Here is a 72,089-nt window from a genome sequence, read left to right on the forward strand (position 1 = left end):
CTTTGTAGCCTTCAGTGGAGGCCAGGGCAGGCCAGGAACTTGGCTTCCTCCAGTGCCGGGGAAACCCAAGCCTCCTGCTCACTCCATGGTCACAGCCATTTTTGTTGGGATTTATTTATCTTCTATAATTGAAACTTTGTAGCCTTGAGCGGAAGACTGGGCCGGCCAGGGTGTGCAGGAAGCTTGGCTTCCTCCATTGCCAGGGAAATCCAAGCCTCCTGCTTGCTCCGTGGCCGCAGCCATCTTGGTTGGGTTAATTTGCATACTCACTCCTGATTGGATGGTGGGTGTGGCCTGTGGGTGTGGCAGAGGTATGGTCAATTTGCATATTACTCTTTTATTAGATAGGATATATACTAGTAGCCCTGCACACAAATTCATGCACCAGTAGCTCTCTGCGGGGCATGAGGCCCATCCGCCATCCACGGCCAGGCGCAGAACACTTGCCTTGGCCTGGCCAGAGGCCCATTCACAACCGAGGACGGAACACTTGCCTTGTTGCCACAGCGACAAAGCAAGCATTCTGCCAGGCTGCTCATGATGCCCGCTCTCAGCGGCTGCCCCCTCCCCTGGACTGGGGGACTCCAGCGGGGCTGAGAGGACTGGGTGCCGCCATCTTGTGGCTATGGGCGTCGCCATCTTTGTGACAGAGTGATGGTTAATTTGCATATTACCCAGTTATTAGATATGATATTCTATCTAATAAATGGGTAATATGCAAATTAACCATCACTCCATGACAAAGATGGCCACACCCATAGCCACAAAGATGGTAGCATAGGCCAGAGCCACAGAGCTGGCAGAGCGGGCAGGAGGCTTGGCTTCCTTTGTCGCTGCACACCCAGGCCCACCGCTGAGGGAGACATGCAGGGAGTGCAGTGGAGACATGCGGGGAGTGAGCGAGGTTCCCTGTCTGGGGGTTCCAAATCCGCCATTGGTTCCTTTCACTGCTGATTCCCCTCCTCACAGGTATCCTCCACGCAAAAGCCGTTCCATGCAAATATGTCATGTCCTAATGGGTTAATCCTAAATCGAATGAGTGTCACATCTGGGCAACCTAACTCCCATTAGGAAAAGGACCTGAGAGGAGGGATTTAGGAATCATGAAGCCATCATGACCTGCTCAGTCTCCAGAACTGCTGTCAAACACAGGCAGTCTGAGACCCTCCCAAACACCACCTGAGCTAAACCTGAGAACCAAGATATTTTCAAGGCCCAAAGTTGATGGGGGTACAGGGGCAGGGGAGCAAAGCAAGCAGAACAGCCAACTCAACCAAAGACGCAGGAGCCTAAGATAACACAGAGAAATGTCCTGGCCACCGATGCTCTCCCACAGACGTGGTGCCCACACCCAGCTGGGTGGAGGGGGTGTGTACTGCAGAATTTAAGGCCACCAGCAGGAGGGAAACTCGAAGCATGCCTAAAGATTTTTTTGTACATGTCCCACAGTCGAGAAGCAGAGTCAGAATCAAGAAGCAAAGTCTTACCTCCGCACTGGGGTGTTTAAAAGTATCTAAAAATAGCAGTTCCATCCCCAAGTCCACTGCCATGTTTGCCACAGACGGGAGGTGCGCAGAGGACTTTCAGGGCAGCCCTATAACCTCAGGGGCGACAGCAGCTCTTGAGAGGGAGAGACTGAAGCACTTACGGTGTTCAAAGAGGCCTATCCAGAAGCTCGGTGCTGCTGGAAGTTGCTGGCTCTGCCTTCTCCAGCATGGAGAGGAAAGGTGGATACGGTGGCTCTAGTAGTCCAAATCCTGTCGTTGTCTCTGTTACCTAGCCTCTGCGCCCTTCAGGACAGCCTCAGTATCAGTGCAGAGGAAGGAGGCTTTGGTGAGGGTAGTGGTGAGGAGAATGCTTCTGACTCTAGATACCAGTGAAACCGCTGTCAAGAGCCTTTCTAGGGCTGGCAGGAAAATGCAGCAATGAAGGAAGAATAATGTCTCAAAACAAAGAGGTTGGTTTTGTTTTCTCATCAGCAAAATGTGAATATTACCTAAACCACAGACTTTGTGAGAATTAATTGAAATAAAATTCCAAAAATTGTATAACAGCCAGGCTGAAGTGGGTAGGTTGGTTGAGCATGAACATGGTCCTGTGCACCAAAAGGTTGCAGGTTCAATTCCAGGTCAGGGAACATACCTGGGTTTCAAGTTGGATCCCTGGTCAGGGCTCCTAAGGAAGGCAATTGAAGGGATGTTTCTTACATTGATGTTTCTCTCTCTATCCCTCTCCCTTCTACTCTCTCTAAAAATCAATGGAAAATGAATTAATGCCATATCTACAAATGTGGATAATCTAAAAAGAAAAAAAAAAAAAGTAGGGGAGGAGGGCTAACCAGTTTGGCTCAGTGAATAGAGCATCAGCCTGTGGACTGAAGGGTCCCAGGTTTGATTCCAGTCAAGGGCATGTACCTTGGTTGCAGGCACATCCCCAGTTGGGGGTGTGCAGGAGGCAGCTGATTGATGTTGCTCTCTCATCGATGTTTCTAATTCTCTATTCCTCTCCCTTCCTCTCCGTGAAAAAAATCAATAAGATATTTAGAAAAAGAAAAAGAAAAAAAACAGGGTAAAAGAGGTTGAATGTACTATATAATTTAAAGCGTGTAAAATAATATAACTTTTTTGGGGCATATATGTTATCTCCTATACTAATAAAAGGGTAATATGCTAATTAGACCAGACATCTTTCAGACATCCATCCGGACATCCTTCTGGACAAAGCCATGGTGGTGGGGGTCAAGGCAGAGGCCTTTAGGGGCAATCAGGCTGGCAGGGGAGGGCATTTAGGGGTGACTAGGTCAGCAGAGGAGCAGTTAGGTGTCAATCAGGCTGGCAGGGGAGTGGTTAGGGGTGATCAGGTTGGCAGGCAGGCAAGCGGTTGGGAGCCAACAGTCCCGGATTGTGAAAGGGATGTCTGACTGCCAGTTTAGGCCTGATCCCATAGGGGTCCCAGATTGGAGAGGGTTCAGATTGGGCTGAGGGACAACACCGCCCCCCCCCCCACCCCGTGCACGAATTTCGTGCACCGGGCCTCTAGTATATATATACAAAAAATCATATGTAGTGGATGTGGGGGTGACTAAGAAAATATGGGAAAATGTTAATCATTTGTGAATCTAGGTGGAGAGTACATGGGAGTTTATCATACAAATGTGCAATTTTTCTGTATAAATTTTTTAAAAATTTTAAAGAAAATATATCCCTTTACTTCAGTGATTCTCTGACCTAGTAGCACATTAGAATCACATGAGAGCTTTTAGAAACTACAAATCTTCTGCTGGAGATTTTGCTTTAATTGGTCTTGGATGAGGTCCAAGCATCTGAATTTCTTTAAAATATTTCTGGAGAAATCTTGTTTCTTTTTGTGCTTCTTTTGCTTCCTTCAAAACATCTTGCAAGGTTCCAGGCATAAAACAAGCCCTGCCCTGGCCATTTAGCTCGGTTGGTTGACTGCTGTCCCATGCATTGAGAGGTTGCTGGTTCAATTCCCAGTCAGGGCACATGCCCGGATCATGGACAAAGTGAATTCATTTTAAAAAAGTAATTTCTTAAATGTAATCATAATCATTTCATGGCTGTTTACCCAAATTAGCAACTATAAATTATGTGCCAACAATACATGACTATTACCTGTAATATGTGTGTATCTTTTCCCATTATGACAGATAGGAGGCTTTCATCCTGCCCAAGAACTGTGCTAATTGTAATTTTAGATGACCAGTGCTGCAGGTTTTAAATACCCATTCCCCTCCCCTAAAACAACCCTGTCAGATGTAGAGAATGGCCCTGGCTAGTTTAGCTCAGTGGATAGAGCGTCAGCCTGTGAACTGAAGGGTCCTGGGTTTGATTCCAGTCAAGGGCATATGCAACGGTTGCAGGCTCAATCCCCAGTGGGGGGCATGCAGGAGGCAGCTGATCAATGATTCTTTCTCATCATTGATGTTTCTATCTCTCTCTCCCTCTCCCTTCCTCTCTGAAATTAATTAAAATATATATTTTTTTAAAAAGATGTTGAGAATGAAGCCCAGTTATATGCAACTTCCAAGGAAAGGCAATAGAGATGGTTCATCAAAAATACAGCTGAGCTCAATGCTACTAAGCACTTTAGTTTTAAAAAAAGGAACAAGCTGAAGGATGAGTATATTAGAGAGGACAAAATGAAAAACACTGATATTTAAATTATAGATAAGAATGATGAAAAGGACATAGCAGATCGAAATGCTTAAATGTATTTGAATACAAAAAAACAAGTGCCTCATCTATATATATAAAAGCCTAAGCAACTGTCCGACTGTTCGACTAGTAGCTATGATGCGCACTGACCACCAGGGGGCAGACACTCAATGCACAGGCATAGAAACGTGGAACAGACTGATGAATCTCAGAGGGAAGGGGGGAAGGGCTAGAGATTAACCAAAGATCTTATATGCATACTAGAGGCCCAGTGGACGGGTTCATGCACTGGTGGGGTCCCTTGGTCTGGCCTGCGGGGATCGGGCCAAAACCGACAGTCCAACATCCCCCAAGGGGGCATTACAAGAGGGCACAGGCCAGGACGAGGGACCCCACCAGTGCACGAATCCATGCACCGGGCCTCTAGTAGATAGATAAAGCAAGAAAAGGGCCTGAAAAAGAGTCAGAGATTCATTGAACTAAAAAGTATCTTGAGATAATTCAAGACGAGATTATAAACTGGTCCAGACTTTTTCTTTTTTTTTTTTTTCTTTAAATCTCTGGAGCAGTTTTAAAAAATTACAGTAACAAGTTCTAGAAAAGGAATGTGTTGCTAAAGTTATATTAAAAGAAAATTAAGCCCTGGATGATATGGCTCAGTTGGTTATAGCATCCCGTGCATTGAAGTGTCGCAGGTTTGATTCCTGATCAGGCACATACCCAGGTTGTGGATTCAACCCCTGGTTGGGGCATGTATGTGAGGCAATCAATCGATGTTTCTCACATCGACGCTTTCTCTCTCTCTTTCCGCCTCTCCTTTCTTCTCTCTCTAGAACCAATGAAAAACATATCCTCAACCCTAACTGGTTTGGCTCAGTGGATAGAGCGCCAGCCTGCGGACGGAAGGGTCCCTTATTCGATTCTGGTCAAGGGCACATGCCTGGGTTGCGGGCTCCACCCCCAGTAGGGGGAATGCAGGAGACAGCCAATCAATGATTCTCTCTCATCATTGATGTTTCTATCTCTCTCTCCCTCTCCTCTCCTCTCTGAAATCAATAAATATATATATATTTTTAAAAATATCCTCAGATGAGGATATTTTTAAAGAAAATATAATAGGAAGAAGAGTATACATCTGAAAATTCATCTAATACAGAGTCATTATGCTAGACTAATGACAGCATAAGAGAATTTCTGGGCACATTTGAAAAGGGTTCCCAAGCATCACAAACTCAGGTTGCAGTTTGCTTCGGTAACAATAGCATCATCATCACTCTCATGAGAGAGGCTCCTGTGTCATAGAAGACCCTAGTGAATTAGAATATCTCGAAAGACTCTGGTGAAATCCATTAGGACACTGAGAACGGAATTTAATTTGCGACTCCTTTTTTCAGTATTCATTATTAAATTGAGAAGAGAAACCAGTGCGACTGGTAATCTATTTCAATACTTTTTAATAATGCTCTGAATTTATACAATAGTATGACTAATTACTGTGGCTGCACGATATGCAGTGGTTCTTTATTCTCCCCACCATCATTAAGGCAAGGGCAGAAGTAGGAATAAAGTTTCTCCATGAAAGTACTACTGAAGGTGTAAATGTGGGTCATGGTTTTAGCATTATAGAAGGACACCTGCCCTCCTTCATAATCTAAGTATATGCCCACCTTGTCAAGGTTGTTAGTCAGCTTCACACTGCAAGAAGGCAAATCCAGAGCCTTTAGATCATTTTGGTTCCTTAGTCTTAAAAGCCAGAATCCTTGCTCAGGAGTTAGAGGACAGCTGCCTTTCCGAATGATGGATTCTCTGACAACGCCAACTGTCCACTTTGTCTTCTTTGCTACTTCTACTTCCCAGTACCATTTTCCAGATGTGAAGCCTTTTGAGCCCAGCACAGCTACACTTGAGTCAAACCTCTCTGGATCATCGGGCATTACCTGCTTAATGTCACCATGCCACACACTGGTTCGGTTTTTGGACAGCACCAAATTTGGGTGCGCTGTTTTAGGGTCCAGAGTTAATGGAAATAAGCCTAGGAAGAAAATAAGAGAAAGCAGGGCATGGGAGAAAAGGGGTGAATGCATATTCCCATAGCAGAAGTCAGTATTTACATAAACACCAATAACTTATCTCCCCATGCACATATATTCTTAGGCAGGTAATTACTTATATATACTCGTTACTGTTTTGGTGTCTATGTGGCTATATTCTAGACATTTTTATATTTGTGATAAAAATTAGACTGTACTCTGAAGCAATTCATTCTCTAATAAAGAAAACAATACAAATAATATAAATCTGTACGAGTGTCAGAAAATACAAATGCTGAAGAGGTAACACTTAGGTAAATTTGTCCTAGGAAAGCTTTCTTAGGACAATAAATATTTCCATTGTGACATAACATCTATGAAATGTATTCAGGATGCTTTGGGTAAACAGAGGCAAAAAACAATGGGTTAAAAACAATAGCTTATGTGGGAGATAACATAAGGGCTTGCCTGTTATAGTCAGTCAAGACCGAGCTAACTGATAGAGACTTTAGAGGACAATGATGAAAAGTTTATATTTGGTTTCTTAGGTAAAGAGACTTTTGAAATCTAGAATGCTTTAGGCCACTGCTAATCAGAATGAGGTCCATAATCTATGTGGTTACCAGTTTTGGAGAAGATAGTACAGAAATCAGGAGTGAGCTCTTAGAAATGTTCATAGCAATCAGACAATAATTTTATGTCAGTTGAAGCTAATAATAAAAAAACTGGGCTTAACTTAATTCCACTTAAAACTGTTACTTAATTCGACTTTTTCAAGTAATTAATTTATATTGTGTCTACAAACATATCAGTCCATAACAGGTTGAGATTTTAAAAACTGGTGTTTCATTCCACCAGTTTTATTTATAATAACAAATAATGTTGTGTAAGTTTATCACAGGGAATTTAACAAGCATTGGTTTAGACAAATCGGTGGGCAGCAGGATAAAAAAGAATTTCTAAATAAAGAGAGGTTGGAAATATACCAGCAAAAAGATGGCACAAATTCTAGGTAAGAGATAACTGAACATTGGCACAAATTTTCACAAAGAAAACAAAAATGATGTATGTTCACACCATGGACACAGATGCATATATAGATTTGTTGTTAATGGGTTTATTTATCCTCAGAAGCAAGATCAATCCAGTCCAACTTTCTCTTCTCAGAAAGGCCTGAGTCTTTTCCGTTATCCCAGGGATTCTTTTTCTAACATGAGACTGAAGAATTCTGAATTTTTCAATACAGTTTGAATCCTCTTCTTCACATATCCCTATCCACCTTGGGTTGTTACTCTTCCCACTGTGAAGACTAGGATTTTTCTGAAGGTATAAAGATTTCTTTCCAACCTATTTAGAGCCCCAGTCTGCTCTTGTCACCAAGCTTCTGACACCACCAGCTAGCTCAGTCTGCAAGGCTCTGACGATTTCCTAGGAGTCAGTGTTGTGTCCTCTCTTTTCTTCTCATGCCATATTCAGTCCCACAGTAAGTTTTGTCAGCTCCACCTTTAAAATATATTCTGAGCCTACTCAGAATATATAAACAAATAACTTCCATAAATACCACTGCCCTGGCACGACTGCAATAACTTTTTAACTGTTCTCTTTCCACTCTTGCCCATCTGCAACCTATTCTGCCACAACTTGAATGAGCTTATCCATTTCTCCTACTCAAGACACTCTTATGCTACAGAGCACACAAGAACTACATGACCACCTCTCTGACCTCATCTGACACCACATTGCCCTTATTTACTTTGGTCCAATCACCTTTGCCTTTTGGCTGGTCCTTGAACATACCAATCTCATTCATACTTCAGGGCTTTTTCTTGTTCCCAAACACTTTTCCCCCATATGGTTCACTCCTTTTACATTATTTAGGCCTTTGTTCATGCACGTTCAGTAAAATGTTAATGATAGAATCTAGGTCGGTATAGGAGTATTCATCGTAAAATTCTTTAAACTTTTCTGTATGTTTAGAAATTTCCACAATAAAATGTAAGGATGGGGGAGTTACCTTCTCAGAGAGGTTTTCTCTGGCCATTCTATATAAAATAGCATGTTCAGCCCTGGCTGGTTTGGCTCAGTGGAGAGAGTGTCGGCCTGCAGACTGAAGGGTCCCAGGTTCAATTCCAGTTAAGGGCACATGCCCAGGTTGCGGGCTCAATCCCCAGTGAGGGGTGTGCAGGAGGCAGCCAATCAATGATTCTCTCATCGTTGATGTTTCTATCTCTCTCTCTCCCTCTCCTTTCCTCTCTGAAATCAATAAAAATATATTTTAAAAAATAGCATGTTCATCCATCCATCACTTTTGGACTATTATTCTACTTTATATTTTTTTAATGAATATTTACTGAGTGTACCTTGCTTTATTTTCTTCACAATGGTTATCACTATGTGAAATCATTTATTTGTTTATTGTCCATCTCCTCCACTAGAATGTAATCTCTGGTAGGGCAGGGACATCATCTGTTTTGTTTCCTCATATATCTTCAAAATTTGGAACTGTTCTTAGGTGTTCAAGTAACTGTTTGTTAAAAAAATAAGTGAACTTCAAGGTTCTAATTGAAACCTTGGCACCAACTAAATCCACCATGCCTCATATTCCTGTTATCCAGAATATAGACCCCTCCAATGACTTATCCTCTAACATGCTCTTGTCCCCATTATTGTGTTCTTTACTTCCTCTGCTTTCACCCATCTTCCCACTCCTCCCATCAAACCTTTCCACTCTGCCCTTTGGAACTAACTCCCTTGCTAATTAACTCTCCTGCATCCTCAGTTCACAGAATTCTCTCATCACCTCCTTACTCTAACAGAAACCTGGCTGGTTCTTCCTCCAGAAATACAGATTCCAAAAGTTCAAAAGATTATTTATTTTCTAAATTCAGATGCCAGTGATCCAATAGCCACCACTGCCACTTCCAGCTCCGTACTCTGCTCCTCATCCTTATGTAAAAAAAAAAAAATAATAATCACTTTCCACTTGAGGCTTTTGCCATTCAATTTCATATTACCCTCAATCTCTGAGGCTATCATGTACAAACTTCCTATTATACTCGCAGCACTTTGGATTAACTTTACTTAAGCCAAATCCAGCCCATCATCCCAAGTGATTTTACTGCCTATGGATCCAGCCCATCATCCCAAGTGATTTTACTGCTTATGGATCTACATGGAATAGAGTGGCAGCTATCAGAGGGGAGGGTAGTTGGGGGAACAGTCCCAGTTAGTGACTTTTGACTGCATTTCAGCTGTCCATGTCAATGACCATATTCTGGACGTTATAGTCATCAGGAACTGTTCATTCTCTAAAATCTTAAGCTCAGATATTCCCTTGTCTTATTTTTTGAGCTTTCTCAATCTCATTTTCCCCTACAACCATTGCCTCACTTCATTAATCTAGTCCCTGATTTCTCCTTATTAGCCCAAGCTATGTACTTCCTGGCTTTACATCCTTTCCTAAACTGTTTAGCAATGGCAGCTTTGTTACCAATAACTTCAACACTTTCATTTTATTTTCTGCAGCACCTGCTAAGCAACTCTCCAACTCTGGGTCTATCCAGCTATTCAAATTCACATCCTAATTCCTGACCACTGAAGGAAAAAAAAATCACAAAATTATACATATAGATACCACAACAGATTCATTATTTCTACTTTATGCTTGACTATCAGCACTGCCCAGAATTCCTGTATTTCACAAATCAGATCATCTCCAGTTCCTCACAACAGCCTTCAACTCCCTCTTCAAACTTCTATTCCACCAGTCCCCCTCGTTCTTTTTATTTTTTTATTTTTAGAATCCTGCTGTCTTTTATTAAGTCACACAATAAAGAGATTGGCAAAATTATAAAACAATGTCACTCACTAATATTTTAGGTTTTGAAATGTATAGGCCTTTTTTCATAGTAATACATTGTTTATGTTCACATATAATAAGTTCATTGTTATTTTTAAATGGGTATTTTAAAGTTTTCCTAATTTTAATTTCTAATACATAAATATTGACAGCTATAAATCACAGAATCAAAAGTCCTTTGGGGTCCTCAGTAAGTTTTAGAGTGTTACAGGGTCCTGAGGCCAACATTTAAGAAGTATTATTCTAGACTGTACACTCTGTGAGGCACAGGTTACATCTGTCTTGATCACTACTTTATCCTACATGGTAGGTATTTGAAAAGTGGCTGGCAATACTTATTGGAAAGTGATTGACTGAATGACTGTATGACTGAATGAATGAGACTCAAATTAGACCTTGTTGTGCATTCCAGAGAGAGGCAACAATCTGATAAAAAGGTCCAAAATCAAGAAAGTAGGGATTTTAGAAAAAGAGTACTCACTCTCTCTTTAGATCTCACTCACTCTCCCCTATTTCCACCAATCATCCCCTTTCTGATAGCGTTGATTTCTGCCTTTCTGCAGGCTGCTTCCCTCGGTATGCTTTTTTTAAACTTTATTTTTATTGTTGAAACTATTACAGCTGTCTTCATTTCCCCCCTCTTTTCCCACTTCCACCCAGGCCCCACGCCCTCTTGCATCTGGCCATCACCACACTGCTGTCTGTGTCTATGGATTATGCATATATGTTCTTTGGCAAATCCCATCACCTTCTTTCATCCTGTTCCCCCAACTACCCTCCCCTCTGATAACTGTCACTCTATTCCATGTATCCATGCTGCTGTTTCTATTTTGTTTGTCAGTTTATTTTGTCCATTAGATTCCACATGTAAGTGAGAACGTATGGTATTTGTCTTTCTCTGCCTGATTTATTTCACTTAACATAATAATCTCCAGGTCTACCCATGCTGTCAAAAAAGGTAGGAGTTCCTTCTTTTTATAGTCACATAGTATTCCCTTGTGTAAATATAACACAGCTTTTCTTTTTTTTATCCAGTCATCTACTAATGGGCACTTGGGCTGTTTCCAGATCTTGGCTATTGTAAATAATACTGCTATGAACATAGGGGTGCATATATTCCTTCTGATTGGTGTTTCAGGGTTCCTAGGATATATTCCCAGAAGTAGGATTGCTGAGTCAAAACTTCATACTATTTTCCACAGTGGCTGCACCAGTCTGCATTCCCACCACCAGTGCATTAGGGTTCCCTATTCTCCTCATCCTCACCAGCACTTGTTGTTTGTTGATTTATTGGTGGTAGCCATTCTGGCATGTGTGAGGTGGTATCTTGTGCTTTAATTTGCATCTCTCTGATGATTAATAATGTTGAACATTTTTCATATGTCTATTGGCCATCTGTGTGCCAATTTCTATTCAGATTCTTTGCCCATTTTTAAATTGGATTGTTTGTCTTTCTGGTGTTGAGTTTTACAAGTTCTTTATATATTTTGGAAATTAACCCCTTATCAGATGTATCATTGGCAAATATGTTCTCCCATATAGTGGGTTCCAGTTTGATTTTGTTGATGGTTTCTTTTGCTGTATAGAAGCTTTTCAGTTTAGTAATTCAGTTTGTTTATTGTTTTTTCCCTTGCTCTAGGAGATATATTAGCAAAAAATGTTGCTATGAGCACTGGCCAGTTTTTCTCAGTGGTAGAGTTCGGCCTATGGACCAGAGGGTCTCAGGTTCAATTCCCAGTCAAGGGGGTGCAGGAGGCAATCAATTGATGTGTCTCTCATGTCAATGTTTCTGTCTCCCCCTCCTCCCTCCCTCCCACTGTCTCTAAGAAAAAAACCAATACAAAAAATATCCTCAAGGTGAGGAATATATATATATATGGCCTGGTGCATGAAATTCATGCACGGGGGGTCCCCTCAGCCCAGCCTGCACCCTCTCCAATCCAGGACATCCCTCTCACAATTCAGGACTGCTGGCTCCTAACTGCTCACCTGCCTGCCTGCCTGAATGCCCCTAACTGCCCCCCCTGCCAGACTGGTTGCCCCCAACTGCCCCCCCCCACTGGCCTGGTCACCCCTTACTGCCCCCCCTGCTGGCCTGGTCACCCCTTACTGCCCCCCCTGCTGGCCTGGTCGCCCCCAACTGCCCCCCCCCTACCCCGCTGGCCTGGTTGCCCCATGCAGCCTGCTGTTCAGTCATTTGGTCATCCCTCACTAACCCCCCTGCTGGCTGGCCTGGTCGCCCCATGCAGCCTGCTGTTCGGTCGTTCGTCTGGTTGTTTCGGTCATGATGGCCCCTGGCTTTTATATTATATATATTGCTATGAGAAACATCTGGGATTTTACTGCCTCTGTTTTCTTCCAGGATTTTTATGGTTTTATTACTTACATTTAAGTATTTTATCCATTTTGAGTTTATTCTTGTGTATGGTGTAAGTTGGTGGTCTAGTTTCTTTTTTTTAAGATTTTTTTTTGTAGATTTTTAAGGAGACAGGAAGGGAGAGGAAGAGAGAGAAATGTCGATGTGAGAGGAAAACATCATTTAGCTACCTCCCTCACACCCTTGATCAGTGATCAAGCCTGCAACCTGGATATGTGCCCTGACTGGAAATCAACTGGCAACCTTTTGGTGCACAGACGATGCCCAACCAACTGAGCCACAACAGCCAGGGCAGTCTAGTTTCATTTTTTTTGCATGTACCTGTCCATTTTCCCCCAGCACCATTTATTGAAGAGACTTTCTTTACTTTATTGTATTTTCTTGCCTCTTTTGTAAAATATTAATTGGCGTTAAAGGTGTGGGTTGACTTCTGGGCTCCCTGTTCTGTTCCATTGATCTATATGCCTGTTCTTATGCTAGTACCAGGCTGTTTTGATTACAGTGGTCTTATAGTATAGTTTGATATCAGATATTGTGATACCTCCAACTTTGTTCTTTTTTCTTAAGATTGCTGAGGCTATTCAGCTTTCCTTTTTGGTTCCATATAAATTTTTGAAATATTTTTTCTAGATCTGTGAAATATGCCATTGGTATTTTAATAGGAATCATGTTGAATCTATAGATTACTTTGGGTAATATGGACATTTTAATGATATTAATTCATCCAATCCATGAACATGGAATAGTCCTCTTTTTAATCTGTTTCCCACACTCACATCTTCCCTACTTAGTGAAACTTCTCAAATGAGTGATCTATTCACTTCACTACTACCTCATCCAAATCACTATTCACTTCACTACTACCTCATCCAAATCACTCCTGGAATTCTTCTCTGGAATCATTCTTTTTTTTTTTTTTAATATGTTTTATTAATATTTTACAGAGAGGAAGGGAGAGGGATAGAGAGCTAGAAACATCGATGAGAGAGAGACATCGATCAGCTGCCTCCTGCACACCTCCCACTGGGGATGTGCCCGCAACCAAGGTACATGCCCTTGACCGGAATCGAACCCAGGACCCTTCAGTCCGCAGGCCGACGCTCTATCCACTGAGCCAAACCGGTTTCGGCTGGAATCATTCTTTATTTTCTAGTCTCTCGCATGCCTTTGGCTTAGATATTAATAATTTTTCACCTAGATGGCTACTGCAAACTCTAAATTTGTATTCCAGTCTCTTGGGAGCAGAAACTATGTCTTTTATTTTTATGTGCTTGTGATGTGTTCAAATAAAACTTTGCTTATAAAACAGGCAGCTGTATTTGCCCCAAAGAAATTAAAACACAAAGATTTGTAAAAAAAAAAAAATGTTTACGTAAATTTATTGATAAAAGCCATAAATTAGAAACTACACAAATGTCCATCAATTGGTGAATGAATATGCAAATTGCAATGTATTCATAAAACATGATTACTGATACATGCAACAACATAGGTGAATCTCAGAAAGCATTATTCTAAGTGAAAAAAGCCAGACACAAAAGACTACAGAATATATAATTCCACTTATATGAGATTTTAGAAAAGACACAAGTGGGAAAAAGCAGATTTAGTGACTCTCAGGGGTTAGGGGTACAAGAAGGGATTGACTGCAAAGTGATACACAGGAACTTTTTAGGATGATAGAAATTTTTTATATCTTGATTTTACAGATGTTTACATAAGCATATATATTTGTCAAAGCTCATCAAATTGTACACTTTAAAGTGATGAGTTTATATCTATGAGGGTTTGGGGTTTTTTTGCTTAATACCTTCACCTTTTTCACTCAGTCCCCCAGCACCCTCCCCTCTGACAGCTGTCAGTCTGTTCTCTATATCTATGAATCTATTTCTATTTTGTTTGTTTATTTTGTTCATTAGATTCCACATATAAGTGAAATCATATGGTATTTGTGTTTCTTTGACTGGCTTATTTTACTTAGCATAATACTGTTAAGGTCCTTCCACGCTGTTGCAAAAGGTAAGGTTTCCTTTTTTTTTTTTTTTTTTTTTTTTTTTACAACTGAGTAGTATTCCATTGTGTAAATGTAACACATCTTTCTTATCCACTCATCTACTGATGGGCACAGACAACAGTATGGTGATCACCAGAGGGAAATGGGGGTTGAGGGAAGTAGAAGAGAATAAAGGGGGAATAAATGGTGACGGAAGGAGACTTGACTAGTGTGGTGAATACAGTAAAATGTATTATAGAATTGTACACTTGAAACCTAAATAATTTTATTAACCAATGTCACACCAATAAAATTTTAAATGATGATTTTATTCTATGTTAATTATGTCTTAGTAAAGCTGATTTATTTGTTGTCAATGATCTGGAAAAATTGTTAACAGGGATAGATTTGTGATTTTCATTAAGTCAGTAACTACTAATAATAATGAACCTATGTAAATTCTATAAAAATCTTGTAGAACTTTGTATTCATATAAAGATTTTTATTTAGAATTTTATGTTCTTGAAATACCATTTGTGTTCTTTTGTCCTGCTCAATTCTTTGGTATCTGCAGGATGATAAAAACTTAGAGTTCATATTAGGCACACCTATTAAAATTATTGGGGTTTTGGTATGTGTTTTTTTGTTTTTTGTTTGTTTGTTTGTTTGTTTTAAGCACTGAAGATCTCTAAACAATCTCCTAAGATATTATACTCCATTTTATGAACATCAAACAAAAAGGACCTATAAAGACCCTATTACATTCAAAGAGTATATACAATAAACTCCTTCAGGGCAGAAAAGTTCCAGGGATTTATATAACTGATTTAGCAAAACAGTATAAAATATTAGTTGTCATATTTGACAGAAAAATTAAAATCATAGGCTGAGAGGTAATTCTGACATTAGACTTTATTTACCAGTAAAAAGCCATAAATTCTTAATTCATGGTACCAGAGGAAATTTAGTCATACCAATTAGCTTTCTTTTGCTAAACTCTACTCTTCCCCCTGCCCCAGACTCTAAAGTATTAATTAGGGCCACAGAAGAGGTCCCACAGATGAAACATACATTAGCAGCCCCAGGAACCAATAGCTGCTACCCACTGATACCTGGAGAGATAATGGACTGCATTTCCCTCCACATCATGTACTGGATGGGACCTTTGTACAGACCCAAGTTCAGCTTTCTGGAGATAAGCTCTCTGGGTGTCAGCACTTTTATTCCTTTCTCCAAGCTGCAAGGGACATAAATAATTTATTTTAGATATCCTCTGGGGACTGAAGATAGGGTAATAATACCATATGGAAATACCACTTACCTATCTAAGAAAGGTGTGATGTCCTAGAATAGGAAAAGAGAAATAGAGAAGTTAGATGCCTATTCATCAACTGCAGAAATTTCTTTGGTGATACTGGCCATCACTGTGATTTGATTGTCAATACTGGGACCCTGTGCAGATGGTCCCCATTCCATCGCCACCTCTCATACTCCATATGTCTTTTCTGATCTGCATCCTTCATCTAACCCAAGATAAACTGGTCTTATCTTGCTCTTATTTTCTAGCTCCCTTTTACATAGAATAAGAGAGAAGTTAAGGTTAGGCTACATTTCCCTATACTGCCATAGTCTCAGGCGAATACAGGAGGTCAAGCATGTCAAACTCTCAGACTGCAGGCCACATGCAGCCCACAATGAATATTTTTGCGGCCCAGCCAATATAACGGTATGTAAGAAACATTTTAATAAAAATTTTGTAACTTAATTTTTACAATATCCTGTTATGCATAACCTATACTAATAAAAGGGTAATATGCTAATTAGACTGGATAGACTGGACGTCCTTCTGGACAAAGCTGCTGCAGCTGCGAGGGCGGAGGAGGGCCAGCAGCTGGCAGTGGCGGCAGCAGCGGTGTGATGGGGGCAGTGCCTTGCCCTGATCGGCCCAGTTGCCTCCTGGGGAGTAGGCCTAAGCCATCAATAAGTCATCCCCTGAGGGCTCCTGGACTGTGAGAGGGGACAGGCTGGGCTGAGGGACCCCCCCACAGCGCACAAATTCTCGTGCACTGGGCCTCTAATTATTAATAATGAACTACAACGCTAGCTAATGACTGATTACTATAATCGTGTTGCATTCATTTCCCTTACGCACTTTATGTGCAGGCGCATCATTTCTCTCCACTAATAGTAGCAGCGAATATTTTAGCAGCCAATTGCCACGTCATTAGTATTGTACTGACTTGTTTGGTGTGCACAACAGGAAATACTTCACTTTCGGAGAACAAGAAAAATAGGTTTATTTGCTTTACGCTTGTTAATTTGTGCAGTTATTCTGGTAAGTTAATGTTCAAGAAAAAATATTAATTTTTATTAAAATGTTCTATTATTTTATGTTAACAATTACTCATTTATTTTAGCACTTTGCATTCAGCATGTCTCTATCAAAATAAACCTACGTTTCTATGAAAATTGAAGCTTTTGTTTTTTGCGGCCCACATAAACTTAAACCTTGTTTATTTGGCCCGTGTTAGCCTTTGAGTTGACATGCTTGCAGTAGGTATTCCCACCCCAAGGCCACTTTTCCTTACTCTGGCTAGTTAAACTGCTGAATGCCGAAGTGGTAACCAATGCCACATTAGAACTGAACCTTCAATGACCAAAGATTGGCTAATAGCTTTTCAAACAGATCAATGTATGATTGCTGAGAGCCAAAAATACAGCTCGGGTTGCAACATTTTTATTTTTAAGAAATAAAGCTTCAAAGTTCTTTCTGAAGAAATATTAAAACATACTGTTATTATTGGAATTTTATTGTCTTCTTTTCTAGGAGGGTGAAAGGAAAGCTTTCTATTGAGTGTATGGCAAAAGTAGCTTCCTGCTTTTCTCCCAGACAATTTTTTAAATTTATTTTTTTTTTATTGTTGACATTATTGCAGATGTCCAGCATTTCCCCCTTTGCCTCCCTCCATCCAGCCCCTGGCAGGTTTTTCCCCCTCTCATTGTGGGAAATCCTTTCTGACCCTTTTCCCCCTAGTAGCGTACCCATAGTCATGCTGATATGGAGTCTTACTTTGAGAAAGTTGAAGGAGTTCTGCTCTTCCATCCGTGCCTGGATGCTGACCAACATATCCTTGACTAGGAGATACTGTTCCTGAAGCTGGTTCAGATTCAGCTCCATTTCCTCATTCAAGACTTTCCCCTCTTCCCGGAGCTCATTTAAAATGTCCTTTTCTTTGCCATGCAGAAATTGATGCAGCTTTAGAAACTCCACGGAGATGTGTTGCTGCAGATGTAGCTTGTTTTCCTGGAAACCTCCATGATCATCACCAAGGTAATTCCTGAGACTAGCTCTTGGGGATGGGGACCCACACCACCAATACTCACACAACTTGGGAAATACCATAATAGGAGAATGCATTAAAATGCAATATCAACATTGAACCATACTAAAAGGAGCCCTTTTTGTGGCAGATGGGGAGACTTACTCCATCTTTCTCAGCTAGTTTAACAGTTCAGGATGAAATAGTCAAAAGTGACTGGCAGGTTCCTATTGCAGTACTGAGGTGGTAACCATTGCCATATGAAATAAGACTCTGGGGTTAATCAAACATTCTAGAATGAATGATAATACTCTCCTACCCAGAAGTATAAGCCAATATCTACCAAGGGATACTGTTAGACTGGGGTCATAAGGAGATGGAAAGAAATATCCTTCTTGAGAAATCAGAACATCAGAACAGGGGGAGAGGGCATTCCTGCTGCCAGGACAATATATAAGAAGAGATGGGAGCCCTGGCCAGAGTGGCTCAGTTGGTTGGGCATTGTCCCATGCACTGAAAGGTTGTTGATTCTCTTTCAGGGTACATGCCCAGGTTGCAGGCATGCAGGAGGCAGCCGATTGAAGTTCCACTCTCACATTGATGTTTCTCTCTCTCCCTCTCCCTTCCTCTCTCTAAAAAAATCAACAACATTTTTTTTTTAAAAAAAAAGAAGAGTTGGGAAATGTTTGAAGCACTAAAATTGATAACTGATATACTTGCAGCTCTTTTCTTAGAAGATCACAACATCCTCATAGGTGAGCCATCTGAATATCTTGGCTTCTTGGTTCCTTATTCTCATTTCTCATGATTTCTACCTTTATCTACTAATTCTTAGTTACACTGAGGATTTTATCATCCCCAGCAATTTTACCATTTCTAAAATGAGCTTTTTACTCAGGTATCCTTATTGCAATTTTAGGTCTATTGAAACCTGTGTACTGAACCCTTCATTTCTATTTCTTCGACTTCTTCTGTCTTTATGTCCCCTCTTATCTAGCTTGGATTCTATGGCCCATGATTGTTATCGTACTCTTAAAATAGTCTTAACTCTCTCCTTCCTCTAGCTCATACTTTTCTAGTTTTCCTTTCACTACTATTTCTCAGTCTTACTTGTTAGTTCTACAGTTACTTGATTTTCTGTCATGGGCTCTTTTTCCTTCTCATTCTATATCCAACTGTCTGTTTAACATCCACACTCACACCTAACATCTAATGAATCACTCTATCCAGATTATTATTTTTTTTAACCTCCAAAGCATATGCTGAGGCTGTTTAGTTCTTTCCATCTCCATTGCTTCTCTAGACCAAGCTACCATCATCATTCTATGGGGTCATGTGGTAGCCTTCTAACCATTATTCTTGTCACTATCTCTCTTAATTCATTCTCCATACAGCCACCAGACTGAAATTTTCAAAATGAAAAGTATTTCTTTGGACATAGCTATCTTTAGTGGATTTGCCATAGATAAATTTCTTATTTTGCTATAAATAAGAGAAAAGACCAGAGAAACCACAACCCCACAAAAATCACCCAGCAACTGAACCATCAAAAGGAAGAGCATATTCAGGGAAAGGCCAGTGTACTCTCTCTGTTTATCAACTATAGGGAACTTACTCCACTGCTATGTTCCTTTCCACCCTACTGTGTCCATTCTTTAATTTAATAACTCAAGTTTCATTTAGTGTATTGACACTATATGTATAGTTACCTTCCCACCCAAATAGCTAAAGTTATAAGGAGGGTATATTCTAGTTCTATCTCATAACCTCCTACCCTGCTCCTCACCTTGTAAGCAGCAATAGCGTCTTTCTGCGTGTTCCTCAGGGACTGAAGTTCCTTCAGGGTTGCCTCCAGTTGACCCTTAATGATGTTAAACTCCTCCTGGGAATAACACATAAATTCAACCCACACTGACTTGGGAGAGGAAGGGCCATAAAGGACATCTCCCCCAAAGCTCTAGTAAGTCAGGAAAAAAAGCCAGCTCTTTTCCTTTCCCCTATGTCATAGTTCCTGTCTCTTCCAAGAATAGTGAAGGAAATTATAAGGGGTTTGAGGAAGGTAACAGGACTCTATACATTTTCTACCCTGGTTACACTGTTCTACCTATACCTTTACTCACATTGTTCTCACTTAGAATAGTTATTTCTTCCTTTTGCCCATCCAAATCCAAATGATTTTTACGTTCAAACTTTCTTTCACCATACGTCCCCTGAATGTTTCAGTTTTTTCTAATCTTTTCTGAAATTCTAAACATTTATGAATTACTAGTTTGACAAAATTTAGGTCTCAATAGTAAACTCTAAAATTACTTCTGTTGTTTTTTTTTTCATTTTGACTAAATTTCAAGAGTTTTATAACAAGAGCAGTATTGTATGCATTCACATTCTGCATGGTGTCTAGTAGAGCACTATCATGGCAGGGTTTAGGTAAATATTTGCTTAATTGAATAGTAGGCTACATCTTTTCCACTACTCCTTTCCTATATTAGCACCTCTAGAGAAAGAACATTGTAAGATATATGGTATTTTCTGAGCATTCTGATCTTTCTAATAATCATCTGAGTAAAGGGGTGAAATTGGAAGAGAGAAGAAGTCCTACAGAAAATATTTTCCCCAGCTCTCCTAACAGATTGTTCAAGGCTCACCCACCATGAAGAAATGGACAGCGTCAGAGATCTGAAGGAACTCTTTAGACTGCCCTATAGACAACCGAGCATCTTTGCATTGAAAACAGATCAGCTTCCCTTCTGGCTTACTGAACAGTTTCAGGTTCTCTCCATGTTCTGGGCACTGTGGATGGCCCTTGAGTAAGGGTAGCTCCTTAATCTTCTCTACCAGCTTCTCCAGTACAAGGTTGAATGCACAATTGGCATATTGACACATCATCTTACATTTAGGGCAGAATGTTTCCTTTGCTTGCTGCTTCCAAAAGTTTTGAATACAGGCCTGGCAGAAGTTGTGGCCACAGGTTAGCATAAGTGGATCCCGGAACCAGTCATTACACAGTAGACAGTGTAGCTCCTTAGTAATATCTTGTATCTGCCCTTTAGAGGGTATCTGAGTGATCAAACCATTCACTTCAATGTAGTTGCCTTGGTCAGAGCTGGAGGAGGTTTTGGGAGATACCTTTGGAAAAGAACAGTTAAAATGAGTTCTCTATCTAGCTATCCACTCCAGGATAGTGGACTCCACTCCTAAAGAATTGAGAATTGGTGCAGCCAAAGTAAAAGCACCATAATCTCTTCTTTGAAAATGATCCAATAAATTTTGTAACATCATCATTTATTACTACTTTCAACACAATTTAAACTTTAGTAGAGAACCAAGACAGAAGACAGAATACTCAACCAAAGAAATACGTTTTGTTGTACATCCCCCCTCCACTCACTTTTTTTTTATGTATCAGTTGAAAGTTTTACTTTCAACTTCTGTTCTCCTAGTTATTACCTTTTTTTGTTTTGTGTTCTAGAAGTCAAGTACAAAGAATTAGAAGATCAATCAGATTTCTCAGTCAATGGCATAATATCATCCAGGCCTTCCACTCTCTTTTTTATTTTTATTTTTGTTAATCCTCACCCAAGGATATTTTTCCCCATTAATTTTTAGAGAGAGTGGAAGAGAGTGAGGGAGAAAGAGAAAAGAGAAACATCAATGTGAGAGAAACACATCAGTTCGTTGCCTCTCGCACGTGTCCCAACCAGGACCAGGAAAAGAACCTGCAACCCAGGTACATGCCCTTGACCAAGAATAGAACCCATGACCCTTTGGTCCGCAGGCCTACATTCTACCACTGAGCCACACCAACCAGGACCTGCCTTCCTTTAAGAAAAATTACATGAATAACATATATATAGAAAAATGCAGAATCTTACTTGTACAGTTAAATGACTTCCAACACTAAACATTAGTTTTGCCTATTTTTGAATTTTATATAAATTTTGTGACATGTACTCTTGTTGCTGGCTTCTTTTGTCAAACTTATATTTGTGAGATTTATCCATATTGTTCTATATATACACACTTCTCTTGGCTATACACCTGGAAGTGGATCATAGGATTGGCATATAGTATATAATGCCAAACTTTTTCTAAGTGATTGTATCAATTTACAAAGCCCCTAGGTTTGTCCCATATCTTTATCAACAGTATAGATATACAGGGTATCCCCAAAAAATGTATACACACAATACCTGTAGATTCTATTACATTTTGAAAATGAAATGTATTTTAATAAACACTGCCTTTATAATTATTTTTAAGAAATAAAGTTTGTATACATTTTTGGGGGGACACCCTATATTTATTTTAGCCATTCTGGTGGGTATGCAGTAGTATTGCAATGTGGCTTTAATTTGCATTTGTCTGATGACTGTGGATAACATCATTTTCAGATGTTAATTGTCCATTTGCATTTCCCCATTTGTGAAGTGCCCATAAAGGCAAATATTTTTTTTGTTAATTTGTCTTTTTATTTATTCACAAGAGTTCTTCACATATTTTAGATATAAGTTCTTTATCAGATACACATATTCCAAATATCTATTATCACTATGTGGATTGCCTTTTTACTTACATAGTGATATATTTGAGTAAACAAAATTTTTTAATTATTTTAAAACTTTTTTCTTTTTATACCAGTACAGGAAGCCGCACAGCTTCTCTTTGGACACACACACACACACACACCTGCACACAGCTTCTCTTTGGGCACACAGCTGCTTACAGAGCAATGGAGGCCCTATAGTTGGCTCAGAATCTTTTGGGAAGAGAATTTGAGAGTCCTGGACATGTGGCATGTGATTTAAAGTCAGAGAGAGCTTAGGCTCCTTGGTCTCATGGACTCCTTGTCTTGTAAACAGGAATATAGCTGGAGGAAGGTCAGAGTAGGAGCCTATGAAAAGGGACCTCTGTTGCCCAGGTCTAAGGGTGGTAATGCCTTCCTGTTCCATTTTCTCACCCTTATCCTATCTCATCTGAGCACCGTCCTTGGGTTAGGCCTGTCTCTGCTCTGGAATCAGCAAGGAGGGGCTGCCCTGAAAGCAAACCTGGAGTTTCATCTCACAGGCCACACCTTTACCAGAACTAAATTCCTGAGGTCTCAGGGATCCCATGGGGCGAGTCTGATTTAGCTGTGTGGAGGAGCTTGTAATCATCATTGACAGCCCGGATTATCAGATTCTGGGCTCTGCTTTCTAGTTTTTTGCCAGAATTCCTGAAATGACCTTACCCACCCCAGATTCTGAAATGCCTGCATCCATTGTCCCCAGCATATAGCATGTCCAGCTCTGTGTATTCTTTATTTATTTATTTATTTATTTATTTATTTATTTATTATTAATAAATCTTTATTCAGATTATTACAATTGTTTCTCCTTTTTCCCCCCATAGCTCCCCTCCACCCGGTTCCCACCCCACCATCTGCCCTTACCTCCCCCCCACTGTCCTCATCTATAGGTGTATGATTTTTGTCCAGTCTCTTCATGAACCCCCATACCCCTTTCCCCCTGAGAATTATCAGTCCACTCCCTTTCTATGCCCCTGATTCTATTATATTCACCAGATTATTCTGTTCCTCAGGTTTTTAATTCACTTGATTTTTAGGTTCACTTGTTGATAGATATGTATTTGTTGTTCATAATTTTTATCTTTACTTTTTTCTTCTTCCTCTTCTTTAAGAATACCTTTCAGCATTTCATATAATACTGGTTTGGTGGTGATGAACTCCTTTAGCTTTTTCTTATCTGTGAAGCTCTTTATCTGCCCTTCAATTCTGAATGATAGCTTTGCTAGAGTAATGGGGTAGAGTAATCTTGGTTGTAGGTTCTTGCTATTCATCACATTGAAAATTTCTTGCCACTCCCGTCTGGCCTGCATAGTTTCTGTTGAGAAATCAGCTGACAGTCGTATGGGTGCTCCCTTGTAGGTAACTAACTGTTTTTCTCTTGCTGCTTTTAATATTCTCTCTTTGTCTTTTGCTCTTGGCATTTTAATTATGATGTGTCTTGGTGTGGTCCTCTTTGGGTTCCTTTTGTTTGGGGTTCTGTGCGCTTCCTGGACTTGTAAGTCTATTTCTTTCCCCAGGTGGGGGAAGTTTTCGGTCATTATTTCTTCCAATAGGTTTTCAATATCTTGCTCTCTCTCTTCTTCTGGCACACCCATAATTCTGATGTTGGTATGCTTGAAGTTGTCCCAGAGTCTTCTTACACTATCTTCAACTTTTTGGATTTTTTTTTTTTCTTTTTGCTTTTTCGGTTGAGTGTTTTTTGCTTCTTTGTATTTCAAATCTTTGACTTGATTCTTGTGTTCCTCTAGTCTGTTTTTGGGTCTCTGTATAGTATTTTTTATTTCAGTCAGTGTATGTTTAATTTCTAGTTGGTCCTTTTTCATATCTTCGAGGGTCTCGTTATATTTATCGGCCTTTTCTAGGATATTCTTGAAAAGCCTTATAACCGTGGTTTTGAATTCTATATCCAGTCGTTTGTTTTCCTCCATTTCTTTCGTTTGTGATCTGTTTCTTTGATGCCGCATTTTCACTGCTTCCCTGAGTTGGTAGGGTAGATTTGTGTGCTAGGTTTCCTATATAGCCCAGTGGGTCGGCCTCCCCAGTTAACCTGAGGTGGACACTCTTGGTGCACCCCTTTGTGGACTGTGTGTACAGCCTTGTTGTAATGAAGTCTTGATTGTTGTTGGTATCACTGGGAGGAATTGACCTCCAGGCCAGTTGGCTGTAAGGATCAGCTGTGTCTACGCTGGGAGAAGTTCGGTGCTGGAGACAGCCTTATAGGATTAGACTTGCCAAATTGCAATAGCCTCTGTACTCAGCTTGGATGGGGTGGAGTCTCAGGGCGGAGCAGACAGTCTTGGCTTCCCGTCAGCCTTGCCCTTGCGCGCACACACGCGCCTTCAGACCTCTGCCTTCCCCGGCTCCCGAGTCTCCGCCCGCGAGTCCAGATTTCCCCCACAAGAGCGTGGGTCCCCAGGGGCTCGCCTGGAACTGGTGTTCAGTGCAGTCAGAACTGGGGCTCAGTGCAGTCAGGAGCTTCCGACTCCCTTCCACTAGGGAAAGCCTGTGGCAACCTCCGCAGCCTTTGTGCGCACTGGCACGCACGCGCCTTCAGACCTCTGCCTTCCCTGGCTCCCGAGTCTCCGCCCGAGAGTCCAGATTCCCCCCCTAAGAGCGTGGGTCCCCAGGGGCTCGCCTGGAACTGGGGTTCAGTGCAGTCAGAACTGGGGTTCAGTGCAGTCGGGGGCTTCCTTCCCTCTTCCGCCAGAGAAAGTCAGCCAGGCTCTCAGCCGCCCTTCCTCTCTGCGCACACAAAGACCCTTTGCCGTACCTCCAATTCTCTGTGAGCTTTTCTCTTTCCTTCTAGTTGTAAAATTTTCACTCAGCCAGCTTTCCTGTGGTTCTGGATGGTGTCCGTTCTGTCTTTTAGTTGTAGTTTCGAAATTATTGTGCGAGGCAGCAGCCTAGGTGCTTACCTATGCCGCCATCTTGGTTTCTCCCAGCTCTGTGTATTCTTACCTTCTCCTAAATGCTAAAGCTAAAATATAGGTGGTTCAAGAATATATAAATAGGGACTGAGATGCGACCACCTCAAAGTAGGAGGACAATTGTTTGTTGTTGTTAATCCTTACCCAAGGGTATTTTTTCCATTGATTTTTAGAGAGAGTGGAAGGGAGGGGGAGAGAGAGAGAGATTGATGTGAGAGAGACACATCAATTGATTGCCTCCCACATGCACCCTGACCTGGGCCTGGGGATTGAGCCTACAACCAAGGTACATGCCCTTGACCCAAATCAAACCCGGGACCCTTCAGTCCGTGGGCTTATGCTCTATCCACTGAGCCAAACTGGCTAGGGCTTCCTGCATGTACTATTAATTGAGAATCTAACAAATGACCCTTCAGTGTGTGGGCCTATGCTCTATTCACTGAGCCACACTGACCAGGGTAGTAGGAGGACATTTTTTATCATGGAGATAAGTATATTTTAGGAAAGCATAATAGATGGGTCCCTGACACTTGACTAGGGAGTGTTGTCAAGGATGACATCCCATCTAGGATGTCCAAGATGGGACTCGAAAGATCAGCTTGTAAGCAGAGAAAAGTGAGGAAGGTTATTATGGAGAAAGAAATGTTAAATGTACAAATAATATTTTTTCAATTTGTATGCCATGCCTCCTGAAGGATAAAAAACTTAAATATAGCCCAGCCGGTGTGGCTCAGTGGTCGAGTATCGACCCATGCACTGAGAGGTCATAGTTCAATTCCCGGTCAGAGCACATGCCTGGGTTGCTGTGGGCTCAATCCCTGGAGGGGGTATGTAGGAGGCAGCTGATCTTTGTCTCATCAATGTTATCATCTCTCTCATTGTGGCTTTATGCCTCTGAAATCAATAAAAATATTTTTTTTAAATAATAATAGACAGAAAACTTATTCTGAGGCAGAATCCCCAAGGATTGGTCCACAGGTTATTCTCATACTCTTGAAAGGGAAACAAGATTCAAAACTTGCTGTTCCTTATTTCTGACATCTTATCTCCCCAAACCTGGATCTTGCCAACCTAGACATAACATAGCCACTTTCCCTTTGAATAATACCTCTCCACCATTCTTTCCAGTCTCTGTTTCTGAAACTCCTATCAGACAAACATCAAAGCTTCTTACTCTACCTTCATTTTTTATAATTTCCTCTTCATATTTTCTAACTCCATAGCTCTCTGTGCTTTGTTCTGGACATTTTCTCCCATTCTTGTTTTATAGATGCTATTTATATTTTGTTTCTTTAAACATCTTTGAATGAGTTGAGTTTCTACTGAATCAGCTATTTTCAAGATACTTGCAAGAAGGTTGAGGCAGGGCCATAGTTGAGGCTATTTTCTTTATGAAACAATATGTGTGAGTTTTTATAGCCCTTACTTTCCCCCATGATAGCACTGCAGGGTTGCTTACAATGTAGAGTCTATCTCCTCCATTCTTCCTCACCAATAGACTTCTTCCCACAAATATGGCTTATTTGCCCTTGTCCAACTTCACTTTCCCTAATATCTCAAATAGTAGGTGTAGGAAAGCTTCTATTTCAGCCTTGCCTGTTCTCATTGTTCTGCACTAGGGCTTGTCCTACTTTATTTGGAGAGCTAAGTCACTCTTGCTTTGTATAATACCTGCATGCCTAGGCATTTATTACCACACTAAAGGCCCGGTGCATGAAATTCGTGCATGGGGGTGTGTGTCCCTCAGCCCAGCCTGCACCCTCTTCAATCTGGGACCTCTCGAGGGATGTCCGACTGCCCGTTTAGGCCTGATCCTACCAGACATCCCTCTCACCATCCAGGACTGCTGGCTCCCAACTGCTCGCCTGCCTGCCTTCCTGATTTCCCCTAACCACTTCTGCCTGCCAGCCTGATCACCCCTAACCACTCCCCTGCCAGCCTGATTGATGCCTAACTGCTCCCCTGCCAGCCTGATAGCCCCTAACTACCTTCCCCTGCAGGCCTGGTCACCCCTAACTGCCCTCCTCTGCAGGCCTGGGTCCCCCTGCAACTGCCCTCCCTTGCAGGCCTGGTCCCTCCCAACTACCCTCCCCAGCTGGCCTGATCGCCCACAACTGCCCTCCCTTGCAGGCCTGGTCCCTCCCAACTGCCCTCCCCTGCTGGCCATCTTGTGGTGGCCATCTTGTGTTCACATGGGGCATCCATCTTTGACCACATGGGGCAGCCATCTTGTGTGTTGGAGTGATGGTCAATTTGCATATTACTCTTTTATTAGATAGGATAGAGGCCTGGTGCATGGGTGGGGTCTGGCTGTTTTGCCCTGAAGGGTGTCCCAGATCAGGGTGGGGGTTCCCTTGGGGCATGGGGCGGCCTGAACAAGGGGCCTGTGGTGGTTTGCAGGCCAGCCATGCCCCCAGCAACCCAAGCAGAAGCCCTGGTATCTGGGATTTATTTTTCTTCTATAATTGAAACTTTGTAGTCTTGAGCGGAGGCCAGGGCCGGCCAGGGGTGGCGGGAAGCTTGGCTTCCTCCATTGCCAGGGAACCCCAAGCCTCCTGCTCACTCTGTGGCTGCAGCCATCTTGGTTGGGTTAATTTGCATACTCACTCCTGATTGGCTGGTGGGCATGGCTTGTGGGCATAGTGGAGGTACAGTCGATTTGCATGTTTCTCTTTTATTAGTGTAGATTCCAATTTGACTTTGACATTGGGCAGTCCCTCCTTATAGGTTATAGTCCAGGCTTACAGATGTCTCTAGTTACACTGCAAATAGAGTTTGTCTATTTGTCATTCTCCTTGTAGTGTGAGTTAAACAATGATGAGTTTCTTTGAGAAAGAGAAAAAAATATCACAATTTTCTACTATTTGAAAACTAAAGCTTAAATTATTTTTTACACTTTATCCAATGTTTTTATGTATTTAGAGAAGGTGGGGAGAGGATAGAGATATTTCAATATGTCTTCCATACACCATCTTGATCAGGTTGGATAACATAGTTTCAGCAGTAATCAGTGTGTATACCTCTCCTTAAAAATAACAAGTTGAATTTCCCTCTAGCCTACAGGAATGAGGAGTCAATATCAATATTAAGCAGCATTATAGAAAAGGTTTATGCACTATTCTTTGCAAACCTGTCTGTGTTTTTTTTTTAAATATGTTTTTTTATTGATTTAAGAGAGAGGAAGGGAGATGGAGAGAGGGACAGAAACCTCAATGATGAGAGAGAATCATCTAAAGGCTGCCTACTCCACACTACCTACTGGGAATTGAGCCTGCAATCCGGGCATGTTCCCTGACTGGGAATTGAACTGTGACCTGCTGGTTTATGGGTTGGCATTCAATCACTGAGCCACACCGGCCAGGCAAACCTGGGTTTTTAAACTACGATTCATCCCCAATACGTTCTTCATAGTTGCTGTCATTCCTATAGTCCATGCTAAAGATCAAGCCTACATATACTATGTGGCCTCCACTCCATCTCCCAGGCCATAGGTGACTGAAATACAGGTGGGCTTCTGACCTATTAATTGACTGTTCAAAATTCCATGATGTGACCTAGTGCAAAAAATAATAACAATAATCTGGCAAGCTAGAACCTCTTGTAAATTTAACTCTGAAATAGATAATCAGGAAATTAACAGTTGAAGCAGTCGTTTAAAGATTGACATGAGGTAGAATTTGGGACATGAAAGGTCATGGCATAGAGAATCATAAGAACACAATCTAGGAGCTTGATTTTAAACAAGAGTAACAAGAATAAATACAGAAATGTAAGGTGGAGTCAGTTAGTTGGTGTAGAGACAAGAATTATAGAGAAACAAATGGGGAGAGTGGCATGGTAACGTTAACCACAGCTCTTCCTGGATTTCTATGCACAATGCCTTGAATGTGAGTTGGAAAAAGAGATGTTTAACTTCCTCTTCGCTGAAGGTAACTTGTCAGAATCTCTGCTCTTCTAACAGATCCTCTACCCTAGCACTCAATAGAAACTGCTTAAAGCTTGCTGTGGAGTTTGCTAAACACTCAATTTTCATCCTCTTTGACTTACTGAGTCAGTTCTTTGGTCTTGTGATGCAATACTATCCTAGTTCGCCTGCCTCTGACCATTCCTCTGCCTTGGCTGGTTTCTCTTCCTCTTCTCACTTTAAGTGCAAACAATTACTGTGGTCTGTCTTCAGCTCTATTCTAACTCTATTCTCTCTTCTTACCAAGTGAACCATTCATTCCCAGTACTTCATGTACAACCTCCATAGAGGTGACTCCCAAATCTGTATCTCTGAGCCCGCAACTGGGTCCTTGAAAGTTGAACAAGACTGAAATAGAACTCATATCTCTTTTTTTTTTCTAATAAATCTTTAATGTCCAGATTATTACAGTTGTTTCTCTTTTTTTCCCCCATAGCTCCCCTCCACCCGGTTCCCACCCCACCCTCTGCCCTTACCCGTTCCCCCCCACCACCACTGTCCTCATCCATAGGTGTACAATATTTGTCCAATCTCTTCCCACACCCCCCATACTCCTTTCCCCTGAGAATTGTCAGTCCACTCCCTTTCTATGCCCCTGATTCTATTATATTCACCAGTTTATTCTGTTCATCAGACTTTTTATTCACTTGATTTTTAGATTCACTTATTGATAGATATGTATTTGTTGTCACTTTGTTGTTCATATTTTTTTTTTACCTTTTTCTTCTTCTTCCTCTTCTTAAAGAATACCTTTCAGCATTTCATATAATACTGGTTTGGTGGTGATGAACTCCTTTAGCTTTTTCTTATCTGTGAAGCTCTTTATCTGCCCTTCAATTCTGAATGATAGCTTTGCTGGGTAGAGTAATCTTGGTTGTAGGTTCTTGCTATTCATCACATTGAAAATTTCTTGCCACTCCCGTCTGGCCTGCATAGTTTCTGTTGAGAAATCAGCTGACAGTCGTATGGGTGCTCCCTTGTAGGTAACTAACTGTTTTTCTCTTGCTGCTTTTAATATTCTCTCTTTGTCTTTTGCTCTTGGCATTTTAATTATGATGTGTCTTGGTGTGGTCCTCTTTGGGTTCCTTTTGTTTGGGGTTCTGTGCGCTTCCTGGACTTGTAAGTCTATTTCTTTCCCCAGGTGGGGGAAGTTTTCGGTCATTATTTCTTCCAATAGGTTTTCAGTATCTTGCTCTCTCTCTTCTTCTGGCACCCCCATAATTTGGATGTTGGTACGCTTGAGTTGTCCCAGAGGGTCCTTACACTATCTTCATATTTTTGGATTCTTTTTTCTTTTTTCTTTTCCGGTTGGGTGTTTTTTGCTTCTTTGTATTTCAAATCTTTGACTTGATTCTTGAAATCCTCTAGTGTCCTGTTGGATCTCTGTATAGTATTTTTTATTTCAGTCAGTGTATGTTTAATTTCTAATTGGTCCTTTTTCATATCCTTGAGGGTCTCACTAAATTTATCGGCGGTTTCTAGAAAATTCTTGAAAAACCTTATAACCGTGGTTTTGAACTCTATATCCAGTTGTTTGCTTTCCTCCATTTCTTTCATTTGTGACCTGTTTCTTTGTTTCCGCATTTTGGCTGCTTCCCTGTGTTGATAGCGTGGCTTTGTGTGCTAGGTTTCCTATATGGCCCAGTGGATCGGCTTCCCCAGTTAACCTGAGGTGGACACTCTTGGTGCACCCCTTTGTGGGCTATGTGCACAGTCTTGTTGTAGTTAAGCCTTGATTGTTGTTGGTATCACTGGGAGGAATTGACCTCCAGGCCAATTGGCTGTGAGGATCAGCTGTATCTATGATGGGAGAACTTCTGTGCTGGAGACAGCCTTATAGGATTAGACTTGCCAAATTGCAATAGCCTCTGTGCTCAGCTTGGATGGGGTGGAGTCTCAGGACGGAGCAGACAGTCTTGGCTTCCTGTCAGCCTTGCCCTTGCGCGCGCGCACCACCAGACCTCTGCCTTCCCCTGCTCCCGAGTCTCCGCCGGAGAGTCCAGATTCCCCCCCGCAAGAGCGGGGGTCCCCAGGGGCTCGCCTGGAACTGGGGTTCAGTGCAGTCAGAACTGGGGTTCAGTGCAGTCAGGAGCTTCCGACTCCCTTCTTCTAGGGAAAGCCTGTGGCAACCTCCGCAGTCTTTGTGCACACTGGCGCGCGCGCCTCCAGACCCCTGCCCGCCAGGGCTCCCCCGTCTCTGAGTCTCTGGGTGCCTTCCTCTCTACCTGACAGTCCAGACTCCCCCTTTATGAGCCTGAGTCCACGGGGTTTCGCCCGGAACTGGGGTTCAGTGCAGTCGGAACTGGGGTTCAATGCAGTCAGGGGCTTCTTTCCCCCTCCCGCCAGAGAAAGTCAGCCAGGCTCTCAGCCGTCCTTCCTCTCTGCGTGCACAAAGACCCTTTGTCGTACCTCCAATTCTCTGTGAGCTTTTCTTTTTCCTTCTAGTTGTAGAATTTCCACTCAGCCAGCTTTCCTGTGGTTCTGGATGGTGTCCGTTCTGTCTTTTAGTTGTAGTTTTGAAATTGTTGTGTGAGGCAGCAGTTTAGGTGCTTACCTATGCCGCCATCTTGGTTTCTCCCTCCTGAAGTGTACACTTTAAAAGGGTGAATTTTATTTTATGAAAATATATACTTAATGTTATTGATTGTTGATATTACATGATTGTCATTTCTTCTTTTAGATTTTTAAATTTGTTATTTTAAGAGAAGACAGAGCTGGGAATCATTTTATTTCTACTATGGTAGATATAACATATCTTTGAAAACCTAAATAAGTGTACTGACTGCTGAATCTTTCACATTAACTGTGCTTAATTTTCACATTGTCACTTGTTTTTATGGCTCATATTGATCTTGCTGCTCGAGGTTTTACCAGTTTCCCTGACTTTCAAGAATATGGCTTCTGCTATAAAATAAGGGATTATTTAAATCATATTAGCTAAGATTTACTGAGCGTTCACTGTGAAAAATGGTTCATGCACATTATTTTATTTAATTCTCATAGCAGTCCAGCCCACAGGATCCAGACCCAGCAGTCAGCCCTAGTGGCTCATCCTAGCCAGTAGTCCCCACTGAGAGGAGACAGCCAAGGATTGCATTTCATTACCAGTGGCATTTAAATATTTGTGAAATTTAAAAATGGTAACTGCAGTTCCAATTCATGGATCGTCAAAGAAAGCAGAGAACATAGGATTTACAAAAGATGCAAATTTGGCAGACTTGAAGCCTGATATCTTGTGAACTTTAAAAGAGGAGCTGGAAATATAAAGGTGAACAACATAGCCAAAACCGGTTTGGCTCAGTGGATAGAGCGTCGGCCTGCGGACTGAAGGGTCCCAGGTTCGATTCCGGTCAAGGGCATGTACCTTGGTTGCGGGCACATCCCCAGTGGGAGGTGTGCAGGAGGCAGCTGATCGATGTTTCTCTCTCATCGATGTTTCTAGCTCTCTATCCCTCTCCCTTCCTCTCTGTAAAATATCAATAAAATATATTTTAAAAAAAATAAAATAAAAAATAAAGGTGAACAACATAGTTGGTTCCTGCTCTCACCAAACGTAAAGTTTAGTGAGGAAGATAAAATCAAACAAATAACAAAGACCTGCTTGAGATGTGGTGGTTTCAGCAAGGCCTTAGTTTCCTTCCTTCAGCCCATGTAATTTGGACAGTTGCTGTTTTCCATATTTTCATACAGTACTATCATAACTCTCCACCATGTTGACCCTGCTTTGCCTTATATCAGTGGTACAGTAACTCCAAAAGAACGCTTGTTTGAGACAATGTTGTATTTCACTGCAGTTTTATGGTGTTGCTATTTACCTTATAAATTCACTCTATGAATCCTAAAGGGAATTGTATCATCAGATTAAACAAGGCTGGCCTTGTACTTGGATTCTGAGATGTTTAGGACTTTCTATTGTGGCAAACTTCCAGCAAACAACCTTTTTTAATAGTGGGGTAAAAGTAGGTTTACAGTTGTTCTTACGAAAATAATACAATAATTACAAATACTAATACAAGAATAAACTGTTTTGCATACTCACAACTGTAAACCTACTTTTGCCCCACCCTGTACAAATATGTAGAGCATTGCTCACCTTTGGTATGGTCACATTAGATATATTTATTCAGACCATCCTTTCCTACTGAATATAACCCAAAATTCAGGGCAAACAAATCTTCTGGTTCAGACTACTGTTGGTTATCTGGTGTGGAGTAAGTGCATTTATCCTGTGACCTGCTTGTCAGTCTTGTACTAGTACAGTGGCAGTTTTGGCACAGATGTAGTACAGAAGCTACACTGGAACTCTGAGGACAAAGGTTATGTTGTTTCACATGATCATTACTACAGCAGAATGGTCTATGTAATTTTCTTTTTTCTTATTCACTAAACTCCATACTTCATTCATATTTCCTGTTTTTCCATAATATCCTTTTTCTGTTCCAGAATCTCATCCAAGCTATCACATTACATTTTTCAGTTGTCTTGTCTGCTTAAGCTCCTCTGAGCTGTAACGGTTTCTCAGACTTTGTTTTTGATGGCCTTAACAGTTTTGAGGAGTACCGGTCAGATATTTTGTACAATATCTCTCAATTTGGATTCATTAGATGTTTTCCTCATGGTTATCCTAGTATTGTGATTTTGTTTTTTGCAAAAATCAAGTACCATTTTCAACAAGTTCTATTTCTTTTTTCTTTTTTTTTTTTTTCAAATTTTTATTAAGGTATTATATGTGTACATATCTTACCATTGCCCCCCACCCCCACCCCACTCCCATACATGCCCTCACCCCCCAATGTTTTGCATCCGTTGGTTACTCTTATATACATGCATATAAGTCCTTCAGTTGATCTCTTATTTCCCCCACCTCTCCCTAACCTTACCACTGTAATTTGACAGTCTGTTTGATGCTTTACTGCCTCTGTAACTATCTTTTTGTTCATCAGTTTATAATGTTTTTCATTATCCCCAAATGAGTGGGATCATGTGGTATTTTTCTTTCATTGACTGGCTTATTTCACTTAGCATAATGTTCTCTAATTCCATCCAAGTGCCTACAAATGGTAGTAATTCCTTCTTTTTTACGGCAGCATAGTATTCCATTGTGTAGATGTACCATAGTTTTCTGATCCAGTCATCTGCTGATGGGCACCTAGGCTGTTTCCAAATCTTAGCTATTGTAAATTGTGCTGCTATGAACATAGGGGTGCATATATCCTTTCTGATTGGTGTTTCTGGTTTCTTAGGATATATTCCTAGGAGTGGGATTACTGGGTCAAATGGGAGTTCCATTTTCAGTTTTTTGAGGAAACTCCATACTGTTCTCCACAGTGGCTGCACCAGTCTGCATTCCCACCAGCAGTGCACGAGGGTTCCTTTTTCTCCGCATCCTCGCCAACACTTGTCGTTTGTTGATTTGTTGATGATAGCCATTCTGACAGGTGTGAGATGGTATCGCATTGTTGTTTTGATTTGCATCTCTCGGATAATTAGTGACTTTGAGCATGTTTTCATGTGTCTCTTGGCCTTCCTTCTGTCTTCTTTCGCAAAGCTTCTATTTAGGTCCATTGCCCATTTTTTTATTGGATCATTTATCTTCCTTTTATTAAGTTGTATAAGCTGCCTGTAGATGTTGGAAATTAAACCTTTATCAGTGATACCATTTGCAAATATGTTCTCCCATACAGTGGGGTTTCTTGTTGTTTTGTTGATGGTTTCTTTTGCTGTGCAAAAGCTTTTTATTTTGATGTAGTCCCATTTGTTTATTTTCTGTTTGGCTTCCATTGCCCTAGGGGCAGTATCACTGAAAAAGTTCTTTTGGCATATGTCTGAGATTTTGCTGCCTGTGGATTCCTCTAGTATTTTTATGGTTTCCCGTCTTATATTTAAGTCCTGTACCCATTTTGAGTTTATTTTTGTGTATGGTGTAAGTTGGTGATCTAGTTTCATTTTTTTGCATGTATCTGTCCAATTTTCCCAACACCATTTATTAAAGAGACTGTCTTGACTCCATTGTATGCTCATGCCTCCTTTGTCAAATATTAAATGCGCATATTGGTTTGGGTCGATATCTGGATTCTCTATTCTGTTCCATTGATCTATATGTCTGTTCTTGTGCCAGTACCAGGCTGTTTTGATGACAGTGGCTTTGTAATACAGCTTGAAATCTGGTATTGAGATCCCTCCTACTTTATTCTTCTTTCTCAGGATTGCTGTGGCTATTCGGGGTCTTTTTTTATTCCAGATGAATTTTTGGAGAGTTCTTTCTAGGTCTGTGAAATACGCCGTTGGTATTTTAATGGGGAGTGCATTGAATCTATAGATTGCTTTGGGTAGTATGGACATTTTAATGATGTTGATTCTACCAATCCATGAACATGGTATGTTCTTCCATCTGTTTACATCTTCCTCTATCTCTTTTTTCAGTGTCCTGTAGTTTTCCGCATATAGGTCTTTTACCTCCTTGGTTAGGTTTATTCCTAAGTATCTTAATTTTTTTGGTGCGATGGAAAATGGGATTGCTTTTTTAGTCTCTCTTTCTGTAAGTTCATTGTTGGTGTATAGAAATGCCATAGATTTCTTGGTGTTAATTTTGTATCCTGCTACATTGCCAAATTCATTTATTAAGTCTGTTAGTTTTTTGATGGAGTCTTTCGGGTTTTTTATGTACAATATCATGTCATCTGCAAATAAGGACAGCTTTACTTCTTCTTTTCCAATTTGGATGCCTTTTATTTCTTCTTCTTGTCTAATTGCAGTGGCTAATACTTCCAGTACTATGTCAAACAGGAGTGGTGAGAGTGGGCATCCCTGTCTTGTTCCTGTTCTTAGGGGAAATGGTTTTAGTTTTTGCCCATTGAGTATGATGTTAGCTGTGGGTTTATCATATATAGCTTTTATGATGTTGAGGTATGATCCTTCTATTCCCACCTTGTTGAGAGTTTTTATCAAGAAAGGGTGTTGGATTTTGTCAAATGCTTTTTCTGCATCAATTGATATGACTATGTGATTTTTATCTCTCAATTTGTTTATGTGATGTATCACATTTATTGATTTGCGGATATTGAACCATCCTTGCATTCCTGGGATAAACCCTACTTGGTCATGGTGTATGATCTTTCTGATGTACTGCTGGATCCTATTTGCTAGAATTTTGTTGAGGATTTTGGCATCTACATTCATGAGGGATATTGGCCTGTAATTCTCTTTCATTGTGTTGTCTTTATCTGGTTTTGGTATTAGGGTGATGCTGGCTTCATAGAAGGAGCTTGGAAGTGTTCCTTCCTCTTGAATTTTTTGGAATAGTCTGAGGAGGATAGGTTTTAGTTCTTCCTTGAATGTTTGGTAGAACTCTCCTGTGAAGCCGTCTGGCCCCGGGCTTTTGTTTGCCGGAAGCTCTTTGATGACTGCTTCAATTTCTTCCATACTTACTGGCATGTTGAGCTGTTTAGATTCTTCCTGATTGAGTTTTGGAAGGTTATATTTTTCTAGGAATATGTCCATTTCCTCCAGGTTGTCCAGTTTGTTGGAATAGAGTTGTTCGTAGTATTTTTTAACAATCCTTTGTATTTCGGCGGGATCTGTTGTTATTTCACCTCTTTCATTTCTGATCTTGTTTATTTGGGTCCTCTCCCTTTGCTTCTTGGTGAGCCTGGCTAGAGGTTCATCAATCTTGTTTATCCTTTCAAAGAACCAGCTCTTGGTTTTGTTGATCTTTTGTATTGTTTCTTTGGTCTCTATGTCGTTTATCTGTGCTCTGATCTTTATTATTTCCTTCCTTCTGCTTACACTGGGCTTTTCTTGTTGCTCTTTTTCTAACTCTTTGAGTTGTTGGGTTAGGTAATTTATTACCCCTGTTTCTTGTTTTTTGCAGTAGGATTGTAGAGCTATGAACTTCCCTCTCAAGACTGCTTTCGCTGTGTCCCATAGATTTTGGATTGTAGTGTTTTCATTGTCATTTGTTGTCATGATGTTTTTTATTTCTTCTTTGATCTCTCTGGTAACCCAGTCATGGTTTAATAGCATGCTGTTTAGTCTCCATGTGTTTGATTTCTTTGGGTTGTTTTTATTGTAGTTGATTTCCAGTTTTATGCCACTGTGGTCTGAGAAGATGCTTGATATGATTTCTATCTTCTTGAATTTGAAGAGACTTTGCCTATGTCCCAACATATGGTCTATCTTTGAAAATGACCCATGTGCGCTTGAGAAGAATGTATATTCTGTGGCTTTGGGGTGAAATGTTCTGAAGATGTCAATTAATTCCATCTGGTCTAGTGAGTCATTTAGGATTGATGTTTCTTTGCTGATGTTTTGTTTAGAGGATTTGTCCAATGGTGATAGTGGGGTATTAAAGTCTCCTACTATGATTGTATTGCTGTCAATGTCTCCCTTGATATCTTCCAGGAGTTTTTTTATGTATTTGGGTGCTCCTGTATTGGGTGCATATATGTTTACCAGAGTTATTTCTTCTTGTTGGATTGCTCCCTTTAGTATTATGAAATGGCCTTCCTTATCTCTTGTTATGTCCTTCAGTTTGAGATCTAATTTGTCAGAAATAAGTATTGCTACCCCAGCTTTTTTTTCAGTTCCATTTGCCTGGAAAACCTTTTTCCATCCCTTCACCCTCAGTCTGTGTGCGTCTTTTTTTCTGAGGTGGGTTTCTTGTAGACAGCAGATATATGGGTCGTGTTTTCTTATCCAATCTGTTACCCTATGTCTTTTGATTGGGGCATTTAATCCGTTTACATTTAAAGTTATTATTGATAGGTACTTATTTGTCGCCATTCCTATTCTTTACCCCTGTGTTACTTCTTTGCTTCCTGTTTCTTTCTTTCTTTCTTTCTTTCTTTTTTTTTACAGTAGACCCTTTAGCATTTCTTGCATTGCTGGTTTGGTGGTAATAAATTCCCTTAGTCCTTTTTTGTCTGTGAAGCTCCTGATTTCACCTTCAATTTTGATTGACAGCCTTGCTGGGTACAGTATTCTTGGATTCAGCCCCTTCCTTTGCATGACTTTGTATATTTCATTCCATTCCCTTCTGGCCTGATGAGTTTCTGTTGAGAAATCAGTTGCTAGTCTAATGGGGGTTCCTTTGTATGTAACTTTCTGTCTCTCTCTTGCTGCTTTTAAGATTCTTACTTTGTCGTTGGTGTTTGCCAATTTAATTATAATGTGCCTTGGCGTCGGTCTTTTGGGGTTCATTTTGCTTGGGACTCTGTGAGCTTCTTGGATTTGTGTGGGTTTTTTCTTCCCTATATCTGGGAAATTTTCTGTCATTATTTCTTCAAAGAGGTTTTCTATTCCTTGCTCAGCTTCCTTTCCTTCTGGAACCCCTATTATGCGGATGTTGTTTTGTTTCGTGTTGTCCCAAAGTTCCCTTAGACTCTCCTCCTGCCTTCTAATTTTTTTTTCTAGAAGTTGCTTTTCTTGGGTATTTTTTTCCATCTTGTCTTCTAGCTCACTGATGCGGTCCTCTGCTTCTTCTAGTCTACTCTTGATGCTTTCTATTGAGTTCTTTACAGCAGCGATGTCATTTTTCATTTCTTCTTGGTTCTTCTTCATTTCCTCTTGGTTCTTGCTCATATTGTCGAATTTGTCTTCCATTCTTTTCAGCCACCTTATGACCATTTCTCTGAATTCTTTTTCTGGAAGGTTGCTTGCCTCCATTTCGTTTACTTCCTTTTCTGGTGATGCCTGCTTTTCTTTCATATGCGGGCTGCTTCTTTGTCTCCCCATGGTCTCTCTTCTCTGGGTGTCTGGTTATGTAGTTCTCTCTCTCCTGGGTTGATTTAAAGGCACAAAATACAGCACTACCAGGTACAACTCACAAGGCACTGAACAGGAATGTATTCACGATATTAATAACCTCCAATAAAGGTGACCACCAGAGAAAGGCAAATTAGGTGATAGAAGAGAAAGAAGAAGAGGAAAAAAGAAAGAAAGAAAGAAAAAAAGAAAAAAGGAGTGTGAAAATGAAATTGGGAAAAGGGAAAGTAAAGAGAAAAAAAAAGTAAGAGAGACAAGAAATTGACTAAGAGAGAAAGGGGAACAGACTATATATATTGGGGATAAAACTCCAATAGAACAATCACTAATCCCAGCAAATGCCAGCAACAAGTGCCTGGGGATTAGTACAAACTACAACACCAACTAATATGGAGTGAGGCAAGGGAAAGCTGAAGCACAAAACAAACAAAAAAAATAAAAGAAGAATAAGCAAAACAATCTCACAAAAAAAGCATAAAAATTGGATATAATCTACATTCAAGCAAACAACAACAAAAGGACAGAGATAAGGACAAGTTTATGGATAACTCAGACAGCGAAGGGAAAGGTGTATGTGGACTTGGAGCAGGGGATTGGAGATTAGATATGTAAGTAGGGTGAAATTTTAACAAGGGGTAAACAGAAAGAATAGGGAAAATCTAAAGCAGTAAAAGGGTAAGACAAACAGGACACTGAAAAGGGGGAGGTTAGGAAGAGAGTGATGGCCTAAAGGTAGAGTTGAGATAGAGTAAAACGATGCTAAAGGAAAGATAAAAAATAGAATGTAGAACCCTAATCCCAAAATAAAATGAAGAGAAAATAAAATGACACTTTAAAAAAAAAAAAAAAGATAAAATAGCAGTAGTAATAATACGGATTGAAAATAAAAATGTAATCATTAAAAAGGTAAAATCAAGTGATGAAAAAAGAAAAAAAAAGTTTCTTGATTAAAAGATGCAAAAAATGAAAATAAAAAAAAATAAAAAAATAAAAAAATAAAAGGTAAAAATAAAATGTGAAGTAGTGAAGGTCATTCACTTCCTCTGTTTTTCTGTTTGGCACGCCTGTTTCTCAGTCCAGACAGTATTGCAGTTCCCTGCGATCCACTGCTCTTCGGTGTTGTAAGCCAGTCCTGATTTTAAGCAGGCGGTGTGTCTTAATTTCTCGTATTCCTTTATTTTTGATTACGCAAGAGTCAATTTGTGATTCAGCCCCTGGGTGGCAGTGTTTCTGGATTGACTTCCGGGTCTATCTATGGCCTCTCTAGGCAGTGTTAGAGCCTTCTTTCCCTGTGGCACTCGCCACCGGCCTGTGGGCGTGGTCTGCCTCAGAGCTGACTCTCTGATGGTCACTCCCCGCTCCGATCCCCAGGTTCCAGAAAAACAACTTTCCCCTGCAGTCTCCCAGGGTGTCCCCAACTGGGTGATCCTATGTATTGGGCTTAGTAATCAGAAGCAAGGATTTGAAGAGGAAAAAGCCCAAGTGTGCGAACTCCAGGACTGCAAGTAAACCCAGGCACAAAGGGAGCGCACGGGCTGCGCGTAAGTCTGGACAGCCTGAAATTCTTAGGGTGTCCCTGCACTTCAGATCAAAATGGGTTGCTTTTTAGAGTGCCCTTCTCTTAGCAGCTCTGAGGACCCCTTTCCACAATCACAGATCACGCCAGCCCCTACAGCCACGGATTTTTCTAGGCACAGACTTCCCTGGTCCTCCAGCTCCCGCAAAACGCGCGTTCCTCTCTCCCGCTGGGACCAGAGACCTCACCTTATCCCAGGCGAAATCTGACCTTTCCGTGGTGGAGTGTAGAGCTCCTCTGAACCCGTGTGCTTGCGCCAGTTGGGGAGCGTTGTTCTGGGGCTCGCAGCTGTTCCTGGGGTGCCGCAGTTGTGGATTCTCAGGCTTCAGATAAGCTCCACTTTCCGGATCAAGATGGCGCAGACTCCGCGTCCAAGCCCGCAGCTCCGGGAGGGGACCCAGCCGCAGTTCGTGCTGCCAGGTCAGGGGAACCCCGTTCAGCAGTCCCCCACCTCCTTCTGGAATTCAGCTGTCTCCCAACCAGCCAACAAACACGCCTTGCGCGACCCTCAGCTGTTCTTTCTTTCTGCTCCGGGACAAGGCTCGGAACACGTCTGTCTATTCCGCCGCCATTATTCCCTCCCTCAACAAGTTCTATTTCAATAATGAGTAATAACATTTCTTTTTTTTATGCTTATCTGAGGATATGTTTATTGATTTTGAGAGAGAGGAAAAGAGGGAGAGAGAGGTGAGGGCAGGGTTGGGAGAAACATTGATCAATTACCTCCCATTACCTCCCATATATAGCCCAACTGGGGATCAAACCTACAACCTAGGAATGTGCCCTGACCAAGAACCGAACCCACAACATTTTGGTGTATGGGACAATGATCCAACCAACTGAGCCAATAGCAATCAAGGCTCAACTACAACAGGAGAGTGTACACAGCCCACATGGAGGGGACATGCCTGGAGTGCCCAGCTTGAGTGAATAGGGAGGCTGTGCCACTGGACCCTACAGGACACTTACTGCATTAGGCCACTCTGCCAAGCCTGGGAGATGTAGCAGCTCTAATACACAGAAACAAACACAAGGAGGCTGGTTTTTAACAGCCAAAAGTTATGGGGACTTCTCTTCCTGACACTGAAACCCTGGTCTGGGGGACCTAGTGTGGGGCTGGGACCCCTTGCTCCTCAGGGAGGAGCTCCACAGCCCAGATATCCCTCCTGATTCTTATCCATCACACATGGATGTGGGATTAGCCCTTTCAGTGTCTCCACCCCTCCTACGAGTCTTTATATCCTTATCTGTAGGACTTCCATCAGCTAGATTTCAGGTAGTTCTGAATGATGGTTGTTCTGTAGTTTATTTTATTTATTTTTTAAAATATATTTTATTGATTTTTTACAGAGAGGAAGGGAGAAGGATAGAGAGTTAGAAACATCGATCAGCTGCCTCCTGCACATCCCCCGCTGCAGATGTGCCCGCAACCAAGGTACATGCCCTTGACCGGAATCGAACCTGGGACCCCTCAGTCCACAGGCTGACGCTCTATCCACTGAGCCAAACCAGTCAGGCAGTTGTTCTGTAGTTTAGTTGTAATTTTAAAGTGGTTGTGGGAAGCATTTACCTACACCGCCATCTTGACCAGAAACCTGTCATTTTCCTTTGTTGTTTTTTTTCCTGACATCTGTGATTTTCAGAAAATGTCTTTACTGGTGGAAGCCAGTTTACACAGATTAATCCTCTATGACACAGATCCTTGCCCTATTAATAATGAATGAACACATCTACTTTCCAAAGATTTATGATGAAGGTATAACTTATTTCTGTGATTATGTTTCTAAGGGATTGGGGAAATATTCATAAATTACTTCTTCTGATCTGAAATTTTCAACCAATTAATCAAGACTGACAGTGAGGAAGATAAAATCAAACAAATAACAAAGACCTGCTTGAATACTGATAATCAAGAGACTTGAATTAAACTATTTCATAAATTATTTTAAAGGATATCTTCATCAGGATCATGTAAAAACATGTATGCGTATACTTTTTTATCCCAGAAAAATAAAACCAAAGGACTATAAAAAAATCCTCATAACAACCTTGTGAGATAAGTATTATTATGCCATTTTTAAGGAAATTAAAGCTTAAGGAGGTTGCATAACTTGCTAGGGTCACTCAGGAATTAAATGAAGGAACGTGAATTTGAACTATTTATCTGACCCTAAAGTCCCTTATCCTAATCTTTGAGTCAGCAGAGAACCAATCAATGTTTTCTGCAATTGAATTTATTAATGGACCAACTTTGTGAGGCAAAATAACTAGAACAACTTCCCACTTCTCTCTAGAGGGAGGAATAGAATTGGAAACCAAAGAAGATTCTGAAATTTCTCTACCTAGAAACCTTAAGAAATCACATCACTGCCAGCCCCTTTGTGAAAGCTTAACCTTAGGACATAGGGAGGGAAATTCAAGTCAAGGATTGATATTTGTCTTAATAAAGCCTATGACTTGCAGGAATCATCTTCTAAAGAAGCACATCCACCTTTTTCCATTAACCTTGTACATTCTCATAGAGCAGAGAAAAGGCAAGAAGTAGAGCAATGAAATCCTTGGAAACCTGTAGAAGAAACACCCCATTTTTCCCAGAGTTGTGGGGATTTTTCCTGAGAAATTTTGGATTGTGAACTTTTGAAATCATGAATACTAAAATATTTAAGGGGATCTGTTGCTTTTTAAGGACATTGTTGCATATTTTAGGTCATGTTTTGCTTTTCAGAGTGTGGTAGGAATAGGCAATAGTGTTGTTGTTTTTTCTCTAGAAATTATTAAAATAATACTTATAACTGTTTCAACAGTTAAGGACAGAGAAGAGGAGGAGAAAATCCCATAGTCAAGGAAATTAGAATCTCATGTTAATGATTAATATTCATTGAAATCAAACTTGTAAGAAGTGGAAACTTATGGAAATGATAGCTCATTACATAAGGATTTGTGTTAAAATTTCTTGATGAATTTTAGTGAGTTTTTCCAGCTCTCTTATAGTAAACAAACATTTTATTTTGTATATCAAGAGAACTGTTAATTCAGAATATTACTTCCTTTATTTTAGCTTTGAATGGATATTAAAGAAACTCAACTAAAACTGTTTAACCTCTGAAAATCAACTTTGCTTTAAATATAAAATATCAAGTGTGATAGTATAATGAGCAAACCAAGTTATACATAATAATCTTTTTCAATATAAAATAAAGTGATACATAAATAAGGAAAGTAAATTTTTATAGCATTTAACTTAATTTTTCTCAAAAAAATTTTTCTCAAAAGTTTATGGTAGGTGTCATTACTTTTCTACAATTTCTCTTATCTAAATTCTCAGTTATTTCAAGACCTGGAGGAGTATAGAAGCTATAAACTGTCATAGTTAGATATTTCCCTGAATATCTTTTCATGCTCTAAAATGCATACTCCCTTCTGATTGGGTTTTCCAAATTATACCTAGAAAGCCAGCTGAGTTAGAAGAGTAACTCACCTCCATTAAGTTCTGTCATCAGGCCACCAGGGGTACAGGCAGACGTGTGAACCAGAGCCCAGCAGGCTCAGATGTCTGTGACCAGGAGACCAGGACCTGGAAGCTTGCTAAGAATGGGCTCAGAGCATGACAGAAGAAGGAAAAAGTTCAGGAGCTGGGGAGAAGAGGCAAGGCCAGGCTGAGGTCTGGCAGATTCCGTGGCAGTTTGTCAGTTGCTCTGATCATCATTAGCTTAAGAAAAAGAGAAACCCTGACCTGAATGGCCTACCTGCCCACATTTTTTTGTGGGGGGAAGGAGGAAAGCAACTCATTTAGATTTCAGGTGGCAGTCTAATCTTTATTTATTTAATTATTGGCAGTCCAATCTTAAGGTTCACATATCCCCAATTCTGAACTAGGGTGCTCTACAAAATAAAAAAAAAATAATCATCATCTGTCCATAAGACTAATACATGAGAAATAACCACTTCCTTTGTCCCTCATGATCCCATCACAGCATTGAGACCCCAGCTAAGTAGCTTTAATAGAGAGCTCTTCCATCTCTCAGAGTTCACATTGTCTGAGAAATTAACAAATGCCTGGAAAACCCCAGGCCCTAAGGAAGCAAGATGAGAAAAGCCTCGTTTCAAACAGCTTTCTTCATCAGTTTTAGCTCACAGATACATGGCTAGACTGTGCTCCTGAGTGACCATCATAGAACCAAATAGCGTTTCTTACAGTAATTCCTCTAACTCAGTATATTTTCTTGAATATCTAGGTCCTGCCCAGCTGTCCAGTCTTAATGCCCACAACTCTTCCCCCCCTCCATGTTTGGGGTTGCCCAAATATGCCATGCTTCTGTGGCTTGCACATGCTGTCTCTTCTATGAGATTACCCTTCCCTGAATCCAATCATGATCTCTTCATTAAACTCTGCTGTAACCAGCACCCAAACTTTACCCTCCCCCTATTCCTTGTAGAAAAGATTTTGCTGGCTCTATACCAGGGTTTCTCAATTTCAACCCTATTGATAGTCTGGACTGGTTAAGTGTTTGTTGTGGAGGGGAGGGCGGCTATCCTGTGAATTTTGGGATGCTTAGCATCTGCTCACTAGATACCAGTAGCAACCCCCTAATTTGTGACAATCAAAAATGCCTCCAGACATTGCCAAATATCTGCTGAGGGTTTGGAGGTAAGACCTACCCCCTGTTGAGAACCACCACTTTACACCCTAGATCTTTGTACATACCTGGACATAATTATTTTAATCTTTTATGGCATGTCTCCCCTTCACTAAATTGTGAACTGCTGGGTTGTGCTGTGTCTTGCTCACTTTGACAGTACATGGCATTCATTGAATCAAATTTCTGTCAAGTAAATGACTATGATAATGCTGATGATCACCTAAAAACTATGTCCCTAAGTTAAAAAAATTTATTTGGTTTCATCTTGAATAATTTTGTTGTTGGCTAGAATGTTTAGCAATTTTTAGTAAATATGATTGTACTAAATCCTAAAGTCTGCACATTCTAGAGCATTTAGCCCAGGAGGGAGAATACTGTCCTAGAAGACAAAAGCCTGTCACCTATCAGAGCACTGGCTAACCTTGGCTAAGATGTAACTCCTCTGGGTATCATTTCTTCCACCTGTAAAATCTGAATTCCCAAGACTTCCCATCTATCTCTAAAGTTTGTGATTCCAAAACCTACAAAGCAAGAGGTCACAAATTTCACAAGGGAACATTTAAAATTTTAATTTCATTATTTAAAAACAAAGTTGGGGATAGATAGTGGACAGTTATGTCTAAGAAACTACATCAGGTTTTACCATAATCGGTGGAGGGGGAGACAAAGTCATAAACCAAAGTTGCTTTTCTTTTCCAAGCCTCAATCTTATCATATATAAAATAGAAATGATAATACCTACTTCATATGATCATTGTGAGGATTAAATGAAAATATATATGTGAAGTACTTAACAGTACTTGGCACATAGTGAGAACCCAATAAATGGTAATAGCTATTATTATTATTGTACTGACATTTGTATAGCAAATAGTTTACGAACCTTCTCCCTCAAATTAACTTTCTAACTTAAAACAAGAGATATAAGTAGCTATTAATCTTTATTGACTCCAACACAGCTGAATATAAACTAAAAGTTCAACTTTCTATCTTCTTGACTCCAAAGAAATTACAAAAAAATTGCTTCTCTTTTATACTTCTTTTATGCAGCACTTAGCAGATATTTCTATCATAGCTTTTATTGCACTGCATTATTTCTTTCATTTGTGTTATAACTATTGTTTTCATGTCTCTTCCCCACTACCTGGTAGCTTCTTAGAGAAAAAGATTATCTTATTCATGTTTTTAACTACACAGGCCTACCACACCATCAAAATTTAACAAATACCAGGTAAGTGAATGAATTGATGAATGATCGATGCCCTGCAATGCATTGCACCTTTTTTTTTTTTTTTAGAGTACATTTATTAAAGCTGGGGACAGTGAAACAAGGAAGGGCCTACAATAGAAGAAACAACAGGAGACTAGGCATGCAACTTTGGCTGTCTAGAAATCTTATAGGAAAGAAATGAGCCAAGGTGGGGCTTCTTTAGCTCACTTGGAAGTCAGGGAAAAGGGGGCCTTAAAGACAGGTTCAGGGGGTAAGCCCAAGATGATCTGCCACTGCCCATTTCCCCCCTGGTTGCAAGTCTCGTGGGGATTCTTAAGAGTTTAGGAGAAAGAAAATTTACTCAAAAAGGAGATGTGAGTGGATGTTCCCCAAGAAGGGCATGCCACCTTCTCTCTTCATTTAATATATTTTTATTTATTTCAGAGAGAGACAGAGAGAGAGAGAGAGAGAGAGAGAGAGAGAGAGAGAGAGAGAGAGAGAAATGTCATTGATGAGAGAAAATCATTTATCGGCTGCCTCCTGCATGCCCCACACTGGGGATTGAGCCTGAAACCTGGGCAAGTTCCCTGATGGGGAATCAAACCATGACCTCCAGGTTCATAGGTCGATGCTCAACCACTGAGCCACACCGGCTGGAACACCTTTTCTCTTCTTATTGAAGAACAGAGAAGCTGCTATTTCTGTAGCTTGGGCTTGTTCAGCAACAAAGTGAGAAGTTAATATTTTAAAGGCTCTCTTCTCAGCAGGGAAGGCAAATGATGTGGGTATCTGATGGCCTATCCTGTCACACCCACTGACAGCTCTTCTGCCCTCCTTTTAGAGGATTAGTGATGCTGCAGAGCCACACCTGAGGCCACAAGCCTTCTTTGTGTCACTCCACAGGAGAAGGGAACATGCCCTGAAGGATCTGATCCTTTGCCTGCTTAAAGCTAGGGGAAGTAGGAAAGGGCCCATATCAAATACTGCCCTGATTTAGCTTTCATTCTCTGCTGTAACCTCTCAGTGAGCATCAGGAAATGACAAGTGAAAACTGCCAAATTATTTCACTGTGGGACTAACTGGGCCTAAAGCTAGATCAGACATCAAGTGGATAAATTTGTCTACCTCACCTAATCTTATTTCTACTCTTGCCAAAAGAGTTTCCACTTTTCTATTTACCTGAAAGCTAAATCCAAACTGCCATGGCTGTCCCTCTGGACTCCTATCATTGCCACCTCAGATCAACGACAATCTCTCAAGAGCTACCATCTCTCAAAGGCTTGCACAGCTCCGCTGGCTGTGCTAAAATGAAACTGTTAGACATCCAAGGGCAGGAGAGTACCAGTTAAATTCCTTAGACTAAGGTTACTTCCTCCTTTTTCTTATACATTTCATAAAATACACTGCTATATTTAGAGGAAAATCAACACCAGGGTCTTTCCTTCTTAATTCCATTTCCATATATTTTCCTCAACTTTGAAACAGTATCTTCTGCTTTCACTGAGATCATGCCAAATCCTTAAGAATCTTTCTCTGGGTGGCCTGCTCCCAAGCCTTTAATGGCTTCTTAGCACCTGTAGAATAAAATCTAAACTTCATAACACAGCACACAGTGCTCTACTCATGATGTGGCCTTAATCTTCCCTTGTAGCTTTAGTTCTCACTTCTTCCCATAACCATGTCCACTAGGTACCAAATTACTCACATTAAGTGCCTTGTGGCAGCTCTCTTCAACCTCTGCTCTTACATTTTGTTGGGTTCCTGTTCTTGCCTAAGTGTATACTTTGCCCATGATGTGTGAAGTGCCTAGCACTGTGCCTGGAACATAGCTATTGCTTAAAAAATAGCAGGTGTCATTATTAATACCTTCTTGCTTCAATTCTTTCCTTTTTAATTGATTGGAGAGAGAGAGGGGGAGAGAAAGAAACATCAATTTGTTGTTCCACTTATTTATGCATTCATTGGTTGATTCTTATATGTGCCCAGACCCGGAATCAAACTGGCAAACTTGTTGTATTGGGATGACACTCCAACCAATTGAGCTATCTAGCCCGGGCTTGCTTTAATTCTTAAGAGAATATATCATGCTCCCACTAAAACAAACAGTTGACCCTAGTACTTATATTCCAAATCCCTATCAAATTTTTATCCCTGATAAGCTGGGCTAAACCATGAAGTAATAAGTCAGTATCCCCAAACATACTATTGTGATACTATTCAACACAGTGGTTGCCTGTGGGATGGGAATTAACAAGAAGGGGCCATAAGGAAACTTCTGGAATGATGGCATTTTTCTATATTTTTATTTGGGTGTTGGCCATATGAATGTGTATATTAGCTCAAATGCATCTAATTATATACTAGTGCATTTTGTTGTCTATAAAATTTATCTTAATTCTTTAGAGTCAGAATCCTATTTTTCCCCTTAAATCAAATATCAAAGTCTCAAATGTCTACATGAACTTGTCAGGTGAGGTAAATTTGTAGTGGGCTGAGTAGAATATAATAGGGAGATTTGAGGGCTACTTCCAAACTGGAGAGAATGTGCTCTTTATCCCGGTCACATGGACAATACATGCAGGAGCAGGATCTGTGTTTAATAGGCACCTCAGGTGTTTTGATTATTGGTCAACTGCCATATTTTTCCATTGAATGAAATGTGCAGTAAAGTTTGTTCCTTACTTTCAATGGTAGTAGCAGTGTTGCTTTCTTCCACGGAGGCTGCCTTGCCAATGGAGCAGTGCCCATCCCTGCATCATAGAAGGGCATCTTATACACGGAAGGCAGCCAAGGAGAGAGCCACGCAGGTGCATAGCTGCCCATACCTTGTCAAACAGGCTTCCTCCAATCATGAGCCTTATTGTCACTGAGGTGGAGAGTTCACAGATGCAATGGGGGCCAGGGCATTCTGACCCCATTAAGATGTCAAAAAAAAAAAAAGATAAATACTGGTAAGTGATTGTCTTACTCTGCAAAATTCAAACTGAATGCAATCATCTATACCAGTGGTCGGCAAACTCATTAGTCAACAGAGCAGCAAACCGCAGCTCGAGAGCCGCATGTGGCTCACAAGCCGCAGTTTGCCGACCACTGATCTATACAAAAAAGCATGGAAATAGAGCTGCGGAGGGACAATTTGGACCTCCTCCGACTGAGTGTATGATCAGACAGTGGAAAAAACAGGAAGAACAACTCCTTGAGATGCCAAAAAAGAAGAAGACCTTAAAAGGAAAACCAGCAAAATGGGCAAACTTGAAGCAGAGGCTTAAGACTTGGATTATGGAGCAGCACCAGAGTGGCTTATGTGTGTCAACCAAGTTTATTCAATGTCAGGCAAGAATGTTTACAAGCAAAATGAATATTGTTGATTTTACAGGAAAGGCAATTTCATGAGGAGAGAAGAGTTGGCCAAGAGAACATGAATAAAGTTAGCTCAGAAACCGCCACCAGTTTATGAGGATGATCTCACATATAGACAGTGACTCAGAAGACAGCAGTGATACAATAGAAGTTTAAGAAATTGGTATGTCTGGAACTAAAAGTGATGATGAAGAAGGAAACAGTGATACAACAGAGGCTGAATAAAGTGATATGCTGCATAATACCCTAGTACTGGTATGTAAACATTACCTGTGGTAATTACTAAATAAAAATGTGTTCTGTTTTATGTTTAAAATATTGATTTCTTAATTTTGGGTTGGAAAAGTAGGGAGCGTCTTCTACATGGAAGCGTCTTATACACAGAATAATATGGTATGTGATACACTGTGCTATGTCACAGAGCAATTAATACTCTCCAAAGTGAGATGCATAAGATGATCTATTGAAATGTAAGAACTTCCTTCTATTATTTTTCATTTTCATGTTCTTTTTCTTCCTCGTTTCATTTCAGAGCATACAAAAGAACCCACAGAAGAAAGTATACCATTTATCTTGCATATTCTGTGCTAAGTCAAGCAACTGAGGTCTGGAGTATAGGACATTCCAGAGATTGCAGTGAGTAGACAGACATGATGCAGGGATGGGCACTGCTCCATTGGCAAGGCAGCCTCCGTGGAAGAAAGCAACACCGCAACTACCATTGTAAGTAAGGAACAAACTTTACTGCACATTTCATTCTGAAGGAAAAGGAAAGAGCACCATAGAAATCACGCCCTCTCCAATTCTAAGTGCAAACTGAATTGTGCTAAGTGATTCTCTGCAAAAGGAACAAGAGCTAGTGTGTGAGGGGAGGAGGTCTTCCCAAGGCCTATGACCTAGCCTGCTGTGACCTAGCAGGCTGCTGGAACAGTTGGGATGGTGAGGCAGTGCTGTGCTTATTCAGAGAAGCATGCCAACTTGTTGATCAGCTCATCAGTATGGTAGAAGGCAGACATTCCTGAAAAGCCAGGGTGAAGGCAGCCCCTCTCTGGCTTGGCAGGTCAGAGAGCACAGAACCACAACTCCAGATTTCAGTGTGCCTAGGCAACTCCCCAGGCCGGCCTTGAAAGCCACTAGTCCCAGCAGGACCTGGTGCCTACCCATGGTAATACCCGACTCCACCCTGCTGGTTGGACAGGTAGGACTGCCTTCTTCCCATTCAGTGGAATCAGGAAATCCAAAGAAACCCAGAGACAGCACCCTGCCTAGTCCATTAATTAAAATAAGGGCTCGATTGCTCTAAACAAGACCCAGTATAATAGTTGCTTAAACAAGAATGAAGTTTATTTATTTATCTCATAAAAGTCCGAACTTATATTTGTGGCTCTGGTTTTCGGAGTTGTCAGTCTCCCAGCTTCCTTCCATCTACTTGCTCTCCCGTCTCTAGGATGTTGCTCTTATTTAAATGATCCAAAATGCCCACATGTGACCAGTTAAAAATTGATTACTATGAGAAAAAAAAAGAAGGAAAAATTGCTTTGAGGACAACCACCAGTTTCTGATTCACTATAGCAACAAAAGTCCAGGCCTGCAGCAGGAAGCCAAAGGAATGAAAAAGCAGTCTCGTCATTTGTGAGCAATAAAAGAGTTTTCATACACTCCAGAGAATAATTTTTAAAATCAGGCTTTTGGAGCTCAGAGCATTGGATACCAACAACTCCATAGTTTCTGCACAAGGACATGGAAAAATCCAGTCAGGGGGGTTGTCTATCCTGAGCAACACAGCACACGTTATATATAAATGCGGTGGTACTGATGGCGGTCGATTTTTTTCAAACAAACTGGGCAATTTTTAGTATTTCTAAGGAAAGTGCAGAGGCACCGACTACAGAAGATGTGGCCACATTCTGTAGAATAGATGTGTCGTCTACTCAATTCAATCTCCAAGTACCCATCCATACAAATCCGGCACTGGATATAACCAGGTAGTGTGCACCTAAAAGTTTCTTTTTCCAGGGCATTATGGTAAGCACTGTTGGTCACATATACATCTCTGTCTCTCATCACCCCCTTCTTTTCACTGCTCACCACACAGATGCCAGTTTGTCCTTGCAATGGCCTTTTGTTTCTCCTTGGCCTCCTCCTTTCCTCTGTAATCACAACAGCGTCATGGTGAGTTAGGTCAATCACTGCAGGTTCTAGAGAGTCCAAGGTGAGGTCAACCACTTCCTCACTTTCTCCGAGTTCTATCAGTTCCGATTCCAAGACCATCTCAGGAGTTGGGCCTCCCCCCGCAGCTGTACAAAATTCTCGAGCTTGTCTAGAATTCACCATACTACCATCACATGTACTTGCATTCATTGTGCTTTTTGGACCCAGTCCTCAGTTTACAGTGAATGTTAAAAGTCCTCAGTGTCTCATAGATGATGGTCAGTCACTCTCTGACTTACATAAGAATTTAAAGTCTAGATTTTCGAGTCTATCTGAACACTGATTCTGGTTCCAGTCCTGGCTCCACCTCCACAACTGCTGTGCTCCCACAGGGGCAAGGAGGTGTGATTCTTCTGGGAGCCACTTATTAAACTGAATTTTTAACTGAAAAATGAGAAAAAAGTAAGCTTTATTAATATTTAAAATAAGATTGTTAGTGGTATAAAATGTATAGATATATAACGAACATGCATATCAAACATTTTTTATAGTTATGCATTTAAACAAAGCTTAAGCTTTGTGTCCCTCCTTATTCCATGTCCTGACGGTAGGGGGAGAAGGGCACTTACAGGAAGAGAAGCACACAATCATAAACACCAGGAAAAGCTCACTACTTCACTCACGATCCATTAGGAGGAATTCCAGGATACACTGTGAAAATGGAGAGACCAAAAAGTTCTGTGCATATTTGAGTTTCTAATAGCAACTAAGAAATGAACTATTGAGTTCATGTACAAAAGCTTCATCTTGCCCAGAATTCTCTTTCTAAGAGAGGCACAAGTGGAGTTTTGAAGAGTTTTAGCCCAGATTCTGTTCTAGGAAAGAGGGGATGGAGTTCAAGCACTCATCACAGAGAGTTTGGTTTGAGTCTACTCTCTGTGGCTTTTGGGTATGTGACCTAGAAGGTTAAAGTTCTCAAAACTTTATGAAAGCTCTATAAATCATTAGTCATTAAGGAAATGCAAATAAAAGCCATAATGAGATACCATTTCACAGTGAGTAGGATGGCAATAATATAAAATATATTAAGTGTTGGCAAGGATACAGAAAAATTGGAACTGTCATACACTGCTGATGGGAATGTAAAATGGTGTGACAGCTTTGGAAAACAGTTTGGAAGTTCCTTAAATGTTAAACATAGAGTTACCAGATGACCCAGCAATTCCACTCCTAGGTTTATACCCAAGAGAATTGAAAGCGTAGGTTCACATGGAAAACTTGTATATGAATATTGACAACAGCATTATTCATAATAATGGAAAGTGGAAACAACTCAAACAACTGATGAATGAATAAACAAAATGTGGCATATCCAGACAATGGAGAATTATTTAACACAAAAAGGAATAAAGTGCTGATACTTGTTATAGTATGGATGACCTTTGAAAACTGCCTATTAAGTGACAAGTCAATCACAAAGACCACTTACTGTATGCTTCCATTTATATGAAATGTCAATAATAGGCAAATCCATGGGGAGAAATGGGAGTGACTGCTAATGGATATAGGGTTCTTTTGGGGGTGATGTAAATGTTCTAAAATTGAGGTGATGGGCCCTAGCCAGGTGGCTCAGTTGGTTGGAGTGTCCTCCCATACATCAAAAGGTTGCAGCGTGTATGGGAGGCAACCAATCGATGTTTTTCTCTCACATGGATGTTTCTCTCTCTCTCCACCCCTTCCTCTTTTTCTGAAAAACAAAAACAAATCAATAAAATTGAAGTGATGGTTACACAACATTGTGAATATATTAAAACCCACTGGATTATATACTTATATAGGTAAATTGTATAGTTTGTGAATTATATCTCAATAAGGCTTTTGCCAAAATAAACACATAAGCTGTCATAGAAATGTTATACAAAACAGCTGACACAATCTGGATTGAGACACAAGTCTTAGAGCCTGGTTGAGGAAGTGTGACGCTCGAGAGGAAAATGGGGTGAGCCCAGAAGAGGGTGCAGTGCTCAGCGCTCCATCAGATGCACTGACATACTTACCTAGGCAATACTTTTCTTGGACCCCACAGACACCTGCCTCTCACAGGATCACTACCCTTGTGGATGAAAAGGGGCCACATACTAAACCTGACAAGCCCAGGGAAGGCCTGCATGGCAGCCTTACAAACTCAACGGCCTAAAGTAACCACATAGGATGGTCTGAAATTAAAACTTTTTAACTAAAAGCAGTTTGTGGCAGATAGTCAAGTTCTAGGCTAGAATCTTCCCTGACAAAAGTCAATCTTTACCTTCATTAAGCCTGTCTATTGTCTTTTTGCATCTTCCATAACATACCTTTGGAATATCAGGGTAAGGTCCAGGATTCCAGACCCCTCAGGCACAGCCAATGCACCAGGGCTGGAGACCACAAATCCTCTCATTGTTACTGTGATCACGTTCATTGCAGACCATTAACTACCCTTAGCCACCTATGTAAAGGTGTGTCTCATTTTACATTTAATCCAATCCCAGAGGTCCCCCCCACCTTGCTTTCTCCTACCTCCCTAATATATCACCAATAGATTTCATGTAACCCACTTATGCCTCCTCTTTTGATTGTAATGTATAAAACAAGATGCAAAACTGCCATTCTCTGGACCATTTTCTCAGTCCGTAGAGATTTTGCTTCTCAGCAATTGTTGACAGTTTGGCTCAAACTCACAAAAATTCTCTACAGGTTTGAATGTTTCTTATGCTGACACTCTCAACCAGCTATGTATTTGCCTTTCATGACCACCTGCCTCTCCCCTTTCTCATGGCCCAGGGAAAGCGAACCCTCTGGGAGCAGGCTGGGCAGCCCCAAAAGCAGTGCCAACCATCCCCAACTCCACTCACGCAGCCAGCGGCTCATCAAAAACCTATATATTTGTGCTGTTCCTCTTCCCCTACCCAGGTAGCTATCCAGCTGAGTGCCACATCCCGGCCTCTCCGTGGCTTCCTTGTCTGATCCCGAAGGAGCCTGAACGGGCTGAACCTGGGCGGGGATGACCGGAGTCATACGGCCAGGAAGAACCGTCAGGTAAAGAGAAAGATGCAGAGGGAGAGGATGATGCGGGAGGAGGTACACACCTTGAACGCGGCCAGGCTGGCAGCAGTGCCCAGCGAAGAACAGAGCTCAGGTCACCGAGCGAGGAGTCGCGGCACTTATTCCCACCAACCGGGTGGCGGAAAGCACTGGGGTGTTCCCCCTTTTTAACTCGCTATCTTAGTTTTTCAACGGCCCAATCAAAACTCGAGCCCGGAGTGCTCGTCACTGGTCTCTTGGCAAAAAGTGCTGTTATAGGTTAGAAAACGGGACTTTCCAGTCCTTGGTTTCCGGTTTCTCCAAAGTCTCTTGCTTTCTGAGAAAAGGGAAGGAAGGGCGGGGTGGTTGTGTTTGCGGTTGTCCCCGCCTCCTCTTTACCCTAGTCATTAGATCAGCGACTCTAGAAGGGTGGTTGTCAATTAAGGCAATACGTTTCTAAAAGAGAAATTTGGTAAATTAATGACTTACTTTTCGTTGTTTCAATAATGGGGTCACTGCAGGTATTTAGAGGCCGAAGGACAGGAGTCCCACCCTACACACACAGACACACACACACACACACACACACACACACACACGCGAGCACACATATGAAAAACCTGCTTATAATCTGGGCTTTACAATCACATGTAAAAGCATGTTTGATTTTTCCATTATTTTAATTTATTCCTTGAATATTTATCGACTACTATTCCAGGCCCATACACACTGAATTTTTCAGGAATGCAACTATCAAGTTTTGATTGTTGTTCAAGTTTTAAAGCTATTCACCACTCAGAGAATCACACCAAAACCAGCAATACCATATCTGAATCTGAGCCATCAATATCGTGCAACTTTCAGTCTTCAATGTCATGGTTCTGTTAACCAAAGAAGAGATTTAGACTATAATAAGAAACAAAAAGCACTTATGAGCAAAGGATTGCAATCCAAGAGACATAGATTCTTACAGCAACTCAAACTGCACTTTGGAGAGAACAAAGAAAGGCAGGGTCCATAAAGGCAAAAACCACAAAATGCAAATGAATGATTGCTGGCTAGGTTCACAGGGATTGGCTAGTTCCACTATGCAAATGACAGAGACAGAAAGTCCAAGTAGCAGTTGTTTCAAGATGTTTATGACTTGCTAACCTAAAAATAAAAGGCCTTTCATAGTGAGTGGCAACAAGCATATCTTTGAGATTTAAAAAAAATCAGGAGGCCCTGATTCAGGCAGAAATCCAAATAGTGTTCCAATTAAGAAAACAAAGGCAACCCTGGCCCGTGTGGCTCAGTTGGCTGAGTGTTGTCTCCTACACTGATGTCCGAGGGTTCAATTCCCAGTCAGGGCACATGTCCAAGTTGTGGGCTTTATCCCCAATGGGGTGCATGCAGGAGGCAGCAGATCAATGTTTCTCTCTCGTTTCTCTCCCTCCCACTCCTTTCCTCTCTCTCTAAAATCAATTTTTTTAAAAAGTGAAACTTCTCTCTGTATAACTGATTTCTCAATAAAAGCCTTTTAAAAAAAAGAAAAGAAAGAAAAACCATTTTCAGAAATCCTGAGACCGCCAAAAAAGAGCTCTGCCTATAGATTAACCTTTGGAGGAAATGTCCAGAGTGAGGACCATCTTTTACTTAAAGCCCCTGAGGGAAAGGAATTCCACCAGAGCAATTTGTGGGGTTTTCTTTCCCACCAGTTAAGCACCAAGAAGTTTTCCCTTGTATCTATCTCCTTGCTGTGGTTTTAGATTATTTTACATTCTAGTGAGCTGTGAAAATGAAGAACCACTGGAAGTAAAAGCAGTTACCTAGAGCTTTACATTTTACAGTGCCCTTCTTACCACCTTCCCCTTGTCAGAGCATCCCTGGTAGAGTGCCTGGCATAGACTAGAATTCCATATTTATTGAACAAATGATTAAATGAATAAATATTATGATGTAGGCATAATTATCCCATTTTATGGATACAGTGATGAAGAGTCAAGCCAGGAGTATGACTTTTCTCATTCCTTTTGTGGAATTAGAATTCAAACTCACATCTGAGTTCCACGGCATTCACACTTTAATGCTAGCCCCTTAGAAACTAGCAACTTTTTAAAGAATTTCTTTATTGATTACGGTGTTACATATGTGTCCTTATTCCCCCATTACCCCCCTATCCCCGCACTCATGCCCTCACCCCCCTGTTGTCTGTGTCCATTGGTTAGGCGTATATGCATGCATACAAGTCCTTTAGTTGATCTCTCCCCCCTACCCCCACCCTCCCCCTGAGGTTCAATGGTCCAATCGATGTTTCTCTGTCTCTGGATCTATTTTTGTTCATCAGTTTATGTTGTTCATTATATTCCATAAATGAGTGAGATCATGTGATATTTATCTTTATCTGCCTGGCTTATTTCACTTAGCATAATGCTCTCCAGTTCCATCCAGGCTGTTGCAAATGGTAAGAATTCCTTTTTTACCGAGAAACTAGGAACTTTTAACAGAAGTTTGGGATGGCATGTGTTGTGGGCTCAGCGGATGTTACTATCAGAAGATGTTAACAGGAAACTCACAGTAGCAGACTGATCCCATCACCAGCTTTTTCATATTTTGCTGCCAACAACTAGCACCCGCACATTATCTCTAGCCCTTCAGATTACCCTCAGGCACTGAAGTGAACTGGAAGTACCTGAAAGTTTTACATTTCACCCACTTCACACTCCTGGGCAGCTTGTAGCTTAGACAGGAAAACCCAGCTCCTTCGCTTCGAGGCAGAACAAACTCTGAGGTTCGTTCTTTGTTCTAGACCTCACCCTGAGAACAGGCTGAGTGTGGGACTTCTGAAATCACACCCTCACTTGGCTTCTTCCCTTTCCATACCCTTTATCCTCCACTCCCTTATTGGTTTCTCCTGTTTGAAATAACCCACACCTGTCATACCTCTATACATCTCATAATTTTCCCCCCTGCCTGACCACCCCAGGCTCCACTCACCAACAGGGAGAACCATTTTCCATCAAGTCTCAGCTCCAGCAAATAAATGGCTTCCCTAACACCTACCTAAAGTTTTTTGTTGTTCCCTGAACACACTTTCCTATGACCTAGTTCTTTGGGCTTACCTATGCTACCTATACTCTTTATCAGGAAGCATTAATTGTTTGAGTGCATGTTTGCCACTCCACTAAACTGAGCAATTTGAGAGTAGTGTTGTGTTTTATTCATCTTGTCAGTACCTAGCACTAGCTAACTGAAATTTTTGGTCAAATAAAAAAAATGCACCAAGAGGGTCATCATGTATAAACTATGCCTTGAAATTGAAAAATCTAGTATTTTTCATTCCAAGTTTATCTACTGCTTGCTAAAATATGAAATTCTCCAGATACTCTTGTTCCCAATTCCTCAGGTCTTGGCCCAGGGAACAGAACTCTGGCTAAAAGATGGAAGCCTAGTCTTTAGCAGACAGGTGTGTCCCTATGACTAAGTCATTTGATTTCTCTGGGATCCTGTTCCTCTTCTGTAAAATGCACATCACTGAGGCCCCTTCCTCCGTGAACCAAACCCTATAGAACAGAGGTTTACACTCTTCTTCAAGTGACACTTGAAGATTGTTTCTCTGTTTGAAACAAAAGGGTAAGAGAGGGAGATATGTATAAGAAACTGAACACATCAAGTTATTATAGTTTTATTTAATGAAGAAAAAATATCAAAATATTTGCAACATAGATTAAAGGTAAATTTTCTTTGAAAATTCTTTCATAATGGTAATCTTGAACGTAAGAATTGTCCCCTCCCTGTCCTAAGCTGCCAGCAACCTTCTGCAGATAGGTCAGCCAGGAAGACATAAAACCCAAAGTAAAATTATAAAGATTACATTTGCGTTAAGCTCAGTGTTGCCCCTTAATTTGTTCTCATAAAGCATAATAACGTATATGCATTAAAAAGAAAACAGAATTTTGAATTAGTTGGATCCAAATGAGGCAGGCATCTTCAAACCTGAGGGGAGAGGGAGGAAAGTCTTGTTAGCAAGTATACTTATTTTGTTTGGATTACAGACCACACCACCCAACTTGTCTAACTTTTGCTGTGTACATCACCATTTGTAAAGGAAGTAGCTGCAGACAATTTTCCAGACCCATTACAAAGAGCATTTCCCTTTAGTTTATTCCATTGGTTCTCCCACAACCTAAGAGAAAGGAATTGCTGGCATTACAGTTCAGATTCTGGCTCTATCATTCAGCTACTGTGTGACTCTGGTCAGGTCACCCAGCTTCTTTAATGCTCTCTTGAATTAATTTCCCTGTCCTAAAATATAACAGAAAATTTGAAGAGGCTTTCTACTCTATCCAAAGAGACAGAAAAGTCCAGTTCTTCCCTCTTTCATGCTGCTGGAGCTCCTTGTAGTTACATCCATTTTAGTATCTTTATATCGCGTTATAACAATGTTTCTATTTCTCTCCTCTATTGGACTGGGAGCCTCTAGAAGGCAAACACAGTGCTCACAGCTAGGGCTCAACAGGAGATTGAAGGAATGGGACATCTTCAGAACCATGCCACTCCTCTCTTCTGACGAAATAATAATGCAACTGCTATGCAAGAGAAGAGAAAGGTTCATTTTTGAAGGCTCAGAGATATTCCATGTGGAATTGCAGAAAAAAAAGAGCAAACTTTTGCAGGTGGTGTGGGTAACCAGCTGCCTCTACCCTGTCACACCACATCAGCAGCTCCCCTGACTTCCTTTAGAGGGCCAGTGATGCGGGCAGAGCCACAGCTGTGGCCACACACCTCCCTCATGCCACTCCACAGGAAAAGAGAATGTGACCCTGCAGGATTCTTCTCTGCCTGCTGAAATGCTATCCCAATGACTGTCCTCCATATACGAAGGGTTATCATATTAGAGCTACCTAGAAATAGTCCCCGGGACAATGGAACAAAACAAAACAAGAAAGCTTTTTTTTTTTTAGTGAGAAACCTACCTCCATGATGCTGGTTACTTGTCCTTGTCTATGAAAAAGAAAATGGGGAAAGAAAAAGGAAAACAATAAGTTTTACTTTTAAAATACTATGTATTAACAAATGTCTGGCAGAATAGCCTGCTGTCCTTAACCATGAGTACCTTGTTTAGAACGACCTAGTTGGACCCAACTCTGCCTACTAGCCTAGATCCCAACCCAGTCAGAGAGCTGGAGGAGTCCAGGATTGCGGGACTTTCAAAGGTCCGTGCTTCCCTGAGACTCTTGTTGGTCCTAAGTATCCATGAGGCTGTCAGGAAAGCCTAAGGAAGCCAGTAGGTAAGAAATGTTGGAAATGAGTATGCATTTGTGCAAGTGCTATTGCTGATCCTTAATTGCTGATCCTTACTGTTGCCTCAGGAAAACTGCCATTTCCAGGGCCATGCTGTGCAGAGGTGTCTCAGAAGATGCCACGTATCAGACCTTTAATACTATTTCCTGACAATCCCACTATGCATTTTTTTAAAAAATATCAAAGCAGCCTTATGCTGTGTCTCTATTCAGACACAACTGTCAGCAGCTAAGGAAAGAACGTGAAAACTTACCCCATTTAACTTTCATAGGCTCAGAAAGAGTAACGTGCTTCACAACGCAGCTGTACTCAGCTCCTGCGCTGGGAGTGAAGTTTGCGTGCACCAGAAGATAGAAAGACCAGTCCTTGCTGAAAGACAGGTCTGACCTCTCCACTGGCATCTTCTCCTCATTCTTCATCAAATCAATTTCAATCTCAGGAGGATGGAACCCAGATACATAGCAGTTCAGGAAATTTGGTTTTCCATTCTCTGGTGGATGCCGCGAGTAAACCTGAATTCTCGGTTTCCCTGAGGAACACGAGGGAAAGACAAATGAAAATTGCATAGTATGGCACTTGGGGCTACCTTGGTCAAAAGCTAGATCAGGCACTGAGTGTTTAAATTTGATCATCCATTCTCCCAGTTCCATTTCCACTTTTCCAAAAGGCTACCTCCATTTTGAGGGATAAACTTTGACCTAGTATCTTTCCCACAGAATTCCCCTACACATGCCTTTTTGGCTTTTTCTAGCAGATTTCTAATAGTATCTTCTTCTGTCACTGGAAATTGTGCCAAAACTTTAAGAACCTTTCTGTGGAGGCTCTCAAGAACTTTTTTTTAAATATGAAAATGAATAATCAAAATGAGAAAATAAATCATAACAACTAACAATTTTGTTGTTGTTAATCCTCACCCGAGGATATTTTTCCATTGATTTTTTAGGGAGAGTAGAAGAGAGAGGAAAAGACAGAGAGAAACATCAATGTGAGAGAAATGCATCGACTGGTTGCCTCCTGCATGAGCCCCGAACAAGGCCCCAGGCTGTGGAGGAGCCTGCAACCAAGGTACATTCAAACCTGGCACCCTTCCATCTGCAGGCTGAGGCTCTATCCACTGAGCCAAACCGGCTAGGGCACAAATAGCAATTTTGAAAAGCTGACCACAAAATCCAGAAAGGGTAATACATTATTTTTATCAATTTGTTGCCTAATAGTGCTCGAGAGCACTTTTAAAAAATATTTCTTTATTGATTTCAGAGAGGAAAGGAGAGGAAGAGAGAAACATCAATGATGAGAGAATCATTGATCGGCTGCCTCCTGCACGCCCCCTACTGGGGATCGAGCCAGCACCCCAGGCATCTGCCCTTGACTGGAATCAAACCCTTCAGCTCGCAGGCCGACACTCTATCCACTGAACCAAACCAGCTAGGGCTAGAGCACATTTTTTTTTTTATTGTATTATCTTTGATCACTTCTTTATCTGGCAATTATTTCTATGGCTTCTTAGCACCCATAAAATTCCTTAACACGTCACTCAAAAGTCTACATGATTTGGCCCTAACCTACTTTTCAAACTTCATTTTTCACTTCACACACCCTTCACAGTATCCACATCAAAAAACTCATGTTACATCTTTCTTTTTTTATTCCTGCTCCTGCCTAGATCGACACCCATCTGACTTCTCTATGTGTAGTGTCTAGTAAAGTGGCTCTGTAAATGGCAGATGTTATTATTACTCGTTGCTCAGATTACTAAAAGAGTCAACCCAAAGTATGTTTTTACAAAACACAACCACTACATCCTGCCCAGAGTTTATACACCAAGCCCCTATCTGCTTTTGTACCTGATTTCATGAGCTACAAGGTTTATATGCCCACAGAAGCTGGCAAGTAGCTTAAATGAGTGAGAACAATAGGAAACAATGGCTGAGTTAGAAAATAGGATAGGGTGAGGACTCTGGCAAATGGGGGAGAACATACTCTCCATTATGACCAAGTAGAGTAATGCATGAAAATGAGATTTGCATTTTAATCAGCACCCTGAAATGATTTCTATAGCTAGCTGGGTTCAAAATACATTGCATAATGCTACAGAACAGTGGTTTCCAAAAGGGGATGCATGACTAGACCATCCCTGGAGGTGCAGAAATAAAATATAAACTCTATTTCTGTATTTTTCATCCAAATGAAGAGAAGTGTTCTGCTACTAAATATACAGACTGACACTAATGCATGTGTATAATTAAAATATATATGGCCCTGGCTGGTGAGGCTCAGTTGGTTAAGCGTCATCTGTGCACCCAGAGATTGTTCGTTGATTCCTGGTCAGGGCACATGCCGGGGTTGCAGGCTCATTTCCCGGTAGGGGGCATTCAGGAGGCACTCGATCAATGTTTCTCTCTCATATTGATGTTTTTCTCCCTTTCCCTTCCTCTATCTCTAAAAATCAATAAAAATTTTTTAAAAAAATAAAATACATATACATTCAGGGTTCATGATTACTACAGAACAGCTGCTCCTCCAGGTCCAGAAGGTGGTGGGGAAGAGAAGTACCAGGCCACTCTGACCATATGTATCTGCCTGGAAACACTCTATCATCGAAGGAAAGGTCACCAGGAAAGAAAATATCAAAAGCCCGTAAGAGCTCTAGCTGGTTTGGCTCAGTGGATAGAGCGTCAGCCTGCGGACTGAAGGGTCCCAGGTTCAATTTCGGTCAAGGGCACATGCCCGAGTTGCATGCTCGATCCCCAGTAGGGGGCGTGTGGGAGGCGCCAATCAATGATTCTCTTTCATCATTAATGTTTCTCACTGATGTTTATCTGAATAAAAATATATTAAAAAGAATAAAATTACACAAGAGCTGGACTGAGGTATCCTAAATGAAGCCCTGGTTTATTTCCATAAAGTTAAAAGTGAAGATAAATCAAAATGCTCTTTATATTTGAGCTTCTAATACTTAGAATATAATAAAAGCAAGGTTCATCTGGCCTGGAATTCTCACTTTGAGGGAACTAGGTAGGGTTTTGCAAAATCATCTTGAAAATCTCTTTTAAGAAGAGGGCCAATATCAGCCAGGCCTGGATTTGAATCTGGACCCAGCCTCTTGTTGAAAAATTAATTTATGCCAAAAGTGAAGCAAACAAAACCCTCACATGGAACAGAGCAGAAAATTAACCCCCATAGGCAATCACCATTACCTATGTCTTGTGTATCTTGCCGAAATGATCTACACAGGCCATATACTAGTTTGGAAATTTTCAAATTAAAAATTTTTTAAATATCAGCTTGTTATTTTTCAAAAGGCTTCTACAGTCAGCAGCAAATATCATTAATAGTGACAACAGACATCATGCTTTATTTTGTAAGTAAACTATAAATTAAATACATTTTTCTCATGATCAAAAGACCACATTTCACAAAGGCCTTTATGAGGGGAAAATGAGAGGGTCCAGTACATCACAGGGTATTTGGAACGGGCTCAATGTCCGGGTGTCCCCAGTAGACAGCTGGGTAACCACTCCGATTGCCCTTATCACTGGTTTTACAGCTTCTATGACTATCTAACCTTGGCTTTTTCAAAACTGAAAGTAGAAGCTGAGTTAGGTCATCTTGGAAAGAACCAGGCAAGGAGCCAAAGAGAGAGAGCCCTCTGGAAAGGAAAGGCAGCAGGGGCCCAGGGCCGCCCCGCTTGACAATCTCAGACCTAAAGGAAGGAAGCGGTTCTGAAAAACGCAGGAATTACGGCCCAAAGGTTTACCCTTCAGCATAATACTCCAGTCAGGAGGGATTGTCCGCCATTAATTCCCTGTGTTTAAGGCACTTAAACTCTAGTCGCCTCAGTTTCCTCCTCTGTGAAATGCTAATAACCTTCCTATTCCATCGTAGATGCATTGAGACTTAAGTGACATAAAGCACACAGCGCCCCCCACACCCTGTGGGTAGCTCTTAGGATTATAAAAAAGCGACATGTAATGGGAACAAGTGAGTTAACGATGTGAATGCGCTCTGACACCCCAAAGCACCCGCCGAACGCCTGCTGCTGACCTCCCGCCAAGGTTTGATTCCACGTTTCTGGGAAAGTGCGAAGGGACAGGTGAACCGGGCAGGCGCTAGGAGGAAGCCGAAGCCCAGCGCTTCCCAGCGAGGCCGAGTTGCTGTGGGCTGATTTACCCCGCGTGCCTCCCCCAAAGGTCCGTCCCCACCCATTCACAGTCCCGGCTCAACCACGGGACCAGCCTGCCCGCCTTCCGCTCCAGCTGCGCCCGGGGAGCAAGAGGTCCGCGAAAGAGCGGTAGCGGAACCCTCCCTCACCGGGGTCGCTGTGAAGCTTGCCAACACACCGAAACTTTGTCCCTACCTACCCGGCCCCCCGGCGTGCCAGTGGTCTCCCCCGGGACCCCCACCCACCCTCCACCCCGGCTCGCAGAGAAAGAAGAAAAAAGCTTGAGTCCTGGGCTCGCACCCACATCGCTCCCCCCGCCACCCCCCCCCCCCCGCCCCGTCCCATGGCCAAAAAAGAGCACTTGGGGAACCGGGGTGGTACAGAGAGAGTGCCCAAGCGGGAGAGGAAGGGCCCGCAGAGGAGAAACGGAGGAGAGGGCACTCACGCTGTTCGGCGTCCAGGCCAGACAGACAGAGCAGCCCGAGCAGGACCACGGCCACGGGGAGAGCCATTGCCACCACAGCAGCGGAGGCCGAGGAACTGAGGGCGCGACCTCGCGTCTCGGCTTATATTCCGGGGGTGAACCGCCAATCAGAACCCTGCCCGTCACTAGTTTCCTAGCTAGAGGTGCTGGACCAGGTTAGGAAAGGGACTTCGCATTTTCAGTTTCATTTTCCTATAAAGCCTCGTGATGTGAGGGAGAAGGCATGGATTGGACGGGGTGGGTTCGCTGTCTGTAATAGGGCGCCCTCCGATCTCGGGTGCGTCCCGAGCCTGGGACGCTGACCGCCCGGCCCTAGAACTTGAGCCTGGACCGCACGTTTGTCCCGTGCCCTCGCTTTCCGAACCAGCCCGAGATGCTGATCACTTGCTTACCATATTCAACCAGTTAGGAGCCTGGAACCTGCGGTTGTCATTTGAAAATAAAAAATAAAAATAAAAAAAATGGAAGCCCAGAAAGATTAAGTGCGTGGCTAGAGGATAAACGGAGTCGGGCAGGGCAAGAACTAGTGTGAATAATTACAGCCTGGAATACACTGTAGGATTCTGGATGTGCGGGGCAAGAAAAACAGTCCAGGAACCTCGAGATGCTCAGAGAACTGTTCGGAGTGAAGGAGGACCTTCTGACTTCCTGATTCCCTTCAGGGAATAGATTCTTTTTGTAAAGCTCCTTGCCAAGGAATTTTCTGCATCTTCCCGTTACTGTTTAGGCGATTTTCTTTGTTTTGTTGCTTTGTGGGGAAAATGACCACTGATAGTAACTACTTTGAACTTTAGAGTGTAACAGACCTCTTTAGGTGCCTTAGAATGGTGCTTAGCACGTGGTAAGTATTCGGTAAACTGAAGGAGTGAATGAACTAAGCAAAGAGGGAGCGGATACCTTAATACATTCTAGGAGGTAGGAGTTACCTCATTCATTTTTATGGATGGGGAAAACAGAGGCTAAGAGACTAGTATTCAGACTCTGGCCTGATTCCATTGGCATTCATGCTCCCAACACTTAGAAGATAAAGGGCATGGCAATTTTAGTGAGAATTTAAATTGCTCCCAGCCAAAGAGGTTAAACCTACCGATTATGAGAGAGACACTATTTTAGACAGATTCTTTAAGAAAACCTACACTCCTGAGATAACATACAAAAAGATGCTGCCAGCAAATGGCTGCTGAGTCCTCTGGTCTTTCTCTTTGTGCAACAGTGAGAAGAGGAAGTGAGCCATGGGGGTGGGGAGGGGCAGAGACCTGGGAAACCACCTCGGTTTTCAGTTGAAGGACGTTGGGTTGTGCTTCCCCAAGGAGCACAACAAATATCTTCTAGATTTCTTTAACAGATTTTTAGACCTTTTAATAATCCTTGTTGTGGAAGCCATGGCTAAACTAGAAAAAGTCGAATATTCTCCACAAACCTAATGAAATGAGTTAATACACAGAGAACCTCACAGTTCCTAACAAATAACGATATGTAAACTATTTTTAACAATTGTCTTGTAATTACTATTGTTATTTACCTAGTTTTTCTACTATAACTATTACTCTTGAAATTGGGAAACATTTTTGTGTATAAAGTTGTAAGTAGAGACATTCCTGCCTCTCCCATTTGTTTGTATGTTTGTTTTCTAACTCATTTAAGGCTCTTAAGGCCTGAAATGTTAGTGTTTGAATATTTTCTACTGACCTGGGAGTATAGGAAGAGACTGGGCCATTTTTCACCTCTAAAGTCCTTGTCTAATACATCACAGAGAAAAACTATATTTAAAATTTATCAAAAATAGTTTCTGACCTACTTACTTAGAAACCAATTTTAAAAGCAATAAAACCATATAGTGAAGACAGAAAGTACATTTTTCAATATTCTGTGTTTAGAGAATTCCTGTACTTTTCTTGGATTTCCATTTAGAGCATGTTTTGAATAGTGAGGGTGAAAAAGAGATATAAACTATTTTTTAAAAAAACAAGAGCACAATGAGATATCGCCTCACACCTGTCAGAATGGCTATCATAAAAAAATCAACAACATCAAGTCCTCTGGTCCCAGCATCTTCCCCCTGGTGGTCAGTGCATGTCATGCTGGTGAAGATGTGAGGAAAAGGGAACAGCAATCCCACTTCTGAAAATATATCCTAGAAACCCCCAAAACACCAATCAGAAAGAATATATGCATCCCTATGTTCATAGCAGCATTATTTACAATAGCTAAGACTTGGAAACAGCCCAAGTGCCCATCAGTAGATGAATGGATAAAAAAGCTGTGGGACATTTATACTATAGAATACTATGCAGCTGTAAAAAGAGGGATCTCTTACCCTTTGGGACAGCATGGATGGACCTGGAAAATATTATGCTAAGTGAAATAAGCCAGTCAGAGAAAAACAAGTATCATATAATCTCACTTATTTATGGAATCTAATGAACAAAATGAAATGACCAACAAAATAAGACCTGAAGCATGGAGGCATGGAACAGACTGACATACCTTGGGGTATGTGGGATTGGGGGGATGAGAAGAGATTAAACCGAAGAATTTATATACTTACTAGAGGCCCAATGCATGGATTCATGCACCGGTGGGGTCCCTTGGCCTGGCCTGCGCCCTCTCTCAATCCAGAACCCCTCGGGGGATGTTGGACTGCTGGTTTTGGCCCGATACCCGCAGATCAGGCCAAGGGACCCCACCGGTGCCCAATCCATGCACTGGGCCTCTAGTATGCATTAAGATCTTTGATTAATCTCTTTCTGCCCTTCCCTCTGAGATTCGTCAGTCTGTTTCATGTTTCCATGCCTGTGTGTTGAGCGTCTGCTCCCTGGTGGTCAGTGCGCATCATAGCTACCTGTTGAATGGTTGAACGGTCACTTAGGCTTTTATATATATAGACTAGAGGCCCAGTGCATGAAATTTGTGCATGGGTGGGGTCCCTCTACCTGGCCGGAGATTGGGGCCAATCAGGGCCGGTGGCTGGGGAGGGACCGTGGGAGGGACCTCGGGAGGGCTCCAGGGCGTGTCTGGCCCCATCTCACCCAGTCCCAATCGGCCAGACCCCAGCAGCAAGCTAACCTAGTGGTTGGAGCATCTGCCTCCTGATAGTCAGTGCACATCATAGTGACCAGTCAGTCGACCGCTCGGTCGGACACAGCATATTAGGCTTTTATATACATAGATTGTAACTCAGGGCGTGGAATGCGCGGCATGCACTTCCCCTCCACACCCTGGTATTGGAGCTCTCATGTCCTTCCAAGCTTTGCTCACCCTCTTCAGCTGCCACACGAAGTAAATTGCATCGTGTGCATGGAAACCCATTGCAGGCTCCATGGGTTCGCTGTACCTATTACCCCAACATAAGGAGAGAAACCCTCATTATCAGGTAGCACCATCATGGTAAGGCCCCTGCTCAGCCTACTGCAGTGGTTTTAAATCAGCCATGGGTCACCCTAGATGGTTTGGCTCAGTGGATATAGAGCCACAGCCTGCGGACTGAAGGGTCCTGGGTTCGATTCCGGTCAAGGGCACATTCCTGGGTTGCAGGCTCAATCCCCAGTAGGGGGCGTGCAGGAGGCAGCAGATCGATTCTCTCTCATCATTGATGTTTCTATCTCTCTCTCCCTCTGCCTTCCTCTCTGAAATCAATAAAAACATATTAACGAAAATAAAAATAAATAGGCCATGAATCAAACATTGCTGCTCTCCATCCATCCAGTCCCCTCACACCCTCTTTGTCTTCGTGCCCCCCCTCCTCCCCCCACACACACACTCTGCTAGGCTCTGTAAAATGGAGTCAGGATTTCTACTTCAACCAAGGGCGACACTTCCACATGGCTGTGCCAGGAGGGGCTGTGTGGGGCAGGGCAGGGCTGTTCTGGGCAGGTAGGCGGTGTGGGCGAGGCATTGCCCACGGATCTGTGCAGGCCCAGCCCCAGCGGCGGTGCCAGTATGGAGCTGTGCGGGGCAAGCCCAGGCGGGGCCTCGGAGGAGAGCTGGGGTGGCAGGTCACCGGGAGGAGGAGGGAGAGACGTGGAGCCTGTCCCGTGGGAGAGGCACCAGGCTCCACGGCTGCCCCCACCCAGCAGCTTTTCTAGGCCCCTGCGTAGCTGTCACTCTCCACCCCTCGCTGCCTCCCGCTTCCTTTCAAGTTTTGGACTCAGTTTCTCAGACTCAGCCCCGCCCCCCTCCCTGCTGCGTCTGGGAGCCCGAGGCCGCCCCATCTGGCCTGTTCTCCTCCCCCGCTCCCCTAATGGTGCTACCCACTCTCCTGGAGTAGTTAGTGAAACTTAACAAATAAAAAGAAACTCAGAACGCCACAGGCTGTGGAGGGCTGTGCAGTCCACAGCTCTCAGATCATGTGTAGCAGCTTCCCACACCACCTGGTCCCTCCTGGCTCCCGCCCCCTCCCACCTCCACCTGGGGCTCAAGCCAAACCCTGGGAGCTCTCACCTCACACCTCACTTTGCAGTCCAACCCACCAGCGCCCACAGCAAGCTAACCTATCAGTTGGAGCATCTGCCCCCTGGTGGTCAGTGCATGTCATAGCGAGTGGTCGAGTGCTCCAGTGCTCCAGCAGTGAACTCCCAGAACTCCAGTGGAGGGGAAATTTGCATATTAGGCTTTTATTATATCGGATATGCATAGCCCATGGACACGGGTGATAGGGTAGTGAAGACCTGAGGGTGTGGGTAGGGGCTGGGAGGAGGGGGGTAAGGAAGGGGAAAATGGGAGCTATCCGTAATACTATCAACAATAAAAATATATATTGTTTAAAAAAAACAAGAGCACTGTTTGCCTAGCAGGTCAATCTTCTAGAAATTGACAAACACAGCAAATTTTTTTTTTGTTTTTTAAGATGTTATTGATTTTCGGAGATGGGGAAAAAGAGAGAGAGAGAGAAACATCAATCTGAGAGAAAAACATTGACCAGCTGCTGCCTCCTGCATGCCCCCTACTGGGAATCAAGCCCACCACCCTGGCATGTGCCCTTGACCAAAATCGACCCCAGGACCCTTCAGTCCAAAGGCCAACATTCTATCTAATGAGTCAAACCAGCTAGGGCAAGGGTATTTTTTAAAAATATATTTTTATTGATTTCAGAGAGGAAGGGAAAGAGAGAGATATAGAAACATTAATGATGAGAGAGAATCATTGATTGGTTGCCTCCGGCACACCCCCTACTAGGGATTGAGCCCACAGACTGGGCATTTGCCCTTGACTGGAATCGAACAGAGACCCTTCATTCCACAGGCCAACACTTTATCTCCTGAGCCAAACCGGTTAGGGCCAAGGGTCTTTTTAAAATATATATATATTTAATTGATTTCAGAGTGTAAGGGAGAGGGAGAGAGAGATAGAAACATCAATGAAGAGAGAGAATCATTGACTGGCTGCCTCCTGCATGCCCCCTACTGGGGATGGATTCCACAACCCAGGCATGTGCCCTTGACCAGAATCAAACCTGGGATCCTTCAGTCCACAGGCCCACACTCTATCCACCAAGCCAAATTGGCTAGGGCCCAAGGGCCTTTTTGAAGAAGGAGGAAGAAGAGGAGAAGGAGGAAGTGGAGAAGGAGGAGGAGGAGGAGGAGGAGGAGGAGGAGGAGGGGAGGAGGGGGGAGGAAGAAGAAAAGAAGAAGTAGCAAAAGCAGAAGAAGAATTAAAATATGAATAATAAAATAGGAATAAGTACATATCTATCAACAATTACTTTAAATGCAAATGGATTAAATGCTTCAATCAAAAGACACGTGGAGGCTGAATGCATTACAAAACAAGACCCTTACATATGCTGTCTACAAGAGACTCATTTCAGATTAAAAAACATACACATAGTCTAAAAGTAAAGGGATGGTAAAAGATATTTCATGAAAATGGAAACAAACAAACTGGCATAGCAGTACTTATACCAGACAAAGTAGACTTTAAAACAAAAGCTATATAACAAGAGACAAAGGATCCAGTAATTTCACTTCAAAAAAACAAACAAAAAAAACAAAACACTAAATAAAAAAAGACATATACATCCATATGTTCATTGCAGCATTATTTACAATAGCCAAGATGTGGAAACAACCTAAGTGTTCATCAATAGATGAATGGCATATATACAATGACTCAGCCATAAAAAAAAAAAAAAGAATGAAACCTTGCCAGATGCAACAACATGGATGGGCCTAGAGGGTATTATGCTGAGTGAAATAAGTCAGACAGCAGAAGACAAATGCCATATGATTTTGTTTATATGTGGAATCTAAAAAACAAATGACAAACAATATAGAAACAGACTTATAGATACAAAGATCAGATTGATAGGTGTCAGAGGGGAGGGGGACTGGGGGATAGGGTGAAAAAGGTGACAGGATTAAGTACAAATTGGTAGTTACAAAATGATCACAGGGATGTAAAGTACAGCATAGGGAATCCTATATAATAAAAGCCTAGGTGGCGTCATGTGACGCCTTCGCGCGATGTTGTCACAAGATGGCCGCCACAAGGTGGTCGGCAGGGGAGGGCAGTTGGGGCCATCAGGCCAGCAGGGGAGGGCAGTTGGGGGCCATCAGGCTGGCAGGGGAGGACAGTTGGGGGTGATCAAGCCAGCAGGGGAGCAGTTAGGGGGCAATCAGGCTGGCAGGCAGAAGCAGTTAGGGGCAATCAGGCAGGCAGGCAGGCGAGTGGTTAGGAGCCAGCAATCGCAGATTTTGAGAGGGATGCCTGACTGCCGGTTTATTGCTAATAGTATTCCATTAGTAAACCGGCAGTCGGACATCCCCCGAAGGGTCCCAGATTAGAGAGGGTACAGCCTGGGCTGAGGGACACCCCTCCTGTGCACAAATTTCATGCACCAGGCCTCTAGTATTGTCAATAATATTGTAATAACTATGTATGGTGTCAGATGGGTACTAGATTTATCGGGGTGATCACTTAGTAAGTTATATAATGTCTAATCACTGGGTTGTATACCTGAAAGTAACATAATATTTTATGTCAGCTATAATTAAAAAATAAAAAATTACTTAAAGTCAATAAATAGCCCAGCCAGGTGTGGCTCAGTTGGTTGAGCGTTGACCCAGGAACCAAGAGGTCATTGGTTTGATTCCTGGTCCAGGCATATGCCTGGGTTGAGTGCTGGATCACCAGTAGGAGGCGTGCAGGAGGCACCCAATAGATGATTCACTCTCATAAATGATTTTTCTATCTC

General features: G+C 41.8%; 3 protein-coding genes across 4 annotated transcripts; all 3 read right to left on the reverse strand.

Moving 5' to 3' along the window:
• Positions 1-5,665: 5,665 nt before the first annotated feature.
• Positions 5,666-20,730, reverse strand: TRIM69 (tripartite motif containing 69; the record flags this gene model as incomplete). Its single annotated transcript, XM_080668788.1, has 5 exons — positions 5,666-6,207; positions 15,547-15,671; positions 15,756-15,778; positions 17,505-17,822; positions 20,404-20,730. 5 exons carry the CDS (start codon positions 20,728-20,730, stop codon positions 5,666-5,668), a joined length of 1,335 nt encoding a protein of 444 aa, XP_080524914.1.
• Positions 20,731-51,082: 30,352 nt separating this feature from the next.
• LOC308250434 (E3 ubiquitin-protein ligase RNF4-like) lies at positions 51,083-52,216 on the reverse strand. Its single transcript, XM_080673068.1, has one exon. The coding sequence runs from the start codon at positions 52,116-52,118 to the stop codon at positions 51,549-51,551; it is 570 nt and encodes a 189-aa protein (XP_080529194.1). The 5' UTR covers positions 52,119-52,216; the 3' UTR covers positions 51,083-51,548.
• A 6,402-nt stretch (positions 52,217-58,618) lies between these two features.
• B2M (beta-2-microglobulin) lies at positions 58,619-65,108 on the reverse strand (the record flags this gene model as incomplete). Of its 2 annotated transcripts, XM_080672769.1 has the most annotated exons (4): positions 64,859-65,108; positions 60,505-60,780; positions 59,924-59,951; positions 58,619-58,943 (listed from the first exon to the last, which is right to left on the reverse strand). In XM_080672769.1, exons 1-3 carry the CDS (start codon positions 64,923-64,925, stop codon positions 59,938-59,940), a joined length of 357 nt encoding a protein of 118 aa, XP_080528895.1. In that variant the 5' UTR covers positions 64,926-65,108. The 2 variants fall into 2 exon arrangements, with proteins under 2 accessions (XP_080528895.1, XP_080528894.1); XM_080672768.1 differs by lacking the exons at positions 58,619-58,943; positions 59,924-59,951 and having other exon boundaries at positions 60,473-60,780; positions 64,859-65,047.
• Positions 65,109-72,089: the final 6,981 nt, after the last annotated feature.

The sequence above is a fragment of the Plecotus auritus genome, assembly GCF_963455305.1.
Source record: "Plecotus auritus genome assembly, chromosome: 1".
In the NCBI taxonomy this organism is placed as follows: domain Eukaryota; kingdom Metazoa; phylum Chordata; class Mammalia; order Chiroptera; family Vespertilionidae; genus Plecotus; species Plecotus auritus.

Coding starts and splice junctions, on each gene's coding strand:
- LOC308250434 (XM_080673068.1), bottom strand. CDS start 52,118: ATGAATGCAAGTACATGTGATGGTAGTATGGTGAATTCTAGACAAGCT.